This window comes from Humulus lupulus, chromosome 5 (assembly GCF_963169125.1).
Source record: "Humulus lupulus chromosome 5, drHumLupu1.1, whole genome shotgun sequence".
Lineage (NCBI taxonomy): Eukaryota > Viridiplantae > Streptophyta > Magnoliopsida > Rosales > Cannabaceae > Humulus > Humulus lupulus.
The window spans coordinates 24,008,231-24,080,319 of NC_084797.1; the positions used below are offsets into that span (position 1 = coordinate 24,008,231).

Consider the following 72,089-nt stretch of genomic DNA (forward strand, 5'->3'; position numbering starts at 1 on the left):
GAGTGCATGCATAGGTTGTTATATCCTGAGTATGCATCCATGAATGAAATGATGTCGTGACCTGTAGTGGCTTCTACAAGTTGATCGATTCGAGGCAAGGGAAAGCAATCCTTTGGACATGCCTTATTGAGGTCTGAATAATCAATGCAAGTTTTCCACTTGCCATTGGGCTTTGGAACCAACACAGGATTGGCTATCCAATCAGGGTAGAAATTGTCCCAGATAAACTTATTTGCCTTCAGTATTTCGACCTCTTCTTTCAGGGCTTTCTTCCTATCATCGTCCAGGAGCCTTCTTTTTTGTTGTTTCAGAGGGAAGCTTTTGTCTATATTGAGTGCATGGCTTATAATGGTTGGGCTGATCCCAACCATGTTTGAGTGTGACCATGCTAACACATCTCGATTTTCCCACAAGAAGCGAATTAATTGATATCTCGCGTCCTTGGAGAGATTCTTCCCTATGTTTACCACGTTGATGGTATCCTTTTCATCGAGCTCTATGTCTTCAAGCTCCTCTATTGGTCTGAGATTGACCTTATCCTCTTATACTCTAAGGTCAGTTTCTTATTCAATTTCAAAGACAGATCCATTCATTTCCCGGATAACAACAAGTGCATGTGCACTTGTTTGGTTCTTCCCTCTCATGGAAATGTTATAGCATTCCCGTCCAACGAGCTAGTATCCCTTCGGCGTCCTTATGCAACTAGATGTCAACAACTTGATGGCAAAATGCCTAACAGATGACACTTCCCCTAGCGTAATCAGGGTTGGTCTCCCAAGCAGTACATTGTAGGCAGATGGGGTGTCCACCACTATGAACTCCATCATCTTGGTCACCAAGACTGGATAGTCTCCCAAGGTTACCGAGAACTCGATGGATCCCGTGCTGGTTATCCATTCTCCTGAAAATATGTACAACGCCATTGCACAGGCTTTTAAATCTCGAAGCGTGAGTCCCATCTTTTCTAAAGTGGCCCTATAAAGGATGCTAACCGAGCTCCCGTTATCTATCTGGACCCGGCGTACCCTTTTGTTGGTGACCTGTAATATTATATTATATTATAATATAATGTTTTAGATTAAATAAATGTGACAAAGAGTGTCACATATTGTAACATATAATAGAGGGTTACAATATTTAGATATATGAGAAATATCCAAATATGTAACATATTTGGTGTTACAAATTCAGCTACAAATTTGTAACTTCCAAATATTACCCTTTATTATGTAAATTTGTTGTTACAAAATATTGAGATTAATTTCATAAAGTCATATGTGAAATGGTTGTTAGAGATATAATTTTAACCCCAATAATGTGTTTTGGAGGTTACAAAATCAATTGGGAGGGTTTGGAAACGTTTGGAAAAACAACACAAAATATGTGTTGAAATTGGTCAGTGGCTGTGGCCTGTGGGACAGAGAGCCGTGGTCGCGGCCACTGATGTCCCTGGCCGCAGCCACAGGTGAAAATCTGACCACTTTTTTTTCTTCAGTTTTTCCAATTCTTTTTTAAGGGCTCCAAAAACCCAAATAACTCCCAAATCTCATTTTTAATTTCATAAACATCCAATTAATCATTGGTGACAACCATGGGGGTTGGTGGAATTTGAAATTCAAAAGGTGTCTCTAAACTCTATAAATAGGAGCCTAATGCTCACTTGAAAGACACAATTTTTCTATCCATTAGAGCACTTGGCTAGAAACACTTTGAGGCTTGATTATTCCAGAAAGCATTTCCAAAATGTGTGAGAGATCCCTTAGTGCTTGAGTTAGGGGGAAATAAGCTTTTGGACAAAGGTTTCAAACCTTGTTCAAGTTGGTGATCCCCAACAGTCTTCACTTTGGTAGTGTGAGTGAGAGTTGTTCGTCTTTTGTTACTTGTTCTTTTCTTTCATTCTATTGCTTTTCATCTTTATATCCTTCTTCTCCATTTATTTGTATTTCTTGTTAGAGTTGTAATCTTTTCTTTTCTTTTGTTACAAATACTTTTACTTTATTTGCATCTTTTGCTTAGAGTTGTATTTCTCTATCTTCTTCTTGTAATTCTTCTATTATTTATTTGTATTTTCAGTTATAGAGTTGTAACAATTTATTTAATCAATCATATTTATTTGTAATATTTTGTCTAGAGTTGTATTTTCTTACCATTTCCATTGAGGCAAATATATATTTTCCTAACACATTGTTGTAGTTATAATAGGTTGAGGGGTCAGTTTTAATGCTGACCTCGCCACCTCTGCATTGACGAATCTCTGAGCTCTTTTGTTGAACTCAGTTATAGTTCTTATCGGTTTCATTTGCATATCATCCCAAAGGGGACTTCCTGGCAATATCTCAGCTTGTATTGCCATAAGATGACCGCTGTCATCAACATTACGGGCTCGTGCCACCTCAATGTTAAACCTTACCATGTATCTTTTTAGTGACTCTCCCAGCTACTGTTTAACATTAGTCAAGGCCGAGGCTTCAAGTCTGACGCCTACCATGGCCTTGAATTGTTTCTTGAACTCTTTTGCTAATTGTTCCCAAGATGAGATTGAATGCTTTTAGAATTTATCGAATTAGTTTTTTGCTGGTCCCATCAATATGGTTGGAAATCCCATGCACCTGAGCTCATAGTAGACGTTGCTAGTGCACATGATTGTGTTAAATGTTCTTAGATGGCTATACGGGTCTGAGTTCCCATCAAAAGGAGCTACATGGGGTATCTTGAACCCGTAAGGGAATGGTGTATTTGTATATGTGGAGCAAAAGGCTCGAGCTCCTCATCAGAGTCATCGGCCTTGTCCTTATTCCTTTCATCTTGAAGGAGTCCGAATGCTCTTTCGAGCTAGTTAATTCTCTCTCGGACCAAGTCTACCGGAGGCTGAGCTTACACTTAGGGCAGCTGGTTATTTTTTGTAAAAACTCTAGTTCCCTGTCCCACTACATGGTTATAGTTATTCCCATATACTTGTTGCATGGGCTATTTTCAGCTATTCAGATGTAAATCGGGGTTCAAGGGGTTAGCCTGCCCCCGATTTTGATTCAGATGATCTCGAAGATCAGGATTATTCTCATAATTCATAGTATTCTTGGGTTCGGTATTATATACTATCACTGATCTACTGAGGTCCAAACTTCCACTCATGAAACTAACATTTCTCTGTGGTTGAGTGGCTCGATGGTTGCGAGGGGGACCTTCCACTGGCCCCCTCATTACTGTTGTTTGTAACCTCTACATGTGACTTCCTGCTAGCTAGGATGCCCTATGTCCTCGGGGAGCCTCTCACTTGCACCGTGGCCAGGCTAAGCTCTGCGGTTCCTGTCTTGGATGCCACTCCAAGAAGGTCTTTGAGGTGCCCGCTCCCATGCCTAGTTCCTATTAGGAGGCGGTTGGGGTGTCTCTCGAACCGAAGATGGGTGCCTTATTTGAGATGGAGGATGCCTTATAGGCGACGATGGGGGCCTCCCATTGTTAGGCCTGGAAGGTCCAAAATTGGCTCGGACTGGTTCCAGGTTATTCCTGACAGGCTTGAGGTTAGTGTTCCGAGGTTTTTAGGGTGCTCGATTATTCCTTGTTCCCGCAGTTACACTCACCGTGGGATTACCAATAGTAGTAGTTTGAGTATTCCTCCCAGGGCAGTTGTTGCTGATGTTTTCCATGGGCCTTGGCTGGGTCTGCTGGGCCCTTTGTTCGGCCATTCTATCATATGTACTCCCGCGGCGATGCCCCCTAATCCTCCAAGGAGATGCTCGGGCCTCGGCGGCCTACCTGGCCAATTCTTCATTATGTCGTGTGGCTTCGACCAACTGTTGGCATAGTTGGTGATTCTCCACTTCCACAATGGGAACGTAATTCTCGGGATTATAATAAAGATCCTCATCATGCCTGGGGGTTGGAGCAGGTGGCCCCCTAGAGTTAGATGATGCGATCCCCTCATCCGAGCCCTGATCTTCCATAGGTTGGTTCCCAGACCTTCATGGATAGTTCTCAATCTGAGGAGTTTGTTCCTCAGGGATTTTTGGCAATGGTCGTCCACCAGTTCTTGGATTGTTTGTGGTGGCCATTGATGCTATGTAGGAGGTTTCTGATAAAACAATATGGATATTTGCTTAATGCTATCAATGAAAGCACCAAACTGTTGACGTCGTTTTTCTTCAACTTAATTACGAAGAGTACTAAACAATATTTCAGAAAAATAAAAGAACACAAGAGCTTTTTACGTGTTTCAGCAATTTAAATCTACCTAGTCCAAGAGTTGATATTATTGATCTCTCAAAACTTTTTCAGAAAGAAGTTTGGCAGAGTATTCTCAGTATAATTTTTTGCGTGAATATAAATGAAATACTTCAGGCTATTTATATACCTGGTCATGAGAATATCTTCCTCTTATTCAGGGAAGTTACAATCAATCAAATAAATTTGAAATCAAGACTATAGATGCGTTAATTACATAATATCCCATGATAATAAGGATTTAATATATGATAATAACGATTCCTTATGAAATAGAATTTCCTAACAGTATTTCTGCGTGCCAAATGCATCACTAAGCTCGATCATTACGTTGACGCACTTTGGAGACTATCCAATCTTCGTGTTCACTGTTCCAGTTATATCCTTGTCATCCAGTAATGTTAGTCGGGTACATTCCTTAGAGAAGGTTAGTGTCTTCGAGCCTGCAACTCAGGCTCGAACAATGCGACCCATGCTCACGTGCTAATAACAAATATGGAACCACTTGACAATTCGTATAAGTGCACTGCTAACATTTGTAGATACGAGTCTAACTTCTTCGAGCCTACATTTTGACACTATTTATTTTGTTCTCGAAATTTGGGTGTAACATTTTGCCCCTACTTTTTACTCTTTTTCTTACGTTATGGTGGTGTATACCCTGTATTCCCCAATTGATCGAGGAGGTTAACCTTGGTCACTTGCCAAATAACCAAAGCTTTTTTTTAACTTAACCCAATTGTTCGAAACATATCACAATAACAAGTATACTGAGAAAGTAAAACCATATGTGTTAATCAATACTTGTAAAGATCACAATAATTGGGAAATTGAATGTACTAGCACATTACCTTTTGAATAACTCATGATAAAAATGAAAAAAATTCACGCCTGTATGAGCAACCATTGTTTGGTTTTGGCATTATAAATAACTGACCATTTTAAAATGGATAAATCATGCCTTACGATAAGTAAATAGTTATAGAAAAAAAATGGTTGTTATAATATGGACAATCATTTCTTTCTACCAATACACTAATAATAAAAAAAATGATAAATAACTAGTCGTTTTACAGTGGGAAAAATTGTGCCATACGACCAGAAAACAAAGAAATAGAAATATAGATAACTAGTTATTTACAAAGTGGGCAAAAAGTGCCTTACGACCAGTAATCTTAGTCTTGTCAAATAAAAAGGACTAGCTGCAGAAAATTGGCAAGACGAGCCTGGCAGCCAACTAGAACATAGAAAAAATAATTGGTTGTTTAAAAATGGCCAAATCATGCCTTACAATCAGTAAAATTAAAATATAGCCAATAAATTACTGGTAATTTACAAAGTGGGCAAATAGTGCCTTACGACTAGCAAACACCGTATTTTAGTTAAAATATAAGATTACTGGTTGTTTAAAAATGGGCAAATTGTGCCTTACAACCTATTAAACAAGAAAAAATAGAAATGGTTGGTTGTGTTAGGAATGGGCAAAATCATGCCTTACGACTAGCACAAACATTAATTCACACTAATGGTGCAATTCAGCACTTGAGTTGTTTATGTACATCTGACCGATTTTAATTAGCTTGTGCAAGTAGCTTGTGAAGTCATGTACATTTGACCGATTCCCATAACTTAAACGCATTGAATGCATATGGAAGATCCACCACTACAAATGTTGCCATAACTGTGCTATTAGTTGGTGCACTCCCGACAGTGACTACAAGCTTGATTACTCCTACTGGGGACATTCGTTCTCTTGTAAATCCATGAAGAATTTGAGTGCAAAACTCGAGATCTCAAATAGGGAGTTTCATTCTTTCTATGATTGGATTGAACAATATATATACAGAAGAGTCGTTGTCAATCATTGTTCGTGTGACTATCTTGTTTGCAATTTGTGCTTCGATGACTGGTGGATCATTGTGTGGGAACTTGACATGATCGGTGTCTTCCTCAATGAAGGTAATGGGTTCGCATTCATAGCGAGACATTTTGAGAGTCCACTCCTCACATCCAATACGTTATTACTTGGCTCATTGCGGAGTGTTCAGGCATATCTCTCTAGGGCCTTCATACATTCACCCGCCAAATGTGGTCCTGCACAGATTGTGTCCAGCTGTCCTACTATTAGGGCAGGTAATAGCAGTTGAGCTGGTACATCTGGATTGCCTGTAGCAGGTGGCTGCTTGTAGTTCAATTGACGAAAATATATTCTCCTTGCTTGATAATTCTGCCAAATAAAAAACTCAATCTCATCTTTGAGCTGGTTACACTCATTAGTATCATGACCATAATCATTATGGAATATTCAGAATTTGGTTACGTCTTTTCTGCTAATGTCCTTTCAGATAGGTGTCAATTTCTTGTATGGGACTTCAGCTTGTGTGGCTTGAAACACTTCTATTTATGATCCCAACAGAGTGGAGTAAGTGATAAACTGGCATTTGCTCGTCCTCGAGTAAATAAAAAAAAACTAAAAACATAAGTAATGGTTTTGTTGACAGCGTTAGTTGTCTCAAAAATTGATCAAACAAATACATCATAAGAAAATTTTGAATTCCACAATCCTTATAATTTCAACTCAATAACCAATCACCACTTAAACTTGATCTATTATGATTTTGCACAATCCAATTGACCAAATCACATGCACCCGAATCATTTTATACTTGTCAAAGTATGTTTCAAATTCTCTTGTAAATGAAAAGCATCCACTTCATAGACATTAACCAATTATTCTTCACTAATACAAACACACATAATCAAGAATGAAAATGTCTTTAAAAGCTTGTAATGTAAGGCTAAGGTCAAAGGTAGATGAAAAGGGAATATTTATGCTTAAATCACACCATAGCCTATATTCATTCTATTCTATAGATCTTCACACCAATTTCCCATACAATTCAAAAATACAAAACATATTCCTTTTCTTCTTTTCTTATCAATCTTACTATTTCCCCCTCACTTATACTTTTTCCAAACTTTTATCTTTTTTTCAAACGAACCAAAGAACATGCCTTAATTGTCTTCCTAATCATGTGTACTTATTATTTCACCTCAAATAATTAATCAATGATTTCTACAGTAGTTGGGACTATATATAGATAAGAGCATGCATAAATCTCTCCAAATACTAGTGAAAATTAAATCTAATTGTACACATTATGTCTAAAAATCGAAGATCAAGCATAAGTAACAACCACACAATAGTTAAGCACACAATTCATTAAGAATTCATCAAGTTCTTAGACATATTCTTATCTCAATCAGAAGTTTTATCATTGAAAGACAACTTTCAACACAACCATGCTTATGACAACCTAAAAACAAACTAAAAAAACGACACTGAAACCAACTAAACAATACAAGCACAAATAACAACTAAAGAAATGACAAATAAAAATAAAATAGGTAGCTTTCCCTTCCCCCACACTTAGTTTAAGCATTGTCCTCAAGGCATATATTAAATAAAAAAAATCAATGCAAAATAAAAAGATAAGGGTAAGAAAACTCACGCAAGTGCTTTGTTTAACATTGTTAGCTCAATTGAATGATGTGGTCATAATTGTTATGGTGGATCATTTAATAGAACCTTCTTCCTCTTGTACTTAGCAAATGAAGGATGGAGGGATCATTCTAATTTAAGATATGGGAACCAACAACAAGCAACACCTACGAGACAATCAGGGTTTAATTACCAACAAAGGCCTCAAATAATCCCATGCACCCTATCCTTAACAACCTGCTACTAGAGTCCCACAAGATCATGAAAAATCAATATCAGACATGCTTAAAACTTTCTTGGCTTCCAATATACATAGTCAAGTCATTCTTCAGATTCAAGTGTCTCTCAAGAATTTGGAGAACACAATAAGACATATTGCTACATCGCTAAGCAAGCTTGAAGCTTAAAATTCTGAACGATTACCTCCTTAGCCAGAGAGGAACCCAACAGAAAATGTAAGTTTGATAACACTGTAAAGTGGTATACAATATGAGCCACCCACACAACCTTCATCGCCAGCTCCAGTGCAAAAGCAAGTAGTAGACAACTCCATCCATGATGAACCATCAACATAGAAAAATTCACATAAACCAACTATGCCAACCTATGTCCCTCACTCCCTTTTCTAATCAAATTGAAAATATTTAAGAAAGAGGAAGCTGACAAGGAAATTCTCGAGACTTTTCACAAAGTTGATGTAAACATTCCATTACTTGATGCTATTAGACAAGTTCGTCACCGTGCTAAATTTTTCAATGAGTTTTGCACGAATAAGAAGAAATTGAAGGGTGATGAGAAGATAAGTGTGGGGTAGAACATCATTGTTGTTCTCCAAAAGAAGCTACCACCAAAATGCAAGGATCCTGGAACCTTTACAATTCCTTGTATGATTTAGAATAAAAGGATTGAGCAGTGTATGATAGATTTGGGAGAATCAATTAATGTCATGTCATATTCAACATATGCTTTCTTAAATCTTAGGCCACTAAAGGAGACGGAAGTAATTGTTCAACTGGTCAATCGCACTAATGCTTATCCTTTAGGGGTAGTTGAAGATGTGTTAATGAAGGTTGATGGACTTGTCTTTCCAACAAATTTCTATATACTTGAAATGGGGGATGCATCAATACCCAATTCGACACCGATTTTATTTGGGAGGTCATTCTTGATGGCAACAAATACAAAGTTGGATGTTAGAGCAGGAATGTTGATAATGGAATTTTATGGTGAAGTTATCAAATTCAATGTGTTCGATTCTCCTTGTAAGATCAAAGGGAAGGAGACGTCATTGAAATACCCAACATAAGGATCTTGAGAGCAGCGTTCCATTGAGCTAATGACGTTAACGAAAGAAAACTTGTGGGAGTTTTTCTCACCCCTATCTTTTGTTTTAGCATTGACTGTTTATTTAGTATATGCCTTGAGGACAATGCTTAAATTAAGTGTGGGGAGGAAAAACTACCTGTTTTATTTTCATTTGTCATTTCTTTAGTTGTTATTTATGTTGTTTAGTTGTTTTTAGTGTCAGCTTTTTAGTTTTTTTTTAGGTTGTCATAAGCATGGTTGTGTTGAAAGTTGTCTGTCAATGATAAAACTTCTGATTGAGATAAGAATATGTCTAGGAACTTGATGAATTCTGCATGAATTGTGTGCTTAACTCTTGTGTGGCTGTTACTTAAGCTTGATCTTCAATTTTTAAACCTTGAGTGGAGAGCATAGGTGACAATGTGTACATATGCGGTCGCTTGACCACCACGGCCAAGGTGTTTCTTAGAGGAACTAGGGGTTAACCCTATTTTTGCCTCTTAGGTCGGCGGGTTGTAATTTTTACACTGTACTGACCATTTTGGATTGTAAATAACTTTGTAAACACTTTTATGGGCCTATATACAGTTTAATGTTTTAAATAAAATATATCCATTCCTTTTAATCAATACTTTCACCATGGCCTATTAATGACACCTAGATGCACGTTTATAACCAAATGACTCGTTTAGCGAGTAAAGCACTGTTTAAAGTCCACAGTAACAGTCTTGGAGTAACCAGGGCGTTACAACTTGGTATCAGAGCGTGCCAGGGTTTAGGGTTCCTATAGACTGGCTGGGCATGTACACTCGCCACTGAAGACAAGCTCGACTCATGGTTTGGTAACTATTTATGTGGTTATGTGTTTAACTGCTTAAATTGAATATAAATGCTTTACATGTCTACATGAGATACATTAATAAGGCTGGGCCTTGACTACTGTATGATAAGCAAGAACGTGCTTATTAGTACTGATAGTACTAGAACATGTTTATTTTCATTGTTAATTGTCAATTGTTAATTGCTAAATGCTAAATGATAAATGTTATAATCATGAATCAATATGTTTATCTGTATAATTGTGGAACATGGATGAATATCTGCTTGATCTTGGACTGTGAGGCGACAAGAGGTTTAGTTATCACTACCTAACTGGCCGCATTGACTATTGCAGCAAGGTTTAAGTTGATAATATGCTTCTAAGGCAGATAGAATCATCAGCTGGTTAGGAAGATCATGGCCAGAATGACAGACAAGGTCAAGAGAATGACCAGAGTCAGATCTCTCTGCCAGCTCTTGATAACTGGTAGCAGTTATTTGTTGATTTACAGGCCAGAGTTATGAGGGAGGAAGAAGAAATCCGCCTCCTGAGACAACAACAGTTTCTTGCAGGGAACATTCTACCAGAGGCACCACCTGCAACGGTGCCATCAGTTGAACAGCAACTAGAGGCTGGAAGTAAATGGGAACCTCTTTATGAAAGGTTCAAAAAACAGCAACCCCCAGGTGTTTAGGGTAGTGCAATGGATGAGCATGGATTTGGTGCCCACTGATGGAACCAGGAGGGAGAGGTTTCTCCAGGGGCTACAGCCTAGAATAGCCCGGGATGTTCGTATCACCACTATGGCTGGAGTTACTACTTATGCACATGTGATTGAAAAGGCGCTCACAGCTGAGAGCGCAGAGAACAAGATCTGGCGTTACAATGCATCTAGAAGAGAGTTAAGGAGGACAGGACCTCCAATTATGGGTTCACGTAGGGGAGGAGGCCCCAGTGATCAGAAGAGGAAGGCTCATGTTGCCTTCCCAAATCCAGGTCCTGACAGGCGACCATGTGGTATTCCAATGGACCGCCAGGGTTACACTGAGGCCTGGAGGACTTATCAAGAGTGCCCTAGGTACAAGAGACGCCATTTGGGGGAGTGTAGGGAATAGTCTTGCTTCTTATGTGGGGCAGTGGAACATTTCAAGAAATATTTCCAAAAAGTAAGAAAGGAAGAACCCAAGAAGGCGGATAGCTCGACCCCAGCTCGATTGTTCGCACTGACTCAGGCAAAAGTTAAGGCTTTACCCTCAGTAGTTACAGGTTAGCTTTTTAGTGCTGGAAACCATTATACTATTTTGATTGATTCTAGTGCTACACATTATTTTGTTGTTAGTAGAATTATTTATAGACTGTGTAGACCATGTGATGATTATGTTGTGGGTTTCAGGACCTTATTACCCAATGGGGAGTTAGTAGTATCAAGGAGATGGGTCAGATCATTGCCAGTGACAGCAGAGGGCAGAGAGTTATCATTTGATTTGATAGAGTTAGTTATGACTAACTTTGACATGATTCTGGGTATGGATTAGTTAGTGAAGTATGGGGCCACCATAGATTGCAAAAGGAAGATGGTAACCATTGATCCTGAAGGTGAGGATCCTTTTGTATTTGTTGGCATTATGCATGGACCTCATATACCTATGATATTTGTTCTAAGGGCTAGAGATCTATTGCAAGAAGGTTGCATAGGATTCTTAGCCAGTGTGGTTGGTACCACTCAGGCCATGCCGGTGGGACCATAGGAGACCAGATTAGTCTGTGAGTTTCTAGATGTGTTTCCAGAAGGTTACCAAGGTTGCCACCACACAAAGAGATTTAATTTGTGATAGAACTGGCACCAGGGATGGAGCCAATGTCTAGAGCACCTTACAAAATGGCCCCAACAGAGTTAAAAGAAATGAAAGTGCAGCTACAGGAGCTGTTAGATTTGGGTTTTATTAGACCTAGTTTCTCACCATAGGGTTCATCAGTTCCATCTGTGAAGAAGAAAGATGGTTCTTTGAGGATGTGTATTCATTACAGAGAACTGAATAAGTTAACAATTAAGAATAAGTATCCCCTGCCAAGGATAGTGGATTTTTTTGATCAGTTGCAAGGTAAAAGGGTATTCTCAAAGATAGACCTTCGATCTGGTTATCATCAGTTGAGGGTCAAGGAGGGAGATATACAGAAGACTATTTTTTGCACTAGATATGGGCATTATGAGTTCTTAGTCATGTCTTTTGGATTGACAAAAGCCCCAGCTACTTTATGGATTTGATGAACAGAGTGTTCAAGGATTATTTGGATCAGTTTGTGATCGTTTTCGTCGATGATATTATGGTTTATTCTCAGTCAGAGTCAGAGCATGAGCAGAATCTGAGGTTGGTTCTTCAGTGACTGAGGGAATACATATTGTTTGCAAAATTCAAGAAGTGTGAATTTTGGTTATCTCAAGTAACTTTCCTTGGGCGCATTGTTAGTAAAGAGGGGGTTAAAGTGGATCCAGTCAAGATTGATGCGGTCAGAGATTGGCCAAGGCCAAAGAATGCTTCAGAAGTTAGAAGTTTCCTTGGATTGGCATGTTATTACAGACGTTTCCTAGAAGGGTTCTCAAAGATTCCTACTTTATTGACTGAGCTGACAGGCAAGAATCAGAAGTTTGTATGGTCAGACAGGTGTGAGAACAGCTTCCAGGAACTGAAGCGGAGGTTGATTACAACTCCGATTCTGAATCTTCCAACAGATCAGGAGAAGTTGTTGGTATATTGTGATGCCTCACATCAAGGTTTGGGTTGTGTTTTGATGCATTAAGGAAAGGTGATTGCTTATGCCTCATGTCAGTTGAAGGAGTATGAATAGAGATATCCCACTCATGATTTAGAGTTGGCGGCTGTGGTCTTTGCATTAAAGGTATGGAGACATTAGCTTTGTGGGGAGAAGTGTGAGATTTACACTGACCACAAGAGCCTGAAGTACTTCTTTACACTGAAAGACCTGAACATGAGACAAAGGTGTTGGCTGGAGTTAGTAAAAGATTATGATTGTGAGATCTTGTATAATCCAGGAAAGGCCAACGTGGTAGTAGATGCTTTAAGCCGGAAGGGTCCTAGAAAGATTTTTAATGCGAGGCTGATACCCAAGAAATTAACAGAGGATATGACCAAAGCTGGTATAGAGTTACTGGTGGGTCAGTTGGCCAATATTATGCTACAGTCTACGTTGTTGGAGAAAATCAAGGAAAGTCAGTTGGGTGATCCACAGCTGACCAAGATGAAAGAGGATGTTTTAGCTGAAGTGTCCAGAGATTATTCAGTGTCAGACATGGGTTTATTAAGATACAAAGGTCGGATATGTGTTCCGTTAGAAATTTCTTTGAGGCAAGAGATTCTGGATGAATCTCATACTACTCCTTACTTCTTGCATCCATGCACCACAAAGATGTATCAGGATGTGAGATCACTGTATTGGTGGCCTGGGATGAAGAAGGATGTAGTAGAATATGTGGCTACGTGCTTGAGATGTCAACAGGTCAAGGTTGAGCATTAGAGGCCAGCAGGGCTATTGCAGCCTCTGGATACCGCAGAGTGGAAATGGGAGGACATCAGAATGGATTTCGTGGTGGGGTTACCCAGGACTGTAGGTCAACATGATTCAATATGGGTTATTGTGGATCGATATACCAAGTCAGCTCATTTTCTACCATTGAGGACTACTTTTACTATTGACATGTACGCAGATCTCTATGTGAGAGAGATCGTGTGCCTTCATGGAGCACCGAGGTCGATCGTGTAAAATTGGGACCCCACATTCACTTCCAAGTTCTAGGGAAGTTTGCAGAAGGCCATGGGAACACAGTTAAAGTTCAGTACTGCTTATCATCCTCGGGCAGATGGACAATCTAAGAGGACGATCCAGATATTAGAAGACATGCTGCGAGCATGTGTCTTGGGCTTTGGTGGGTCCTAGAGTAAGTATATACCTTTGATAGAGTTTTCCTACAACAACAGTTATCAGTCGACCATTGGGGTGGCTCCTTATGAGATATGGTATGGTAGGAAATGTAGATCTCCCATTCATTGGGATGAGACAGGATAAAGAAGATACTTGGGTCCTGAGGCAGTTTAAAGGACCGATGAGGCCATTGAAAAGATTAGAGCTCGGATGCTTGCTTCTCAAAGTAGATAGAAAAGTTATGTAGATCCCAAACGCATGAACGTGGTGTTCCAGGTAGGAGACTATGTCCTCCTTAGAGTCTCGCCATAGAAATGGGTGAAAAGATTTGGGAAGAAGGGCAAGTTGAGCCCTAGATTTGTAGGTCCATTTGAAATCCTGGAAAAGATTAGTCAGGTGGCCTATACATTGGCCTTACCACTGGCATTGTCAGTCGTGCATAACGTATTTCATGTCTCAGCTCTTCGGAGGTATGTATCAGATGTGACTCATGTGTTGAGTTACAAAGATCTGGAGCTTGAAGCAGATCTCTCCTGCGAGGAATTTCCAATCCAGATACTAGACAGAAAAATCAAGGTCCCGAGGAATAAAAATATACCTTTGGTTAAGGTATTATGTAGGAACAGCAAGGTCGAGGAAGCGACCTGGGAGCTGGAGTCAGATATGCAGAGTCATATTCCCGAGTTATTCAGGTAAATTTTGAGGATGAAATTTCTGTAATGAGGGGATAGTTGTAATGTCCCAAATTCCCTGATGTGGTTTATGTCTGTATTAGGGGGCCAGGAGGGCCATAATTGATTTATTATGCAATTATGTGATTAAATGCATGATTATATGATGATAATTGCATACTTGTATATTTATGTGCATGTTGGTGATTTATGGATGACACCACATTATAATGTGGATATTTTTGAGCTATTCGACATGAGACAATCCTAGAACGCAAGTTAGCGGTTTGGTCATAACATGGCTTTTTCTTCTTCTCTCACAATTATCTTTCTCTCTTTCTCGGGTTGTGAATTTTGAAGCTTAGCTTGAGGATTCAACTTGGGGAATCAAGGCTTGTGAGCTTAGGGTTGTGTTCAGCCATTGGAAAAGGGTTCAATTTTGTGTTTGAGGTAAGGTTTTTCGTTGAAGTTCCCTAGTTTTGCTCTGTTTTTTAGTTAGTTTAAGGTTTGAGAATCTTGGTTTTAGAAGTGGTTATTTGGTGTGATTTTGAATGGTTCAAAGCTTGGGTTTTGTTGTTTGAGTGGTGGATATATTGTGTTGATGCTTGGGTGTGATTTTGGGATTTAATTGATGAAGGTTTGGACTTGTTTGAATTGAGAAATGGGCAGGGGAGCTGGGATCGCTGGATCAAGTCACGATCGAGTACATGCAATTCACGATCTGAACCCAAGCCAGAGCCTCCCCTGGGCTCTGTTAAGCAGGCGCGCTGCGACCCACTAGGCCAAGTCACGGCCCGCCCCTGGTACCCCAGACAGATGCTCTCTATCTTGGGGGCGTGCCGCGACTCACTAGGCCAGGTCACAGCCCACCCCTTCCTTTTGTGCCAATAGGGGTTTTTCAAGGGTTTAGGCTCGAGGTTTCATTTCCTAAGGCTCGAGATCAAATCTACTAACGGTTTTAGTACGATTCGAGGCCCCGGGAGCGGGGTTTAGACCATGAACCTTTTATTATTTGTATTTATTGATGGGATTTCATAATTGGTTATGACTAGGTGACCGCTAAGTGAATTAAGGACCGATCGTTCTCAAAGGTCTTTCTTTTATTATTTCATGCTCGAACCAGAGGTAAGAAAATTGCACCCAGTATATGACATGCATGGTTATTGATGAAGCATATTGAGTGCTCTATATATATTGACGTTGATTGCATAGTAAATGAATAACAGCTTTGCTTATCTGTGTATGGTACTGACTTATTAGTCAAAGAACGACAATAGTGTTTAGTATTGATCATGAAGTTGTGACTTATTAGTCAAGTTTAGCGGTGATACTGAGCACTGGTCGTATGGTATTGGCTTAAGAGTCAAGAACGACATTAATGTGTTTAACATTGACTTAAATGATTAGATCTAATCAACATAAGCATTAAATGCTTGACCGACCCCAAGTTTGATGAAAATAAAAGTGCTTGTCTAGTCTAAAGGCTAGTTACTAAAAGGCAGAGCCAACAGGCTCAGGTGGCTGAACGTCACATGGCTTAGGGAGCGGCTCCCCAGAGATAGACTTATTAGTTATCTATTCAGAGTGTGACTTATTAGTCACTTATCTGATTAGGGTGCAAAGCCCAAAGTGTGACTCATTCATCACCTATCTGAATAAGGCCGCAAGCCCCAGAATGATTACAAAAAATTATTTATTGATATTACATACATGCAGTAATAAGTTTTCTTGTTGAGCCTTAGCTCACGGGTCCTATGTGGTGCAGATAAAGGGAAAGAAAAGCTCACCCAACCTTGAGTGAAGAGCATAGGTGGCGATGTGTACATATGCGACCGCTTGACCACCATGGCCAAGGTGTTTCTCAGAGGAACTAGGGGTTAACCCTATTTTTGCTGCTTAGGTCGGAGGGTTGTAATTTTTTCACTGTACTGACCATTTTGGGTTGTAAATAACTTTGTAAACACTTTTATGGGCCCATGTATAGTTTAATGTTTTAAATAAAATATATCCATTCCTGTTAATCAAAATTTGCACCATGTCCTATTAATGACACCTAGATGCACATTTATAACCAAATGACTCGTTTAGCGAGTTAAGTACTGTTTAAAGTCTATGATAACGGTTTTGGAGTAACCAGGGCATTACAGTTGGGTTGTGTATTGTAAGAAGGGGAAGCTTGATCTACTATTTCTCACAATGAAGTTGAATTGAAAGAGAAAAAAAATTATGTATTGAAAAAAAAAAGTTTGGCAAAAGTATAAGAGTGGGGTAAATAGTAAGATCGATATGGAAAGAAGAAAAGGGAAATGTTATGTATTTTTTAATTGTATGGGAAATTTGTGGGAAGATCTAGATAATTGAAAATATATATATAGGTTGTGGTGTGATTTAAGCTTAAATATTCATTTTTCATCTACCTTTAACATTAGCCTTACATTGCAAGTTTTTAAAGAACTTTTGATGCTTGATTATGTGTGTTTACATTAGTGGAGAATAATTGGTTAATGTCTATGGAGTGGATTTTTTTATGAAAATATTTACTATACAAAAGACTTTGTAACAACCTTTGGCATGTATAAATTGATTCGAATGTTTGTGTTTTGGTAAGTTTAATATAATCATAAGAGATCAAGTTTAAGTGGTAACTGGCATTGAGTTAAAATCCTTAGCAATATTGAATTCATATTTTTCTTATGACATATTTGTTTGATCAATTTTTGAGACATCTAACGCTTTTGACAAAACTATTGCTTATGTGTTTAGTTTTCATTTTGTTTGCTCGAGAACAAGCAAATGTCAAGTATGGGGGAATTTGATAAGTATCGAATTTGTCTATTTTTAATTCATTATTCATCTATGATTATGCACTTGATTATTTATTTATATATGATTAATTAGTTTATTTCATGTTTTTGGGATTTTCAAGACATTTCAATGAAAAAGAATGAATTTGAGATGTGTTTACAAGCAATGGTTAAGCTCAGAATTACAAGTTTGAAACTTCAAACTTGATTTTGCCACATTTTCAATACACTTTTGGAAATATTTCTAGAAATACAAGTTTTAGATGTTTTTCTTATCTCTCCATATCTTTTCAAATTGTTCAATTCTAAGTTATATCAAGGAAGTTATTGTTAACATACCGTCGGTGGCTACAGTTGAAGATGTAATGACCCAACTACCCTAGACTTTGGACCATTAATGACTACTATACATAAACCCTAATCTTTAATAAAACTCACAAGTGAAATAATTATAACTTCATTTAAAACTTGTAAGACAAATGTTAAACTACATAAAATTTAAAGTAGGATATGGGATCCCATGGTTTTTAAAATAAAAACATAACATAACTTTAAATAAATGGATTACAAACTAAAGTGCGGAAAATACATATAAAGCATAATTTTTAAAAGACTAAGAAGCGACTTCATCCTCAAACCGAACGCTCAATCCATCCATTTCCATTCTGCCTCAATACACAATCCCCAAGCTGCCAAGAACCCTTCTGCCACCATAGCTACTTTCCTACACATATAAACATAAAGGAATGAGCCTAATGCCCAGCAAGGAAAAATCTAACACATAAATCATATACATAAAATTAATATCAACATATATTAAAACATATCATAAACATATGTCACACATACTATAATGGCCATTATTACTTGGGGCTCGTAAACTAAAAAAGTCATATGCCCATTAGATTTGTAGGGCTTGCTAGCTAAGCAAGTCATATGCCCATAAATTTATTGGGGCTTGTTAGTTATACAAGTCATATGCCCAAGTCTACAACATACATAACATAACACATAAATCATAAGTTAACATAACACATAAATCATAAGATAACATATAGCATAACATATAATATCCTATCCTATTTTCCTTACCAAATATACCGGGATATGAGAACAGGATTGGGACTTTGGAACACTCCTAAAAACCATCAAAGGAAGGTGAGTATACTAAAGAAAAAGGAATGAAAATAATGAAAGAACTATACCATCGAAAGATACTTACCAAGAACCTTATGTTCAAGATCTTAGATTTCCTAACCAAGAATAAAAAATAAAGTTAGGATTTTGAGTAGAAAACTATAAGAACTTAAGGAAACAATACAGAAATGAACTAGAATTTGGAATACCTTTATGCTTTTATGACCGAACTACACCTCGAACCGAAAATACTATGAACCTTACTTCCCGAGTGTTTACTAAGCTTATAAAGTTAAAGCTTATATTCCCAACCTAAGTGTTTAAGAACTCAAAAATAACCTAGCAGCTTGCAGACTCTGAACTTAGCTTGATGAATGAATAAATGGCTGGGTACTAGGTCCTATTTATAGAGTTCAAGAATGAAAAGATCTTCATTTAACTTGAATAAAATAATGACTTTTTTTTAATTGAAAAATATTTGAATTATCGTTCAGCAGAGGCTGAAGACTCGGTCAGAAAGATGCTGGACTTATCAATAGGTTAAAGATTAAATTAAGCTCGGTTTCAAAAACATTCAAAAATCATTCAAAGGAGTCGATATATCGCCCCTAGTAGGCGATATATTGCCTAGGCTAATATGCCCGAGGCTCGTCGAGGTCGTGCGAAGTTACGTGTTATTCTTATCCCCGTATTGCGATATATCGCCCCTATAGCTGCGATATATCGGCATACGCTGAATATTTAAACACGAAATTGCACATTTTTAGCCTAATTTGAATTGAGTAAACAGCCTTGACTAAGTCCTCTTAATGATTTCAAAGCTGCTGACAGACCCTAGGATATTCAAATATTTATCTTAATAAACTTATTCCTCAAAAATACTTAATTATCATTAAACATACACAAGACAAGTGTTACTATCTTATTGGGTCTATCTAAACCTTATAATATAATAAATATCACCATCAATATCAGTCATATTAATCAAACCTTAGGTTAAAATTACTATTCTTAAATTATAGGTTAAACTTAGAAAATCTAAAAGTATTACTACGAGTGTCTAATTAAATCCCAGTCTGAACCAAAATCCACAGTCATAAAAATACTACCATTATTACTATTGCTACTACTATCTAACTAGCTAAGTAAAGTTCTTGGACTCTACATAAGAAAACAAAAAAAAAACAGAAAAATTTCTACGGTCGCGGCCCAGGCTGCGACCTGGGGGACAGAACATAGTGGTCACGGCCTCAAATGTCCAAGGCCGCGATCGAAGCCCGATTTTCTGGAAAATACATGTTCCAGTGCCCGCGACCATCTGCAACCACCTCTATAGGATAACCATTAGTGCAATTGGCCAATTGAATAATAACATTAGTTTCTTTTAATGGCCCAAGATTTAAAGAAGCAAAAATAGAATAAGATATAACATTAATAGATGCTCCTAAATCTATCATACAATGGTCAAGCCCGGTTTTATCAATGGTGCATGGATTTTTAAACATCCCAGGATCCTGACACTTGGGTGGCAACTTCCTTTTAATAACAACAGAGACATTCTCTCCAACACCTATCTTTTTATCACCTGTAAGTTTCCTGTTATTTGTGCACAACTCCTTAAGAAGTGGAATTTGGTTTTAAGGATCTCCTTATTTTCCTCCACATTCTTAGATTTTTTTAATCTACTCAGAAAAGGAGGAATAGGAATATAAGCTCTGATGATTGGTTTTTATGGCCCTATCTTTGATGATCGACCAATTGAAGTTGAAGGTTCTACCTCCAATGGAGATGATGCTTTTGGTGTTGAATTGTTGACTTCTTGAGTTGGGATTAGATCAAATTTTGTGTCTGGGTGAGGTGGTGTGTCAAGTTGTGTATCACTTTGGAGAGTTAGGGTGCCATCATTCTCTATTGGATTACTCTCGAGTTCTGTGGGTAACTCTCCAAAATTCTGAACCTCAAGATTACTCAATGATGTAGCAAGTTTTCCCATAGTACTTGCCAAATTCTTGAGGGACGCTTAAGTACTTTAGAGAATAACTTGGGTTTGTATATTTGAAGCCACCAAGGTTTTAGCATATTTGAAATTGATGGTTCCTGATCTTGTGGCATTCCTGTAAGAGGTTGTTTAGGACGAGGAATGTAAGCCTGCTGTGACATCTATTGAAGTTAGAGATTGCTGGCAATCAATGCATTGATGATATCTCCAATTGATGGATCTCAATATTGTGGCATGGACTCATTATATTCTGATTGAGAGTAGTGATTCGGCTCAACATATTGGTTTCCACCGTAGAAAGTATTAGAATATCTCTCCCATTATGAATTGTAATTGTTAGAATATGAGTCGTATCTATTCATTTGTGGATCATAACAGTGTTGATAGTGCATTGTTATGTCTCAAACCACGTTCTATGCAAGCCTTGAAAATACCAACCACAACTAATAGACCAAGTTGGTAAAAAGAATAAAAAATTGAATAATAAATTAAATGAAGTAGGCCCCGGCAACGGCACCAAAAATGTGATGTGTGTCGTATGCCTGTCAAATTTAATTATTTATTTTAATCACTTATACCAGCTACTTTAGTATAGCGGTAAACAACAGTCGAACCCACGAGGACTTTGATTCTAATTATTATTCAAAATAAGAAATAAACATAAATTAACTAGGGGATTTGGTTTTAAAGATTAATAACATAAAATAAAATAACAATTGAAAGAGTATAAATTAAAGATTAACGAATCAAGAACTAAGGAAACTGTGATTTTAAAGAAATATTCAAGAGTTACTCTCCACCTTCGATAATAAATCTATCAACAAAGATAAATAATATTCTCTTATTCCCAATTAAACTATTAACCCCGCAGATAACACTTAAGCAGTCAATTATCTCAATTTCCCTATTATAATTAATTAAAGCTAAGAGTTCTTAACTAATCATTTTTACCAAGAAATAAACTCATTAAGCATGCGATCTATTTAAAGTAGGAAAAACCTTATACTTTATGGAAACAGGTTAATCTAGGCAACAAATTCATTAAGCATGCAATTCATTTAACCTAGGTTCTATTTTTCATCACAATCAAGATACCCGTCACAATACCCTAATTGCAATTAATCACTCTACATAAAATCCTAAACTATTAGGTGAATAGAAATCCTAAGATGATAGTAGAATAGTGTAAAACCCTAATTAGCGGTCGTCTAAACAAGATTTTACAAGATCTATGTCATTCAAGTAGAAAAATAGAAACAATTTAATATAAGGGAATAGAAAGAATAAGATTTATCAATGCATTCAAGATCTCATGTCTAGGGTTTTGAAATAACTCTCAACTACAAAGAAAAATACTCCATAACCACATTTATATTCACAAACATAAATTGTAATGACCCAAATTACTAATAAGGCTTAAGGGCCTTGATTAGTGTGCCAGGAGGGCATAATTGGATTATATGTGTGATTTAAATAATTAAATGCATGATGATGTGATAAGCATGTGTATATGATTATTAGGATATATGTGACGCATGACTATGTGTATTAGTATGCATGTAGGCCCTGATTACGTTATAAGGGCATATTCATAATTTTGGCCCGTTGAGGGCATAAACGTAAATATCTGTGATAAATTGTTGAGATCACATTATTATGTGGATATATTTGTAGCTTGTGACTCGAGGCGATCCTAGTGAGCAGTTTAGTGAAAAAGTCACGACGGGGATTTATACCCGGCTCGGGGCGAGCCTGGGGGTATTTCTGGGAATTTAGGAGATATATTGGAGTCTAATTCATATTCAGGAATATAAGTGGTGATTAGTTAGGTGTCAGGAAGTAAGTGGTAAATATTAGAGACACTCGAGGAATTAGCGGGAATTGGGAACAAATGACCGAAATGCCCTTGGAAGGATTAAGGGCTTAGATTTAATGGGAGGGTATTATGGTCATTTGGTTTATAAGGGATGAGAGTTATTTCTGCCTTTATCACTTAGTGGAATGTCTAGAATTTAAAGGAAGCTGAAAGAAAGGAAGGAAAGAGACAAAAAGGAAAAGAAAAGGAAAGAAGGAAAAACAAAAGTCTTGTTTCTGTTTCTCTCTCACAGCTTAAGTTTCTTCCCCATTTCTTGAAGGAATTTGGAGTTGTAACTCAGGGAGAGTTTGAGATGGAGCTTGGGGCTAGAGTCCTTGTTTTGGCTTGAGGAGTTAGCAAGAGTAGTTCATCCATTTGAGGTAAGTTTTAAAGTGTTTTTCAGTTCTGGTTTTTGGTGTTGAAATGGTTGTTCTAAGTTGAGTTTTGATGGGAATGCTAGGGAATTAAGCATGTGGATTTTAGGAGGTGAAAGCTAAGGGATTGTGGAAGATAACTTAGGTCGAAATCCTCCATCAAAGGTAAGAAGTTCCAACTTTGAAGTTCTGAAATTTATGATGTTTTGTTGAGTTTTGAGCTTTAAGCTCAACCATGGTGATTTCTTTATTTTGGGGTGCATGTGATTGAATTTCATATGGTTAGGTCATTTGGGGTGAGTTGGAGATGTTGGTAGGCTTTCTTTGGGGTATGGTTGAGGTTTGTTTGAGTTTTGGAGAGGTTTGGCTCGGGGAAATTCGAAGGAAGAAAATCTGAAGTTGGGATGTGCTGTGACTAGCGCTGTAGCGCTAGTCATTGAGCGCTACAACGCTAGGCCCTGATGTTTCAGAGCTTTTTGGCTCTGCTTGTAGTGCTATAGCGCCCTCTTTATAGCACTGTAGTGCTACCCTGTTTCCAGAAGGGGTTTTTTGGGTTATTTCTTAGGGTTTTCGCCCAGGGGCTCGGGGTTTGATTCCACCACCTCGTTTGGTGGAATTAGGGCTTCCCGAGGGCTCAGGATTGGTCTCAAGGTTAGGTTTGGGGATTAAATTTTGGTGATGATTCTGATCTATGGGTGTGACTAGGTGTACGCTAGGGCTCGGAAGGGATCGGGCTTGAGGGGTGTTATCATTGATCAAAGCTACCGGAATCCAAAGGTAAGAAAACTACACCCGGTCATGAGATTGTATTGGGACTAAGAGCTCCCTATATCTGTATGATGTCATAGATGGTATTATGCCATGGGACATGTGATAAACGACCGAAGAGTGCCAAAATTAATATTTGCGCACAGGGCGCGACTCAGCCACTAGTAGCTGAGGACAGCTTAATATTCACTAAGCTCGGTTTAAGCAGGCCGGAGTCAGTGGGATAGATAAGGGGTACGACCTAAGGGCGTTGACCCTGATTGTTATATGTGAATTGGTTGTTAGTGATAATTGATAAACTTGGTATGTTGAATGCCTGATTATATGCATGCCTTGGACTGTTGAGTGTATATCTACACTGTATGAATTATCTGATTGTTTGATTGATGATTATGCTCTATTATATTATATGTGTATATCTGATTCTTGCTGGGCCTTTGCTCACAGGTGCTACGTGGTGCAGGTAAAGGCAAGGGTAAAGTGGACCAATCCTGAGTGGGAGAGTGTTGACCACGATTTTGACCAACGACGAGTAGACGTCATAACTACAATAAACTTTCAAGAGAAAAATACGACACTGATAATTTTATAGTGGTTCAGCCCCAATTTATTGGTAATAGCCTAATTCACTTGGAGTTGTGATATATATATCCTACACTTAAGATCAGATGAGCTTGAGTCAACTGAGTTTCTTAAGTGTAAGTATAAGAATACATAGTTTCTCTCTCTAAACTCTCTTAGAAAATGCCCCGAGAATGCCCCAAGTAACAGTCCCAAAGTCTCCAAACTAGAGAGTTTTTCTCAGTCTAAAAAGATCAGATCCTCAAAATGATGCCATGAGCCATTTATATATAGGCTCATGGATCGTACATCAGATATTCCCTTTGACCGGGTCATTGGTTCTTCCAACAGACTTTAATAAATAAAAATATAAATAAATTTAAATAACAATAATGTAGCTATTATTCTGGGATATCTGAGAGATTCCCACGGCAGTTGAGAATTATTCGGGTTGAAGCTGTTACTAAGGACATAGGCAAGCACCTCTCATCGGCAAAGCACACCTCTAGCACACCACTGGTCTAGCATGACACATCTCTGGTCTAGCAAAACACTTTACTGGTCGGCCAAGCACTCCACTGGTCGGCCAAACACTCCACCGGTCGGCCAAGCACTTAACTGGTCGGGCAAAACAAATGACTGGTCAGCCAAACACTCCACTGGTTGGCCAAACACTCCACTGGTCGGCCAAGCACTTTACTGGTCGGCCAAACACTCCACTGGTCGGCCAAGACAGGTGACTGGTCAGTCAAAAATCTTTACTGGTCAGACAGAAATTCTATCAGGTCGGTCAGATCACTTTATCACAACTCCGAAGAGCCAATACATTTATTGACTATTAATGTGCCATTTACTGACCATGCATTGCCACTTGCCACTTTGGATTGCCACGTCATCGAACTGAAATTTTGGGGATAACATTTGCCCCCCAAGTTTATTATATGATTTACTCATATGATAAACTTTTTCTCTAGCAAAATGTTTTTGAGGTCATCCAAAAGCTTTCATCCGGTCTGTAACTTTCACTTTTGTATTCTTCAAATTCCATTTTTTGATCTTGTTGTAGTACCTCATGAATAAGAAAAATTCCATGTTTGTGTCCCATGCCCTCGAGATTTGTTGTCCCCTCGAAAATAATCTATTAGGAAAGCATGTATATGGTCGATCAGTCATCTTCTTTGAGAATCACCAAGGGTACCATAAATATGTTTTCCCAAGCCGCTCGAATATGCCACCGTTTACTCGGATGTAATGGCACCATCATTCGGACACCAGGGCTCTATCACTTGGACATCACACATCCGCCCGGACCACGCTATCTGCTCGGATACTCTTCCAGCTTCTCGGACACATGCCACCTACTCAAATCAGCACCCAACCAATGGGACACCTCTCGCTGGCCTCTCGGATGGAAGCTGTCGGACGTGGACCCTCGAAAGCACCAGGCTCCTCGAACGCACTAGGCTTCTCAGATGGCAGCCCTCAGACGTGGACCCTTGGAAGCACCAGGCTCCTCGGCGTGGCCTCCTCAGATGCAATAGGCCTCTTGGATGCACGGCCCAGCCGCTCACATGCACACACCCACCGATCGGACATGCACGTCCGTCCGCTCGGATGCTCACACCACACTCGGACGCCACCCAACCGCTCAGACGCATGAAGCTGCTCGGTCTTGCATGCTGCTGCTCGGACACATGCAGCCTCGGACGCAGCTCCTCGGATGCCCAGCCAGCAGCTCCTCTGACGCATAGATTCTTGGACACACAGCACAGCCACTCGGACACGCCCCTAGCCACTCGGGCATGCATAGCCGCTTGGATGCATGCCCTTATGTCCTGGGGTTTGCACAAAATCTTTATGGTTCATGCATTTATACCTTACTTTTCTTTATTAACTTGAAACATTCTAATTCTTTTTAGACTTAAAACATTATAAGTTTTTTGTGAATAGTAAAGTCACTCTGATGTATGCCTTATATTTTCGCATGAGTACTTAGTTTTCTAACTTAGAAATTCTAAACATTTCACAAGTCTATACTAAGTATATTTTCTCACACTCTTATTGCTCTAACATCTCATGAGCATAATGTTTATTGTCACACGAATATCTGCTTCTAACTTGAAATTTTAAAAATTCCAAGTTACTTAAGCTTTGTCAAACAAGTTAGCTTAATGGCCTTTTTGGACTTCGAAAATTTACATGTCAGCCTAAAAACAGATATCTTAACTCGCGCTCTTATTGCCTGTGTTAAATTATATACCAGCATATCCCATGTGCCCCCCAATCGATCAAGGGTTGAATGATCCTGGGTCACTTGCTACTTGACAGAATCTGTTCGAGCAGTTAATTTCTCGTGAAACACATAGAATACATTGAAAATATTCGAGCAGTTGAACATTGCTTGAACATATCGACCAGTTGAACATTGTCTGATTTTACCGACCAGTTGAACACTATTCGGATAATTAACACACATGCACATTTGTAGCAAGAATCGACCACGCTGCGCGTAATCTCTTTTATTACTCGTAAATTAAAAAAAGGACAATACATGTCTAATAACGAGTCTTGAACAACAAAAATTGTTCAAAAATAGCTGACTGGTCAGCAAATAACCAGCTCATAAACCAAATTTAAATAACAAGTTAAACAACTTGAAATTAAACTACCACTCTGAAAGCGATATTTAAGTGATAATATATCCTCCAATGCTCGCCACTCCAGTGGTTCTTGATCAAGCTCCATTCACCAAATCTGATCCTAGCATTCCTGCTCTTATCGAAGTGTCTGGGCATACCTCTCCCTTGCTTTGTTACTATCCTCATCCAAGTGTGGACCTCCATATATAGTGTCTAAGGTAAAGTCCACAGGCCCGGGTTGCAAGGGTGGAGATCTCTGTCGTTTGAACCCAGGATTGTTGCTGCCTCCTTCTCCTTGGGGTGTCTCTGCCCGGTACTTCCTAAACTTGCCCGACCGGAGAAGAAATTCTATCTCGTCCTTGAGGTGATTGCATTCATTCATGTCGTGACTATAATCTCCATGGAAATGACAAAACTTATTCATGTCTCTCTTCCTCATCTTTTTCCTGATGGTTGGAGGTTTCTTATAGGGAACCTCTTCATGACTAGCAAGATATATTTCTGCTTGGCTAGTCGAGAGAATGGTGTAATTAGTGAACTGAGGTTCATACTTGGTTGGCTTTTCATTTGTACTCAACTTAGCCTTCTTTTATTCATGGTGGTCAGACCCATTATTCCCACGTTTCTTTCCACCATTCTGATTATTTCCATCATTCTTAGGAGGGTCAGCTAATCTGCCCGAATTGTTTATGCCATTCTCCTCTTTCTCGATTGCATCATCCAATTTCATATACTTGTCTGCTCGGACAAGAAATTGTTGAAGTGTTGAAATTGGATTTCTATGTATACTATCCCACAAAGGGCTCCGATAAGTTATCCCAGCGGATATGGCAACCATCTTCCCCTCGTCTCCTATAGCAGTTTCTCTATTGGCTTCTCTCATGAATCTTTGTATATAATTTTTTAAGGACTCATCTTTTCCTTGTTTGATATCTGCCAAGTGGTTGGCATAAACTAGTGGAGTCTGGGCAGTGTTGAATTGTCTACAAAAATCCTTCCTGAATGCTTCCCAAGAGGTAATGGAGTTCAGCTTAAACTTCCAATACCATTCCTGGACGGTATCTGACAAAGTATTCAGGAAAACTCTACACCGATAATCGTCACTCACCCCGAGCAGTTCCATCTGGTCCTCAAATTTCCCAACATGTCTAATGGGATCTGCCTTTTCTATATATACGGGTAGCACCGGTGCTTTATATTTTGCCGACGGTTGGGCTGCTCTAATCCGGGCACAAAATGGGCTGCCACTCCGGTGGTCTATCGCATCCATCCCGGAAGTTCGTTTTGACAAACCTTGCACTGCAGTCATTAGTACGTCAAGCTGGACTTGGATGGCTGGTGCAACTAATAAAGTTCCAAGTTCGTGACCGCCTGGTCAGGCATTACCATCTGGTGCACTATCGTCAAGTATTTCTACTTGACTGGCAGGGCGGTTCAGATTTTGCCCTTCGACCGGGACGGTCCTCCTCTTGTTGGTGATAACGTCCCTTAGATCCTTCTGGGAAGCATGCTCTCCTGCCCGATCGAACACTGTACTTTTCAATTTTTCAGATGGCTTACTACGCAGGACTTGCTCTCTCACACTATGTTGCTGGCAAGGGTGCGGTGGAGGCTTTTCGATACGTCCCGGGCAGTCTTTTCCTCCTTGTTGGTCATTGCCCCTCTTTTCCTTTGACTGGTCGATCTGATGACTATCAGCCTCATCACGACCATGCCCATCTCTGAATTGTGAAGTCCTCTTATCTCGAGGAGTCCTGTTCTGATCCTGCCTAGGTGGAGTCCTTTTACTACCCGATCAGTGACTCCCTTATCTAGAAGTTTCTGATTGGTGGCTCCTGGAGGGGGTTCTAGAGTTCTCCCTTTGCGTTGAGGTAGTTCCAGATCAGACCCCATCATCTTCCCAACCAGGGGGGTTACTCCTGCTTTTGTCCGGTCCCCGAGAATTGGCTTTATCAGTGGTCCTTCGACCAGCATTATTATTTCTTACTCCCTGGTTGGCTGCTTGTGCCGCGGCTTGAGCATTGGCTTGGGCCAACTAGGTAGCCGCCTCTAGAGCGAGTGCTACTTCATGATGTCTCCGGTCGACCTCCTCCTGTTGCTATCTAAGCTCTTTGCTTCTGGCCTCCATATCGCGCCTTTGCTGCTCTAACGCAGCTCTCTGCCTAGCCATCTCTTCAGCGAAAGACTCTTACCGAGCATTGAATTGCATCATCTCCTCTTGGAAAGTGCCTATTGCTTCCTAGAGTTGTTCAACTTCTGGGGTGGTCTCCTCAAGAAAGACTCTGGGCTCAGTCTCTGGGTTCTGCAGTCCAGGACCTTCTAATGTAGCAGGCTCTTTTGGCATGCCTGACTTTTTGGATGCCACATTGGTATTCTTGGGAACCATCTTGATTTGATAGTCGTGTGTTTCTTCTCTTCAGGCGCTCAATGAAAGCACCAAAATGTTGACCACGATTTTGGCCAACGACGAGTAGACGTCATAACTACAATAAACTTTCAAGAGAAAAATACGACACTGATAATTTTATAGTGGTTCAGCCCCAATTTATTGGTAATAGCCTAATCCACTTGGAGTTGTGATATATATATCCTACACTTAAGATCATATGAGCTTGAGTCAACTGAGTTTCTTAAGTGTAAGTATAAGAATACATAGTTTCTCTCTCTAAACTCTCTTAGAAAATGCCCCGAGAATGCCCCAAGTAACAGTCCCAAAGTCTCCAAACTAGAGAGTTTTTCTCAGTCTAAAAAGATCAGATCCTCAAAATGATGCCATGAGCCATTTATTTATAGGCTCATGGATCGTACATCAGATATTCCCTTTGACCGGGTCATTGGTTCTTCCAACAGGCTTTAATTAATAAAAATATAAATAAATTTAAATAACAATAATATAGCTATTATTCTGGGATATCTGAGAGATTCCCATGGCAATTGAGAATTATTTGGGTTGAAGCTGTTACTAAGGACATAGGCAAGCACCTCTCTTCGGCAAAGCACACCACTGGTCTCGCATGACACATCTCTGGTCTAGCAAAAAACTTTACTCGTCGGCTAAGCACTTCACCGGTCGGCCAAGCACACCACTGGTCGGCCAAACACTCCACCGGTCGGCCAAGCACCTAACTGGTCGGGCAAAACAGATGACTGGTCGGCCAAACACTCCACTGGTCGGCCACACACTTCACTGGTCGGCCAAGACAGGTGACTGGTCAGTCAAAAATCTTTACCGGTCGGACAGAAATTCTATCAGGTCGGTCAGATCACTTTATCACAACTCTGAAGAGCCAATACATTTATTGACTATTAATGTGCCATTTACTGACCATGCATTGCCACTTGCCACTTTGGATTGCCACGTCATCGAACTGAAATTTTGGGGATAACAGAGAGCTTTGAGGCTGAATGTACATAGTCAGCTGATTGGTCGCCACGGCCAAGGAATGGTACAGGACGGGAAAGGCCTAAATGTCTATTTCTCCCTTAGAGTGGCTAATAGCTTTACTTTTATCCTAAAATTTTGTAAACCGTCTTTTAAACGTTATTGCTTTTGGGATCCCATGTACAAGAATGTTAGATTATAAAAAATATAACTTTTGCGACCGAAATCTTTTAACCCTAGTTCAATTATAGTATCAGTGGCACGTTTCTAATTAAATGACTTGATTAGCAAGTCTTGCACCTTTATAAACACATAGTGTAACGGTCTTGGCTATCCAGGGTGTTACAAAAATATTCAATGACAATAACGAAGTTTTGAGAAGAAAGAAAAACTAGATTGAAGAATGTAGATGATGATGTCTTTTCTTCTCCTCTGGTGCTCCAACCTCTAAAATTTGCAATCTAATATTATTCTAAAAGTTAACCCTAACCCCTTTTATATCCCCTTGAAAATACATTTGAAATTTAAAATTTAATGCTGAATTTTCCAGAAAATTGGGTGCCGGCCACGATCGTTGGGCTCTGTTGGTGTGGTTGCAGTCACTAACAGTATTTTAACCATAACTTCCTCGATATAGCTCTGAGTTGGACTATTAAAAAATCTATGGAAAGCTAAGAAAAAGTTCTAAAACTTCTATTTCTAAAAGATGTCCAAAAGAGTATTGGAAAATTATCAAAATCAAGTGTGAAGTTTCAGACATGTAATTCCAAGTTTAACCATTGCTTGTAAAAGATCCTGAATTCATTCTTTTTCATCCAAATGTCTTGAAAATCCTAAAAACACAAAATAAACTAATGAAACATATACAAATAAATAATCAAGTGCATAATCATAGAAGAATGATGAATTGAAAATAGACAAATTTGATACTTATCATAAACTCAGGCACATATTCGCCCGGTTTATCATTGGTTTTAGCCATTTTGCCATTATCGTTATTTATGCTGCCACTATTCGAGTTGTTGTTCCACTTACCACTCTGATTGTTCTTATTTCCATCACCATTACCAGCCGGGTTGTGGTTAGAATTGGTACCTTGATTATTGTTTGGGGTACTACTCATCCTTGCTACAGCTTGGTCAGCCTTTCTGATGGCCTCTTCTAACTTGATGAGTTCATCTGTGCGGTCCAGAAACTATTTGGTCGAGTACACAATTTTTCTTCTCAGATTTTTCCAGAGTGGTCCCTTAATATTTATTCCAGTCATTATAGCCATCATTTTTCCATCGTCACTAACAGTTTTTGAACATGCAACCTCTTCCATGAATCGTTGTACATAATCTTTAAGGGGCTCGTCAAAGCCTTGTTTAATATCCACCAAGTCATTAAGTTCAGGAGGCAGGGTTCGAGCAGCAAAAAATTGTGAGTAGAAAAGTCTCACAAATGAATCTCACGAATTAATGGTTCTTGGTTCTATCTTAAAGAACCATTGTTGAGCAACGTCTGCTAGAGTAGCAGAAAAAATTATACATCGAACATCATCTCTGATGCCTTGTAGGTTGGTCTGGATTTTGAAGTTGTTGACGTGTTAGACTGGATCTTCTTTTCATGTATATATCTTCTAAGTAGGCATTTTGAACATGGGAGGAATCATTAGGAGCACTTATTCGATCAGAGAAGGGAGATCATTTCCTTCTTTCCAGATCAATGTCAGTAGGTTTTGGGGCTATTAGTTCTTAAACCATTTGAGTCGAAGCTTCTAACCGCGCTTGAATGGCTGGTGCAACCATGGGAGGAGCAGTTGGTATAATAGCATGTATTGTTGCTGCTCCATTTTGTGGTGTTGGAGGAACCAAAGGTGCAGCAGGTCCAACAGTGTTTGATCTATTGTCTTCTCTAAGTTGATCGAGGACATTCCTCAAATTCTATTGTCTTCTATTTCCAAGTCGATCAAAGACACTATTTCCTCTTGGTTGCCCCCCAGCATTTTGTCTATCTGGTTGGGGAGCTACTAGGGTAGTCCATTAGGTTGGTTATGTTGCTAAAGTTGCCTTGATGGGACAAACGATCCTGGAGGAACGTGCTGCCTTGGTGGGACAAACGTTATTCATCATGCACATTATTCCGAGGAGGGATGTTTTAGGGCCCAGCTGACCTTAGTGGAACATCATGTTGCTGTTTGTTTATAGAATTGTAATTTCCATTATCTCCCTCAACATCGTTGTAACCATCTCTAAAAGACGACTGATAGTTACTGCTCACTTCTTGGTCATTTCTTCGGCGATAATGCATTGGTTGACCTTGATAATGCCCAGCTGATTGGTTGCATCGATGATGTAGGCCTTGATTCTGACTCATTGGTCAATCATTCCTTGATTGTTGAAATTATCAACCAATAAATTGATTTTGTTGAGGAAGAGGAATTCCTCCTCCTAAGACTGATCGCCTCAGTTTTGTTCATCAAGAGATCTTCCTTCTCCGGAAACTTGTCTACCATGACATTGCTCCTTGTTACAATTAGGTAAGATTTGTTCACCTTAATGCAACTAGCGATGATGCACTGGTTGATACTCTCTGTTTGTGCGATTACTTAGAGTTTTTCCAGAAGGAACAACTTGATCTCAGGATCTTGTTGGTTGATTATGTTCAATGACTCGACCAGTGTATCCGTGAGCCTCATTAACTCGACCACCATTGTTAGGTTGTGGATTTGCTGGTCAATTAAGTTGTGTTTTCTGTAAGACAGCTTCTAACAATCGAACTGCTTCAGCATTTTTTTATTAGCTCCATCCTCTCGAGCTTCTAAGGCCCTTTATCGTTGATCCATCCAAGTTTGGAAGCCCTGTCATTGCTTGTTTAAGGATTCAGCTACTACCTCTTGTGTTGCTGCCTAATTTTCATGCAGAGCAACAAACTGTTCTTGGAATTGGCCCACAAGTTCCTTTAATTGCTCGATGTAGGGGTTAAGGTCTTACCCCAAATATGTGTGAGGCTCGTCACTACCAGGTATTTCGTAATGAGATTCCCAGTTAAAGGAACTTGCTGACCAAGATGCAGGAGAGGAAACTGATTTCTCAAAGGGCTTTCATGTTGTCCAGTAGTTTGGTTTCCTCCTTGAGGTTCTTGGCTTTTGTAACGTCCTAAGCTCCAGGGACCGTTACGGTGTGCCTTGTAAACAGTGCTAAACTCGCTAATCGAGTCATTTGGCCAAAATCGTGAACTAAGTATGATTAGCGGTTTAGGGATTAAAAACTTTGGTTAGGATGTAACGTTTCACTAGTACGTTTAATATATACATTGGGATCCCGAAAATAAAGTTTCAGGGTCTATTACAGAAAAATATTTACAACATGCCATTCTAAGCGGCAAAACAGGGTTCAACCCTAGTTCCACTATAAACCTCGGCCATGGCGGACGAGCAGCTGCATATGTACACGTCATCACCTAAGCCCTCTAACTCAAGGATGGTCCAGCTTCCTCTTGCCTTTACCTGCACCACGTAGCACCCGTGAGCCAAAGCCCAGCAAGAAAACACAATAGGGCATGATATAATATCAACAACGATCATAATAACCATTCGGGACTATCAGTCCAAGCAAATAGGTGACAATAGCCAAAAGTCACAATAATGAGCATCGCTCCCTCTAGCCATGTGACGATAAGGTCACCAGGGCTTAACCGATAAGTGATTCTTTCTTAAGTCTGATTAGGACAGGTGCAAGGTGATTAGTCACCAACATAACCTTCCTCACGACTCTAGAGTCGAAACTATGGACAACGTCCCTTAGCCATGTGACAAACGGTCACATACCTTGGCTATAGTCATCTGGTCGTAGACCAGGCAAGCGCTTATAAGTTCTTCGACCTTAGAGTCAGTCTAGCATTAATGCTGTAGAGCCATTCAATGCATGATTCTCGACTTTAGAGTCGGTCCCTGACTAGTCAGTGTCTTAAACAAGCAAGTCATGCCACCAATCGTATACCACATGGTCAATATCCATAAACAAGGTATTTAGAATGCTTACTAAACAGATATCGGTACAATTAGGACCATGCACAACCATAGAGGCTAAAGCTCTGAACAATATCATACCCAGAATACAAAGCATGTCCTAATCACATGTCTCTCATGCATCAAATGCAACATATCCAGCAATCCAACATGCACCAATAACAGTCATGCATGTCACGTTTAATAGTCAACCAACATGCATCAAGAATAGCCATGCATGTCATACATAATAATCAACCGACATGCATCAATAATAACCACGCATGTCATACTCATTAATCAACCAACATGCATCATAATAAACATGCATGTCATATATAATAATCAACCGGCATACACCAATAATAGCCATGCATGTCTCATATACACAGGGTGTTGTTCTCTTATCTCCGGTTCGAGTAAAAGTTGAAACAAGAGCGACCCTTGAGAACGATCGATCCTTAATCCTTTGGCGGTCACCTAGTCATAACCAAAACGATCTCCAATTAATGAAAATTACCAAAGATAGGGTCTTAACCTAAACCCCACTCTCGGGACCTCGAAACATGCCCTCACAGTGAGTAGATTCGATCCCGGGCCTTAAGGATTGAAACCCCAAGCCAAAAGCCCTTAAAAACACCAAAAACAGGGTTCTGAAGGAACAGGGTAGCGCTACAGCGCTGCCCTTCTAGCGCCCTAGCGCTCAAGACAGAACCTCAAGCTGCCCAACCTCCCTGCAGGTAGCGCTGTAGCGCCCTACACCGGGCGCTGTAGCGCTACCTTCAGCCAGCCAATTCCCAGATTTTCCTTCTTTCGATTCTACCATTTCTAACCCAATCCAAAAGCTTCCAAACATCAAATTAACTCCAAAATGAACCCAAACACCATCTCCACATGTCCTAGGGACCACAACCCCAAGAACCCTAGCCAAAACTCCAACCAATTCCCAAGTTTCCAACCCAAAAACCAGCTGAAACTTAACTTAGAAAACAGAGTAAAACCAAGAGTTCTAGTGGCTAAAAACTCACCTTAATCTTGGCAACACACCCTCTTCAATGGTGGAGCACAACCCTAGCTTGGCCAAGCTTGGTTCCTTGGCTTAATTCCTTAAGCTGAGCTTGAGAATCCAAAGAGAAATGAGGAAGAAAATCTATCGGGAGAGAAGGAAAAGAAACTCTGTTTTTGTTACTCTTCCATAGCCTTAATGGCTGATATATATCTCTTAGGGTAAAAAGACCTAAATACCCTTAGGTCTAAAGTAAAACCTTAACAACCACCAAGGACAAAACCGTCCTTTCGCACTTATTTCATTAATCACAGTTAACATCCTCCAATTCCCGCTATTCTCAATAACCTCAAACACCAATAATCCATATCCCATTACCCTTTAATTCCCGGTAATGCTCTAGTCATTAAATTCACCCCGAGACTCACCCCGAGCCCCGAACTTAATCTCGTTATGACTAGACCGAACACTTACATCTCATGATCGTCTCATGTCAAATAGCTCGAACCAATCCACCTTATAATGTGGCTATATTAATTAATCACAATCACGCACCCAAAATATACAATTACGCCTACAGTGGCCAAATTACCAAATTACCCTCATAATTAATATATGAACCCATATGCATGCGTTCACCATCATATAATAATATAATTCACGTAAACATGCATATAATCATTAAATACTATAATAAATCCATTATGGCCCTCCCGGCCTCCTAATCAAGGTCCTAAACCTTATTAGGAAATTTGGGGCATTACAGCTTTGGCTTCTTGTAGTTATAGCCATTTGTTCGGATTGGTGAACTGAATTATTTCTTGAGTTCAACTCTGAATCAAGGAACCAAAATGTTGACCACCATTTTAGTCAACCGACACTGAGTCAAGTTAAGCGACGATTAAAGATAAAAAAAAATACATGAATTAAGTAAACAACACAAAGAATTTTATAGTGGTTCAGCATCAAGGGTTGGTAATGACCTACTTCCACTTGTACTTTTATTAATCACGAAGGTCCCAAACTCAAGATAAGATGAACCAATATCAATTGAGTTTCTTAAGCCTGAGAGAAAATATAGTACAACAAGGTTTCTGTTTGTAAGTGCGTAATCTAGAGTGAAATTTTCTAATTCGATCCCCTCAAATGACAATGAGTGGTCTTATTTATAGAGTTTCCAGTGGGTCTTGGGTCTTACAAGTATGAAATAGGCCCTACACGCATTAATCTGAAATATGAAATAAAATACATTCAAAATACAGTTACATAAATATCTTGTGAAATATGGATTGATCTGGTCGTTAAAGTGCTTATAAGATCTTCATTCGACCAACGTTCCTTTTTTGAGCAAGTTGCATACAGTTAGCCTGTACTTCTTTGATCAACAACCTTAGTCATATTGAAGCAAACTTGTGGAGGCAACCCTTCATCTTCTGATCAAGGCCATTAGACCAGGGCTCATGAAATTAATGCTTCATGTTGTCACGTGTCATTTCATCATGCCACGTCATCATCTCTGTTTTTGGGATAAACAATAACACATTATTAATATCATCACATTGGATTCCTTGGTTTGTATTTCTTTTCGAATACTTATTTTGTTATTCCAAAAATTAATAATCATTTAAAATATATATTTATAAATATATATATTTATCTATAAACAAAAAGTCTATATGAAATTATTATTATTTGAAGTGTGATTATAAAACTATATCTACTCATATGTAATGAGATGAAGAAAACTGAGTTATTTAGTTGTCATAGACATAATAAGATAGCCAACATCATAGCCATAACATATTTAAAAAAAATTATTTTTTTAATTTAAAAAGAGAATTATTTATTTTTTACAAAAACATGTTTGGAAAAACTATATTTAACTTTTATTATTTCTAAATAATAATAAAAAAAAGTAAAAAATTTTGAAAAGAAAAATACTTTAATCAAGTAAAAAAAAATTACTTAATTTTTTCTTTAGTAAATTTTCGTTACCTCACTTTCTTTCTCTGATTCTCACACTTTACTTTCTCTCTCGTTACCCTCTCATTTCACTTTCTCCCTCATTACCCTTTTTTTCTCACCTCACTTTCTCTCCTTTTTTTCTCACCCCTCACATTCTAACTTCATACTCTCTTCTTTCTTTCTCGTCATTTACTTTCTTTTTCTCATCTTAATTTTTCTCTTCTTGCTCTCTCGCTACTATTTCTCTCTCATCTTTTTTCTCAACTCACTTACTCTGCCTTATATTTCTCTGTCACTCACTTTATTCACCTTTTTCTTATACCTTTCTTTCTCATCATTCTCATACTTCCCTGCAAATCTCATCATTCTTCTACTTCCCTTCAAATCTCATCATTTTTTTTCTCTCTCTCTCCCTTTTTTCATTTTTTTTCTTTCTCAATTTTTTTCTTTACTTTGCATCTCTTCCTTACTCTTTATTATTGTATCATCTCTCATCACTTACTCATTCTTCACTCTCACCATTCACTTTATTTCCCTCAAATCTCTCTCTCTTATTTCATTTCTCATATTTTTTTGTGTCAATTTCATTAATAATATTATTTGATACCTTACACAAAATTTCAAAATAATTTTTATAAATGTTTTGACGATACCAATTAATCAATCATTAGTTAACATATAATGGCAAATCATTTCTTTCATATATGGATATTATTTTTTATAAAAAAAAATGGTTTTTTGGTACAGTAGCCCTATCAATTATGAGGTGGGGAGGGGGAGGAGGAGGATGAGGGCCAATAGGTACTGAATCTTTAAAGCATAGTATATGAGCAAATATTATTGCTTCCAATGGTCGTAATACTACTCATGACCACTATGACAGTCAGAGCTTGAACAGTTGTGTAGAATACATGGTCACTAGCCCTTCAATGTTGTGTTATATACAAGTACATTTTCAAAATTTTATGAGAAATAGCGACGGCCAAGAGTTTCGCCCTCTATGATTGAGTGTACTAATATATTCCACTCATTTTTACACACCACACATTAACATTCCATGGAAAAAGAAAACAAAGAGACATGATATGATATGATATTCATTGAGAAATTATAGGAAATGGTCCAAAATAAAGCCATCAAGAAGCTAATGTTCTTATTTTTTAAATTGTAGATAAATGACCATTTTACATTGTTGATTACCTAAATTGTTTTTTTTTATAATTTATTTATTTATTTAGGACTGTATGACTTTAATATAGTGGTATATGTATATTAGTTTTGTTTAATTAGTTTTTATTTTAAAGTTATATTGATTTTTTAAATTTTTTATAGATTGTTGGTATATTATTTTTCAATTAGTGTATATGTTTTTTGTGATATGGTATATCATTTTTTTTTTGTGATATTTAATTTCTATTTTATTATACATAGTGGTAGTATATAATTTTGTATCATGGTATATAAATTTTAATGGTAGTATATAACTTTGTTAGCATAGTATATACATTTTTTAATAATAATTTTGTAAGTTTTGATGGTATATTATTTTTCAACCAAGTATATATATTTTGTGGAATGGTATATCATTCAACAATCCATAAAAAACGAAAAAAAAAATCAAAATAACTTTAAAATAAAAATTAATTAAACAAAACTAATATACATATACCATAATATTAAAATATTTAGAATAAAATAGTAATTTATTAAAGAGTGTATTTGGTAATATGTGATATTAAATAGATGATTAGACTATTTTACTACAAAATTAAAAACATGGACATTTACTTACTTTCACACAACATTATTGGTCATTTTGCACCATGCCCCGATATTCATTCATGCAATATATGGCTGAAAATAAATGCAAGTGAGAAAATTTAGAATGGTTTTGATTCTTAACTTAAAAACTTTGTATGGCAAATGTGATTATCTATTTTGAAACCATGCAGGATTTTGTTTTGGCAACAGAGCCCAATCCATTAAGAATTGAGGAATTTACATGAAATATGAGAAAATTTTCTAAACTTTGATAAATATGACATTTTTTGTGTGCATGTTATATGGTATTTTATGTTTTCTTACTTTTTATGGGATTTTTTTTCCATATTTGTGTAATAATTTACTAGTTTTACCATATTTAATTGTATAAGATTATTTTGGCTAATTTTGATTTTTGTGAGGGTATTTCAGTAATTGTAGGTATTATTTTTAAGTTATTTTTTTGTTCAGGCATTGAAAAATATTTTGTTTTTTGTTTTTTTTATCTTCTTCAATCAACATTTTTTCTGTTGTAATTGGTTACCACTATCAGAACAATTTTGATTTTTTTTTTGTGGTAGTAATCATTTTCTACTGCCAATTTTTTTAGTGATGTTTGGTAATTGGTTGTATCTATAAAAATCAGTTTTATTTTATAAGTGGTGTTGTAGTAATTGGTTACAATTATAAAAATAATTTTGATTTTTTTAGTAATGTACTATTATCAAAATACTAGCTGAATTGTAACTGGTTACTTAGTGAGATTTGGAGAAAAAAATTGATATGAAAAAAATAAACTAAATTGATCGTGAAGGTAACTGGTTACAATTAGGTTTGAAAAAAAATATGAACAAAAAACTTGTTGCGATGGTAATAGATTATCTAGGCAGACTTGAAAACAAATAGGATCCAAACAAAAAATCTAAAATGATTATAATCGTAACTGGTTACAGCTAAGTTTGAAAAAAATCAGATCTGAAAAAAAAAACAGTAATTGTGAGGGTATCTAGACCTAGAAAGAAAATTAGATCTAAACAAAAAAAAAATCTAAATTGATTGTTATTGTAACTAATTACAACTAAGTCTGATGAAAAAAATCAAATATGACTAAAAAGAATTAGTCGCCATAATACCTGGTTACTTAAACAGATCTGGAAAAAAAATTAAATTTTAACAAAAAAATATAAACAAATCATGACTGTAACCAATTACAATTAGGGTTGGAAGAAAAAAAATCATTTCTAAAGTGCAAAATTAGATTTAAAATGCAAAATCAGATGTAAAAAGGAAGAAGAGCAACCAGAACAACCAAAATAATAACATTAAAACCAACAGAAGAAGAAGAACCAAAGGGTGGTGGAGCTGCATCATCGTCAGGGGGTGGGGGGCTGCGTCTCCGACGGAGGGCGAAGGTGGTGTCTCCGGTGGAGGGCTGAGAAGAAAGAACCAAGTGGGGAATGAGAGATTGAGAAATGAGAAAATAAAGAGAGATATATGTGAGAGAGAAATGAGATGATGAAAAAGTGTAAGAGAATTTTGTAGAAAATATGGCAATTTATTTTTTATATTTTATGAAATTCCCATGTTTAAAAAAAAATTGAAAAATTCACTATATTTTGTAGCATCTCATTTTTTTGTCCATAAATATAAAAATTCATATACTTTTTTCTTATATTTATGTAAATTTCTATTAAGAATTAGTGGCATTGGGGTCCTAAAAAGCTGAGCCCAATTAATTAAGAAAAGAAAAGGGTTATGTGGACCAGAACCAACTCTACTTTACGAGGCTGAAGAAGATTATGGAAAATTTGCACGCCTTGTTATATAGTATTTGTTTTGGTGTATCATTGTGTTGTCCACTAACTTTTAGGCTCCGGAAATGTAGGGAACATATACACTGTGGATCGATGAAACTAGTTTTTTCTTGGTGCTAATTTGCTCGGATCACTATCAACATTTGTTTTTTTTGGATAAAATATTAGGACGGTCACTATCTACTATTTACTTTCACCTAGCCTTTGCTACAAAAGATTCTTCTTTTTGCTCTGAACCTACTATGCCAACTCTTTAATGAACTTTAGATCCTCACATTGATTCACCTTTTTTATTCTTTTTGGAGGGGTTTATGGGTGCAGAACTGTTTAATGGGCTTGATAGGTACCCAATCAATTGTGGGCCTTTAAACATTTCACGAGAGTTGCCCCACATTGTCTCCCTAATTTACAAAATATCACTGATCTCAAATTGACACAAAATAACTCAAAACCTTTAGGGCTTGTTCGGTTTACTTCTACGTCTAGAGAGTAGAAGAAGAGAAATAAAAACTTAGGACATGACAAATTGACATTATTTTTTTATTTTTTGTTTTTAAAGTTTCGTTTTCATAAATAAGAATAGAAAACCGTTTTTTTTAAGAAACGGCAGTATATTAAACAATGGCAAATGCCAAGATTACACAAAAGCAAATAAATCAATCAGAACAAAAATAAGAGGGTAGGCCAGGCCACCAAACTTTTGCTTGCTCCATACCTAACGCAAGGTTTTTAAAGAGTGAGCAGTAGTAGTAGTGGCTCTATTACAATGGCTAAATGAAATGACAATAAAACTTTTACATTGATGAAAAATCTGATTCAAAACTATCCCAAATTTAGAGAAAGAAATAGAGCCTTGAAGAATCACTTGACATAGTCTTATACAATCAGATTTGACCTGCACAGCTTTGTAGCCAAGCCTCAACTAAAAAATAAGACTTTGAGCATTGTAGTTGCTTCAACATTAATGTGATACTTCATTGTAGAACATATAGGAATGGCCGAGGATCAGAGGCAAATTCCTCATGTTGTGAAATTAAGTAATTAACAAATAAGGAGAAAAAGTAATGTGATGAAAAAAAGAGGAGAGAGAGAAATGACTTGTTTGGGATAACTTTTACTTTTATTTTTGGACACTAGAAAAAGATAAATAAAAGTTTGAGCTTTTAAATTAGTGTTTGGATTTATATTTTAAAAGAGTTTTTTTTCCATTAAAGAACTTTTGAAAGTTCTTGGTAAGTATAATATAAAAGCTCTTACAAAATAATATATGTCAATTTTGTCCATAAAAATAACAATAATAATAAAAAAAATTGCAATCATAAAAAATAAAAATAATAATATAAGCAAAATTAACCATGTGCACAAAAATAAATCTTTAATTATTACATAATCATAAAAAAAAAATTAATACTCATGTTTATCTAAGTATGAGTTCAGCTGCGATTTTATCACGAATAACTCCAATTTCAATCGCATCTCTTACTAAGTTAATATTTGGGTCATCGTCATTTACAAAATCATCATTTGCTTCATCACAAGATGGGAAAATCTATGTCATTAATGGTCTCTCTCCTAATAAAATTATGTAAAGTCATTGAAGCTGTAACAATAGCTACTTGTTTATCAAACTTATAATTTGACATTCGTTGCAAAATTTCCCATCGTGCTTCCCATACACCAAAACAACGTTCAATAACACTGCACAATGATGAATGAGCATGGTTAAATACTTCTTTAGAGCCACTAGGTTGACTACCTTGTTGAAATTGAGGAAGATGGTATCTTGTCCCTTTATATGGAGCTAAATAATATTTCATATTTGGATACCCTGCATCAACTAAGTAATACTTACCTGCAATAAAAAAAATTATCATTTTTAAAAAATTTCAAATCATATTCACAAAAATAATATAAATGATTACAACATACCATTAGGTAGTTTAGGAAAATTAAGATGTGTATTTCTTAATGCTTCAAGAAATATATGAGTATCATGTGCTGTTCCTTCCTAACTCGCCCATACAAATGTGAATAACATATCAAATCCACATACTGCCATAATATTTTGTGTAGGATAACCCTTTCTTCCAATGCATGGTCTTTGTTTATCTACTGGAAGTGAAACTCGAACATGTGTTCCTTCTATTGCTCCAATACAATCCTATTAATAACAATTTGATAAAAATTATAAAATCAAAATCTACATAGGGAGTTAAAATATATATATGTATATATATATATGCATATATGGAGATGACGTATTCATACTTTAAAGTATGGCCAATATGTAGGATTGTTTCGTATATAATATGGGACTTCATCAAAATTTTCAGGTGGTCTAATTTCATCCAAAGCAAGCATACTCATTTTTTCCAATACATTTGAAAATTGTCTACTAACAGTTTCACATGAATGCTGAAAATGCTCTTGAATCATTCTATTTCCTACACCATGTCCTAAAATCATCATAAACATACCAACTGACTCTTCTAGTCTCACACCTTTACTAGATTATAGTCCATAACTTCTCAATCTATCACACAGTTTACAAAAAACATGTTTTTCCATTCGAAACATCTCATGACATCGTCGACCATTTCCATCCATAATTTTCATCATAAATTTCCAGCCAGTGTGAGGTGAATTTTTACATGGTTCCTTAACCAAAAAATTATTATGATAATATATTGATGTTCTTGCAACAACAAGGACAAGTTCATCAATTTCCATTTCTTCTGCTATGACTTGTTGTTTATATTCTTCATTCATGTCTTCTGAATTTGTGTCACTATCCATTATGTATTTGAAAAAATGTACATAATTTTTATTTATAAGATAAATGAGTGTGATAAAATACACTTTAAAAAAGATAAACATGTAAACATATAATATAAAATTGTATTATTTTGGATTATATAAAATTAAAAAGATAATTAAAAAATTAAAAAAAAAACATAGTGTGTCTTTCATAAATATTAAATTCAAGAAACAAAACAAACCACGTTGTTCAAGAAATAAACAAACTACATTGTTCAAGAAATAAATAAACCACAATCTTCGACAAGAAAAAAAAACAAATAAAATATAACTTAGAAATCGAACTCTTGTTCTTTCAGCCATTCAATTTGATATTTAGGCTCCTTCATGTTAATAATATAAGTTTTATTAATATGTAAGGGTAGTTTAGTCTTTTAGCCTCTCATTATTTTGGCTATATATTTTGTTGCTTTTGTACTCTTATTTTCATCTCTTTCGTTATAATGAAAACCTAACCTCCCTTTTGATTCTCTCTCAAATCTTCTTTTGTCTATTTTGCAAAATTATCATGGTATCAGAGCAATGTTCTTGAGTATCCTCAATTTGGCTCTGTCTTTGGCTTTGATTTTGAGGTTTTCGCACCAATTTTGGGGATTTCGCACTTTGGTCTGTCTATTTGGATTTCGATTGTTCGTCATGGCTGGCACAAAAGATGATTCGCTTCAGTCCATTAATGTGCAATTGAATGGGCTGAATTATTCGTATTGGCATTATATTATGAAAAAATTTCTGAAAAGGAAACGTATGTGGGGTTATGTTTCTGGAACTTCCACAAAACCGAAGGACGATAAGGATGAGAGCTTTGCAGAACAGTTGGATCTTTGGGATGCCAACAATTCGAAAATCATCACTTGGATCAACAACTCGGTTCAACAATCAATCGGTATCCAATTGGCGAAATATGAGACGACGAAGGAAGTTTGGGAGCACTTGGAAAGGCTGTATACACAGTCTAATTTCGCAAAGCAGTATCAGTTGGAGATTGACATTCGGGCCCTTCAACAGAATAGCATGACCGTTCAGGAATTTTATTCTGCTATGTCTAATCTATGGGATCAGCTTGCTTTGATTGAATCAGCGGAGTTACGGGCATTTGCCCCTTACATTTCTCGGAGAGATGCACAACGTCTGGTTCAGTTTTTGATGGCTCTTCGAGATGAGTTTGAAGGTCTTCATGGAACAATCCTGCATCGCAGTCCTCTTCCGTCGGTTGATTCGGTGGTTAATGAGTTGTTAGCAGAAGAGATTCGCTTAGAGTCTCGTGTTGATATAGGGGGGGGGGGGGCAGAAAAGGGGATTCTTCCTTCTCCGAATCCCTCTGTCTTTGCAGTTCCTCATCGCCCAGCCTCCAACAATCAACACAAGACTCAAGCCAAGGTCGGCTACGACGAATGCAGTTTTTGCAAGCAAAAGGGACAATGGAAGGCTCAATGTCCCAAACTGTTGAACAGGGTGCAATCACCGAATCAGTCTTCTCACTGGAAATCTGGCCACCAACCTCATCGACCTCTTCATTCTATGTCTTCGAACATGGCAGCTATTGTTCCACCTGCAGATTCTGGAAGCACTCCTAGTACCTCGATTGATACACTCACAGAGCAGTTTCAGAAGTTCATTGCCTCGCAGCCACACGCCATGTCAGCCTCCTCACACATAGGTTCCTTCTAGTAGTACACCAGGTATATCTTCCTCTATATGGGTCCTTGATTCTGGAGCTTCACATCATATGTCACCTAATTCCAATTCCTTCATGTCCATTAAATCAGCACCCTCTGTATCTGTCATGACCGCTGATGGCACTCCCATGCCATTAGCAGGGATTAGCTCGATTTGCACTCCAAAAATGTCATTCTCTGATGTATATCATATTCCAAATCTTACTTTGAATCTTGTCTCTGTTGGTCAATTATGTGACTTTGGTTTCTCAGTTATTTTCTCTAATTCTTGTTGTTATGTGCAGGATCCTCATTCCAAGAAGCTAATTGGGACAGGCCGTAGGCAGGGGGGCTTTACATTTTAGATGAGTTAAGAGTTTCTGATGTTGCAGCTTCTAGTGTCGATTTGTCTTCATTTCGTTTAAGTTCGTCTTCGTCTAGTTTTTATTTATGGCATTCTCGTCTTGGACATGTATCTGGTTCACGTTTAAAGTACTTAGCTTCCACGGGAGCATTAGGAAAGTTACAAACCCATGATATTTCAGATTGTTGTGGTTGCAAATTGGCAAAATTTTCTGCTTTACCTTTTTATAAAAGTGTTTCTGTTTCTATTGCACCTTTTGATTTGATTCACTCTGATGTGTGGGGGCCATCACCCATTCTAACAAAAGGCAGATCACGTTACTATGTCTCTTTTATTGATTATTATACTCATTTTTGTTGGGTCTATCTAATGAAACATCGTTCTGATTTCCTCGCGATTTATTATATGTTTCGTGCTTTTGTTAAAACTCAACATAATGCTGTTATCAAATGTTTTCGATGTGATCTGGGTGGTGAATATACCTCCAATCGTATCTCTGAATTTCTTGCTTTAGATGGTACCTTACATCAAACCTCTTGTACCGATACACCAAAGCAAAATGGGGTTGCCGAAAGAAAACACAGACACATTGTTGAAACTGCTCGTTCTCTCTTATTGTCTGCTTATGTTCCTAGTGAGTTCTGGGGGGAAGCCATTCTGACTGCAGTTCATTCAATCAATAGAATTCCGTCATCTGTCACTTCAGGTCTGTCTCCCTTTGAAAAACTTTATGGTCACGCTCCTGATTATTCTTCATTGAGAGCCTTTGGTTCCACATGTTTTGTTCTCCGTCCTCATGTTGAACGTAGTAAGCTTACTTCTCATTCCGCTCTTTGTATATTTCTTGGTTATGGTGAAGGTCAAAAAGGATATCGATGTTATGATCCTGTTAGTCAAAAACTCTATGTTTCTCGTCATGTTGTGTTTCTTGAGCATATACCTTTCTACTCTATTCCATCGGACACCCCCAATCTACACAAATCTGATCTCACTCGTATTGATCCATTTGATTCTTGTACTGTTGATACTCTTAACTCTGCAGATGTCGGTTCTCAGCCTGTCGAAGTCCCTTCTGTCCCTACTACTGCCCAAGATGCTTCTGAGATTGTGGATCCTGCTCCTCCTCCTCGCTACCCTCAAAGAATTTGTAAGTCCACACAGTTACCTGATTTTTTCTACTCCACTTATTCTGATTCTTTCTCTTCTTTTTTGACTTGTATTCACCAACTCTCTGAGCCCTCTTCCTATAAAGAGGCTATTCTTGACCCTCTTTGGCAGCAGGCAATGGCTGAAGAACTCTCTGCGTTGTACAAGACAAGTACTTGGGATATTGTTCCTCTTCCTGTGGGGAAGCGTGTTATTAGTTCCCGTTGGGTTTACAAGATCAAGACTAAGTCTGATGGGTCAGTAGAGCGATACAAAGCTCGTTTGGTTGCTAAAGGCTTTACTCAGGAGTATGGGATGGATTATGAGGAAACTTTCGCTCCAATTTCCAAACATACCACTATTCCTACTCTCATTGTTGTTGCGTCTGCTCGACAGTGGTCCATTTCTCAAATGGACGTTAAAAACGCCTTCTTGAACAGGACTCTTCAAGAAGAAGTTTACATGGTTCCTCCACCAGGTGTTCCTCATAATTCAGGAGAAGTTTGCAGATTGAAGAAGGCTCTTTATGGGCTTAAACAAGCTCCCCGAGTCTGGTTTGAAAAATTCTCCATCGTGATTACTTCTCTCGGCTTCCACCCCAGTGCACATGATTCAGCTCTCTTTATTAGCTGTACTTCTTCTGGCCGCACTTTACTCTCTTTATATGTTGATGATATGATCATCACCGGTGATGATGCGAATGGGATAACGGAGTTGAAAACGCACTTGACTCGTGAATTTGAGATGAAAGATTTGGGTTCCCTATGGTACTTTTTAGGGATAGAAGTAGCTTACTCTCCTCGTGGCTATCTTCTTTCTCAATCCAAGTACATTGCTGATATTCTCGTTCAGGCTAGTCTCTCTGATGCTCGCACTGTTGATACCCCTCTTGAGCTTAATGTCAGGTATTCTTCATCTGACGGTGTTGCCTTGTCAGATCCCTCTCTATATCGCACTCTGGTTGGTAGCTTAGTGTACCTTACTATCACCAGGCCAGACATCGCTTATGCAGTTCACATTGTTAGTCAGTTTGTTGCATCTCCCACTACCATTCATTAGGCAGCTGTGCTTCGTATTCTTCGATATCTTTGGGGAACTCAATATCAGAGTCTACTTTTTCCATCTACGTCTACTTTAGATTTACGTGCCTACTCAGATGCAGATTGGGGTGGTGATTGTACTGATCTCAAATCTACCACTGGTTTTTGCATATTTTTGAGAGATTCTCTTATTTCTTGGAAGAGTAAAAAACAGACTGTTGTCTCTCGATCGTCTACAGAAGCAGAATATCGTGCCATGGCCTCCACTACTGCTGAAATTGTTTGGTTGCGTTGGTTACTTGCTGATATGGGTGTTATTCTCTCAGATTCCACTCCGATGCATTGTGACAATGTTAGTGCTATTCAGATTACTCGCAACTCCGTTTTTCATGAGCGCACGAAACATATTGAGATAGATTGCCATCTTACTCGTCACCACTATCAGAATGGGACCATCACTTTACCATTTGTCACTTCCGCTATGCAGATTGCCGACTTGTTTACGAAGGCTCATACTATTTCTCGTTCGTTTCTTAGTTAGCAAACTCCCGATGCTTCCCGCAAATGCATCGTGAGTTTGAGGGGGGGGGGGGGTGTGTGTTAATAATATAAGTTTTATTAATATGTAAGGGTAGTTTAGTCTTTTAGCCTCTCATTATTTTGGCTATATATTTTGTTGCTTTTGTACTCTTATTTTCATCTCTTTCGTTATAATGAAAACCTAGCCTCCCTTTTGATTCTCTCTCAAATCTTCTTTTGTCTATTTTGCAAAATTATCACTTCAAAGCTACTAAAATTTCCCTATTTGCTTTCTTTGTGAACAAGGAAGTACCAACTTTGAAAAGAGGGCTCATTGGTTCATAACCTGGAAGTGTAACTAACTTATCGATAACTTCTTGAACACTACATAGTGAACCAGAGGTTGGTGCCCAAGCTCTAGCTCCTGTAGCAGTAACATCTCTATACAACTCATCCAGTTTGAAAGAATGTTCTAAACCTCTCACTCGAAATTTAGCAGCATCTAGATATTTCTGTTGATGATTTATTAATTAGGAAACAAAATATATAGTAAGATTATTAATTATAAAAAAAATCATAATTATAAGAGCTTTGTACAAAAACCTACTCGTAACTTTGCATCCCACCATTCATCTGGAGCATCAACTGTTTGCCTCTGTATGTCCCAACCAAGTCCAGTCTCTCCTCTAAGTAATGAATCCCATAGTTGCCACTCTTTTTTAACATTATCCCAATGATTTTTCATTTGCTTTCGATCATAATTTCTTTTTGTTGCAAGATTAAATTTTTCAATAATAATTTTCCAACCTAATTTGCTCAAATGTGATCCATTTCTATTACCTGCTCTCACTTGTTCTACAGCTAAATCAATCCATTTCTCATGTGTTGGTGGATCCCAAATTGTTTTTGATTTTCCTTGTGTTACCTCACCCTCACTCGCCATTCTATTTTAAAAAAAAAAAAGTTTCATATAAGAAATGCAAACTAAAAAAACATAATAATATACACACATAATATTTTGTTTTCTCAAAATGGGAGCAATAATTATTAATAATGTGAAATTTAACTAAATAAAATTGAGTACAATAAATTGAAATCTAAAAATTAAAGAAGTATAATAATGGATAGACAATAAATCCCAAAGACATATGCAGATTTAAATGACATATATAGAAATTGATTCTCATACAATTGATTAATTTATATATATATGTGTGTGTGTGTGTGTGTGAAAAAGGTCTCTCCTCCATGATAGAGGAGGAAGACAAAAAGATTAATAGAAACACTACTTATCAAAAGTCATTAAGACAATATATTAATCACAATGGAAGAGAAATTGGATCACTCATGGATCATATTAAGAATCACATTGTAGAGAAGCAAGCAAAGGAAATACTTTCAATATGTGAATCAAATTTAATTATATCAGTATGTTGTATTATTTAAACAACTTCATCCCTAGGCATGCATGTTTTCTCTTTTTCAAATTCAGTAATAAATAAAAATCAACGGTCTAGGATAGTTTTTTTAATAATAGATATAAAATAATAATAATAATTAATAACAACATAAATGATATATTTGACCAAAAATTAAAGTTTTGTTACAGTTATGTATATGTCACAAAGAATAATAATACAATAGTGATTTAAAAGCACTAAAATCTAATATAAAAAAGTGTTGGAAACCTCTTGTTCATGTATTTAATAATGATCAATTGATGGAACTTGAGAAGTGCCATTCAAACAAATATTTTTTTACATAATTATAATTCTACAATTTACATATATCCATTTAGGCTAGAATGCATACACACTCATACATATTTTTGTAAATAAAAAATTACATATGACAATTAATAATTATACTGTTTAGGAATTTTTTTTATATACACTTTTATGTATTTTAGGGATTTTATTTTCTTAAGTAAATGCAATTAGTATATATATATATAATGTGCTATGTGAAAGAATGTGAAAAAAATAACGAAACTTCAATCTTAAATAAAATAACAAACAATAATAATGATTGTGAAAAAAATTAGTCTCATGTATATGAAAGTATAAAAAAGATAGTGAAAAAGCACATCATACTTCTATAACAAAAAATAAATATCTCATTATAATACAACAAGATCTAAACAAAAATAACAACCAAAATTTCATATAGAATATTATAATACAAAAAAATCTAAATATGGTTAGGAAATTAATTTCTATTTATAAAATAAAAAAATTAAACAAATAAAAAAAATACGATTTTTTTAAAATTTAAACTTAAAAACGATTTGTAGAAAAAACAATCGTAGTTTAATAAGAACTTTGAATATGATTAGCAGATAAAATAAATAAAAAAATTACTAACCTTGAATTTTTGTCGATCAAAAAATGAGTGAGATTATTTTGAAAATGGCTGTTACAAAAATGAAAAGTAGAGAAAACTATATTATATTCTTCATGAAGAAACTAGACAAAATAGATCAAAGAAATTACTAACCTTCAATTTTTTCTTGATGAAGAAATGACTACTGGTTTTTTTTTTATAAAAATGGTTGCTAGGTTTTTATTGTGAGATGAATGAAAGATGTGTGTAATATATCGTATTATATAATTAAGGATAAGGATGTAATTTAAATTTTTTCTTTCATAAAAAAATGGGTAAAATAGGAATTATGAAAGTTTCATTAAAACAATAAAATAGCTTCCCGTGTTTTTTTAGAGGTCCTTCCTAGAAAAGCTGACGAGTCATTACTTCTCTAGAAGCTCTCCTAAATTAAAGAAACTATTTTAATGTATCATCCAAACACACTTGAAGGTTACTTTGAGATCCCAAAAGCTCTTTTAAAACTATGCCAAACAGGGCCAAATTAATGTTTGAGAAAAAGATGAAAGAGACAGTGATGAGATAAAAATTATGTGAGAGAAAGTGAGGAATGAGAAAGAAAGTGATAAAATAGAAAATGAGGTAAGAATAAAGTATGAGAGAGAAAATATGTGAGAGAAAGAAAAAGAAAATTGACCAAAAAAAAACATTTTTAGAAAACATAGATTACAATTTTTTGTTCTCAAAATTTCCTTCTTTTGTAATTTTGTTTTTAAAAATTGTTCTTGAAAAACAATGTTAAACACCTTTATAGAACATCTTTTTATTTTTTACAAAACAAAATTAATTTTTTTAGCAACGATGCCAAAAAGGCTCTTAAGCTTTTTTAGTTTTTGTTTATATAGCCTACTTTAAAATAGCTTTCTAAATCACAAAAATATGTTCTAATGTAATTAATTTTTTCTTTGATTAGAATAAAGATAAAATAGGAATTATATTGTTAAAAATAGATAAAATAGAAAATTTTAAATTCTATTAAAATTTAAAATAGCTTCTTTTTTTCAAAAGAGTTTCCTGGAGAAGTTGGTAGAGATTGACTTCTTCAGGTCGAATATCCAATCACAAAAAAACTATTTCTAATGTTCACCCGAAATTTTTTCAAAATAAGTCCTACGTTTTGGAACTGCTTTCAAAGCCACGCCAAACAGAGCCTAATCAAATTACACAATTCTATCTCTTTCTAGATTATTCTATCATACTCTTTATTCATTACTATTTCACTCTCTTTCTATATGTTTTATATTTTCTTCTTTTAAAATTCTAGTTTTCTCATTGCTTCTCAAATTTTCTATTCTTCTTTCAATCTAGATTTTTATTTCCTTCTCTTTCTATGGTATTTTCTCTTTATCTCAGTATTTTTCTTATTTCATCGATGTTGTTCGAATAGTACCACAATTGTAAGTAGAATATTCTCTCATCCATAATTTAATTTTTAAAAACTATTCATTTATGTATGTTGACAGTAGAGATGCACATTTTTCCCGCAATGCCCCACCCCTAATAGAGTGAAGATTCTTTGGCTAGACATGGAACGAGACAGAGACAAGGATGATTTCATGTCCCCAAAGTGGGGTTGGGGCGAGGGCAACACTCCTAGAATTAATATTTTTTTTAAAAATATACATAGTTAATATATATAATAATAATACATATACATACATATTTAACGTATATATTATGTATATATATGAAGAAAAAAAATCTTTTTAAAAAATTAAACAAGTCCTCACTTTGCCTTCGTCGAGGATTAGGTGAGGACAAGGGGTCGAAAATATGCAGGGTCATGAAAGGCATTTCTCGACCTTCCTTGGCCTCCTGTGCACACCCATATGCCCTTCCACCCATATGCCCCTCTTTAACATGGTGTCGTCCTTTTATGCATGTATGCTACTTAGTCCCATGAATAACCACTAGCAAAATTTTATGTTGAGAATCATGACCATTGCTTCCATGACGTCTCCAAGGATGTGCTCTATTTCTTTTTGTTGTTTCTTTCTAGATTTTATCTCACTCTTTTTCTATAGTATTTTCTTTATCTCGTTATTTCTCTATAGTATTTTCTTTATATCATTATTTCTCTTATCATATTGACATGCAAATACCACTCATTATGCTTCATTGAGTGTTGTTCAAATGGTTCATATAGTGTAATTAGGATATTGTTGAAGCAGCAATTTGTCTTTCTATATCTAAAGGTGCAATCCAACGATGGACGATGCTTTGTCACTATTCTGGTGATGAAGTTTGCATTTGACTCGTCGGGGTCACCTGCAAGAAAGACACTCCGGGTCTTAAGTCAATCCAAAGTCCGATCCCTTTACTTTTCTATGAATCTTATATTTATAGGACAAAATATGCAAAGCAGTTAGTTAGTTCAAGCAAACCCTGGAATGGTGGGGAAAAATAACCGAATTTCCCTCCAAAACATACTAATTTTGAATTTCTCATCCAGAGGTCAGAGGCGCGGTAGCCTCTGACCCGTGGCTTCCGCCTTCGGAGCTTCTGCATATCAAAACGGGCCGTTTCGAATGTTTGGTAAATGAGGAAAGGATTTTCGGGCCGAATATTTTGGGCCCAACAGATGCCCCCTGGCCCAAGCTTCGAACAAGTGAGGCATGCTAATCTACTCGAATCTTGGGCCGACTCTTCAATGCCAAAATTTTTGCCTAAAGCCGTCATTCTTCGTAGATCGAGGCGATTCGTAGGTACATGATCATTTGATCTCCTGACAAGCTACACTTAATGCAAACACAGTTACCGAGTGAAACGTTTGGTTCATAATTTTACCTCTCATTTAAATAGTTTTATTTCAAAATAATTTTCATTCAAATTTCCAAACTTTATTCTAACTTCCAGAAAAAAGCTCTAAGGAAGAAACCCTAAAGATACCCCTTTGTTCAATCCTACGACCATCATTTCAACCTGCATAATCATGTCTTCTCGTTCATCTCCTGCCTTTGGATCGTGAAGGATACAAGAATGCGTATGAACGCATACGCAAATCGTTCGACATTCCTGACAATGTCACGGTGAGGATGCTTTCGAATGCTGAGCTTCAGGAATGGCGATTCAAGGATGTAGTTAAGCCTACCAAAATCTTCATGAGTCTGAGACATATTGAATAGCTCCGCTTCCCTCTTCCTGCTCTGCTAGTTCAGATAATTTCAAATTCTGGAGCTCACATTTTTCAATTTCTCCCAAATGCTATTCAATGAATAGTCGGAGCTCAGATGATAGGGAGCCTCAGGAATGTCAACATTCAGTTAGACGACATTTATGCATGCTTTACCAAGTCCAAGAACAAGGAAATAGAGGGAAAACCTTGGAAAACCTTCTACCTTTCTCCCAAAAAGGATCGGAAAATCTTTACCGATTTCGATAGCTCCCATCGAAATTAGGATAAATACTTCTTTGCTGTTGGAGGAGCGTGGTATCCTGAATTCCTACCTCAAGAAATTTTTCCTTTGGCCAGGGTGTTTATAAAAGGTGAGTTACATTTTTCATTCTGTTCCTTATTGGTTTTAATGTGAATTAATCATATCTGGATGATTATATGTTAGTTTAACTCTGCATATTACTGTTTTGCTTCTTTGTATCAGCTTTTTTCTTGGCCTCGGGTTAACATGAGTCCTGAACGGCAGAGCATTCTGACAGAGAAGGGCTTCTGCATGAGTCTAAGGAGAATACCATTAGTATCAGGGGTGTGTTAAACCCCTACTGTATGCAAATTATGACTCGGCTTTGCTTTGTGGACCGAGTCGATCCTGGCGCCGTGCGAGTTAGATCGCAGAAGGGTGACATGACCCTTAGCAAAATTACAGCAGCATGTGCGAAACAGCTAGGAACTTTTATGAAGAAATATCCTCCTACTTCTTCAACTCTGTCACTGTCGAAGACTGAGTGTGAAAGGGCATGTTCTGAGACCTACGCTGCATGTGCCAAGCGTCAAGGGGTCCCAGAAGGTAAAAAGACAAAGGGTTCTGGTCTAGTTTCTGCTGCAGAATCGTCCCCTGATAAGTCTGGCCTATCGCATAGATCTTCCTGTATTCAAGGGCGATCATCCACGCCTTCTGACGCTCTCCAAATTTAGCCTCTTCAACAAGTGCCTTTGCCTACAGACGCCTTAGGAAAAAGAAAGGAGCGTGAGGAATCCTCTGGTGAAGATGCGGACGATGGGAAGTGCATTTCGTCCAAGCTTCAAATCCCAAAGGGTTTTGTCTCCACTGCTCAAGGATCTCCCCTTGCAATCCCCAAACCTACCCCAGGAAAGTTACCAACAGGCCAGGCTCTAACGTTGTGCAAGAAGCCACATGTAATTGGGTCTTCCTTGGAGGCAGGCTCAGAAGAGGTGGCTCATGCAGCGGGCGTTTCTTCTTCTCCATCTAAATCATCAGAAGTGGTGACTGGTGATGGAGTGTAGGGTGGCTTACCAGTTGAGGCGAAGTCTCATGTCGTCTGTATGAAGTCGTCAGAGGCATTACCCTCTGCTTCTGCTTTGGCTGGAGGATCTGACACTGACCGTAAGCGTGGCTCAGAGGGGAGACGTCCTTCTTCTGCCTCTCGTAAGAACACGCTTCTGGAGGATGCTTTCGGAGGGGGTTTTGAGTCTACGAACACCCCTCTTCTGCCGGTTGAGCCAAGTATGACCGCCGTTTCTGAAACTACCCCTAGGTGTCAGGAATCAGGGGCTGCCGAAGTAACAGGTGTTGACACTCTCAATGTTAACGTTTCCTTATTACCACATGTTGCTTCTGAGTCTCATCCAGAAGATGTCATTGTTGTGTCTCCGAAGGGTTCTAGTACTTTTGAGTCTCCTAGTGCTTTCTTGGAGCAGCTAACGTTTTCTACCGTGCAAACGCCGGTGTATCTTCCATGTGATTTGGATGAAGATGATATCTTACTTGTACGCCCTTCCAGGACGTATTCTTCTGGAGTGGGAACAATTGCGCTGGCGTCTGATAGTGTTATGGTGTCGACGTTAGCAGAAGGTGGGAAGTCGGCTGCCCCCGTTGCTTCTGCTACTGCATTAGTAGGGGGAGAAGCAAATGATAGAGCAGGATTAGTGTCGGAATATGGTCCTTCTGCGTCTACGGAAGTGATGGAGGAAATGCTACACATAAGCAGACCCCATCTACCTACAGAAGCAATTGGATCGTTGAGTGGGCAAGGTGATTTGCTACAGCAAGTATCAGACCACATTTGGATGGTAAGTTGGTTAAAAAATTAGGCCCTTTTTATATCTCGTGGTATGTGTATAATGTTATTTTTAATGAGTGTAATTGATGTGTCACAGAGCTATGTATGCGCTTCTGCTGCAAGGCGAGAATATGCGGCGGCTGTACAGAATGGCTCTAAATTGGCGGAGCAGATGGTGAAGTTAGAAGAGGAGCGGGCGGGGAGAATGATGGCTGAAGCAAATCGGGATGTGCTTGTGGAAGCCATCAAGAAGTTAAAGGTAGAGCTGGCAGAGGCTAAAAAGAAGGTGACTGCCACAGAGGAGGAGCTGGTAGGCACTGTCGGACTCGAAGTAGAGCGAGACAAACTGAAAGTTGACTTGGTGGGTATGACCAATAAGTGGATGGAGAAAAATCAAGTCTACGTACAGCATGAAGCCCGCATGGAGAAGCTTAGCAGTATGATAAATGACCTTGAGGAGGATATAGTGTCGTTGCAGACTGATAAAGAGATCCTAAAAAAAGAGAAAAAAGAACTGCAGCGAAAGTCAGATGAGCTTGAGGCTAACACAGCGGATGCCAAGAAGCAGAAGCTAGAGACTGAACTTCATCTAGGGAAGAAGTTGAAGGAAGCAAAAGAGGCGGTGACCGAAGCCAAGAAGCAGTTGGAGGAGATGGCTGAGGTATGCGACTCTTCTTTAGTTATTAATGTATTGGAAAATTAATGGGTCCATAAGGCATGTGTGTTGATTTCATAATGTTTTTACTTTTGCAGAGGGCAGTAGAGGCGGTGATTGAAGCCACAAGGTAGCGCATCCGAGATCGTGAGATCACCGAACGCAACTTGTGAGGGTGGCTGAGGTAAATACTGCGAAGTACCTTGATCTGGCATTACGCAATAAGAAGCAGACCCCAGAGGAGAAATGGGCAAAACTCAAGATGTATTGTAAAAGCATCGATGTGAAAATAGGAGAGTATGATGTCGACAAGTATTTGAATGAACTCGGGGATCTGCAAATTTCCTATCCGGCGTGTCATCTTGAGAAGTTGAAGTTGAGGGGCGACGCGCTGGGGTCGATGTATAATGCCAATGGGGAAGCTATTGAAGATGGTGTTGTCAATGAGGCTTCTGAACAAAAGGCAGTAGAATCCGTGCCAGTTGCAGAGGCCAAGCCAGATGGTGAAAGAGGTGCCGTAGAATGAACGACACACTATCTTTTTGTTAAATTCTGTTATGTTTTGCTTTGTATTAATTTTTGTATATGCATTCTTTGGTATTTTTTAGCCGCTAGTATGTAGACAATTGTAATAGAGCAAATTATCAATACAAGTTTAGCTTTGTTTCATGTGGGCTGTCTTGGTGTGTTATTGGATGTGTTCGTTTTCGTTTAGAACTTAATTGAAGGCGTGATGACAGGTGAGAGTCATATGGTTTATTCGGATCAGAAGCTTCATAGACCCTTCAGGCCTTTGCGTGCGAGATACAGTGAAAGATCATACAGATGATGGGAGAGAATGCCTAGTTAAGTGTTGTGTGAATGATCCGTCTTAGTGTTTTGGTGATGGGTTGGAGCTGACAACATTGTTGTTGCAGGTGAGCACTGTGAGTGGATGAAGGTTCCCTTTTTTAGGAGAATATTTGATAACCCACAGTGGCTTTACTCAACGTGGGCGATGGAGGAACTTATCAGAAGTGGCATCCCGTACTACATATCATGTGAACACTATGGGTTAGGCCATCCGAAGCTAGAGAGTGTGATGGCAGAGTATATGCGTCGCATTGAATGAGACTAAACATGGGCAAGAGAATATTTGTATATAGAGAATAGATCAATTATGGAATCACAAATTAATATTGTCGTCAATGTAACATAATTTATAAATAACAACTTCTGATTTATTGCCATTTTTTATTACACGTGGCCTGCTGATTGTGCGAAGTACAAATACTCATTTTTTGTTTATTAAAAAAGGAATTGAGCAAATATGTGTGCCCATGCTTAGCATCTTCCAAGTTAAGTTATAGTGATAAGAGTATTGTACTTCTGCGACGTCGTCATTATTGTTGAGTGGTAGACTTTCTTACGCTTATGGAGTTGTGTAGAGGTCCGATTGGAGCGGGTTTGGCCTCTGGTGTGTATGAAAGAGTGTGGCTGATACTTTCCCATATGGCCAGAAGGGTTAATGTGATTCAGGCCGAACGCGGGGAACAAAGCGTAGAATTAGGCGTCGAGGCAGAGGCAAAGTGGTTAAGATTGCGAGGCAGATATCTTTCCAATGCACCCATACTGTGTAGTATAGTGATGGCTTGTTTGGGCTGTCTTTGTATTCTGTCAGAGGCACCCATTGTGAAGGATATGGGTGCGACTGCGGGAAAAGTTCCTCCCAGCCTTGGATTTCCAAACCAGTTAGTGTGTACTGGTGATGAATCTGAAGTGTTACAGCTAATGGTTCTACTGTGATAGTCAGAGCAGAGTAAACAGCAGGTGGTGCTCCTCTTATTCGGGTAAGAGGGTAGGGTATGCAATGCACCTTCGTTGGACGGCCAGATTGGCATAGTCAGGGCAGATTAGACTGTGAAATGGCTGGCCGTAGCTCGCTGTAAGCTTAGTCAAGTCAGATTAGAACGCGGCACAATGTCTATTGAAATGGCAGAGGCAGTAGGATCGTGTACGCAGATTGTGTGTAGTAGCCTTGCTGCCATGATCCGCTGAGATTCAGCCTGGTGCTAATGTGCGGGGTGAGATGCAGCACCTCACCGTGCATTATTATTGTTATTTGTTTGTTGGAAAGCTTATTTTTTGTTGTAGGTGTGGGTAACGTATGTATTGAGATCAAATACATATGGTGTATTGCTATGGGAGGCTGATAACTGCAAGCATTCAGATAGTTACTTATTTATAGCCATTGTGGTAGGTGGTTTTTGAGTGCACGTGAATAATGTTGTTTTTAATAAGGGTAGGTGGGGATATATTTGAGAGGACCTTTCGAGTGAAATGTTAATTGTCAAGTGTTTAGCTTAGTGTGATGTCATGGGAAATAATGCCAAGAAATTGAATGTACAAGAGAAATTTAGAATAATGTGAAAAAAGGGAAAGTTGTTGTATTACTTTTGAATTGCACAGTACAACTATTAACAATAATATTGTTTCAAAGACATTGAATTCCATGTACGGGGTACGATTTTCCCACTACACACATTCTTTAGGGTGTAAGACCCTCTGCCTAGTACATTTATGATTTCAAATGGCCCTTCCCAATTAGGTTCTAGCTTCTTCTTATTGCCTGTGACCTTGCGCAGAACCCAATCACCTTCTCGAAACGTGCGTGAGTGGACTCTTTTGTTGTAGTAGCGTTCTGCAGCCTTTTGATAATTTTCTAGTCGTAATTGTGCTACCGTACGTACTTCTTCCAGAAGGTCTAGAATGTGCAGTAGTTGAACGTTGTTTGTTGTTTGATCAGATGCGATCTCTGTTCAAAGTGTAGGCAGGCCCACTTCTGTTGGGATGATAGTCTTTGTTCCATATATCATAGCGTAGGGAGATTCACCCGTAGAGGTTCTTTTTGTTGTCCTATATGCCCATAATACTTTTGGTAGTTCTTCTGCCCATGCTCCTTTTTTTATCTTCTAGGTTCTTCTTAATGTTGGCAAAAATAACTTTGTTGGAAGCTTCTGCTTGACCGTTGCCTTGTGGGTAAGTGATAGAGGCAAAGCTCAGCTTGATCTTGTACGTGTCACACAGTTCTTGTACCCTCGCGTTCTGGAATGGGGTTCCATTGTCCATGACTATCTCCCACGGTATACCAAATTGACATGTGATATGCTTCCAAATGAAGGTCATAGTGTCTGTTTTGCTGACTGTGACGTATGCTTCTGCCACAACCCATTTTGTGAAGTAATCAGTGGCTACTAGAGCATACTGTCTTCCTCCAGCAGCCTTAGGTAGTTCGCCCACCACATCCATACCCCATTTTGTGAAAGGCCAAGGTGCAATGATGGAGTGTAAAGTTTGAGCAGGTTGATGGATGGTGGGGGCAAATCGTTGGCACTTGTCACATTTTTTGACATAGTCACGTGCTTCTGTCATCATGTATGGCCAGTAATACCCTGCTGTAAGTGCCTTATGTGCCAGACTCCGCCCCCCTGTGTGATTTCCGCATGTGCCCTCATGTATCTCTTCTAGCAATTTTTTTTAGCTTCTGATGGATGCAAACACCGTAGGTAGGGGGCGTTGAAGGACTTGCGGTATAGCGTTCCATGGATTATGGAATAACGTTGTGCCCGAAGGCGCAGAAGCTTTGCGTCGTTTGGATTAGGTGGGAGTTTGGAGGTGGAAAAGTATCGAATGATTGGATCCATCCAGCACTCAGGTTCTGATGAGGTTGAGTAGACTTCCATGTCTTTGCTTGATCGGCTTATAGATATGGAGGATTGGCGTGTGCAACCTCCTGCAGAGGCTAATTTGGAAAGGGCATCGGCCTTCTGATTTTGTTCCCTAGGTACTTGTATGAGTTCAAACTGGTGAAAATGTGATCGCAAGTCAGTTACCTTCTGTAGAAGGCTAGCCAGATAGGGTGCTTTAGTATCGAAATTTCCAGCCACTTGTTCTATCATAAGTTGTGAGTCTCCTCTAACATTCAGACGCTGGATGCCCATGTCTTGTGCTAGTTCTAAACCATAGATTAGAGCCTCATATTCTGCTTCATTATTCGTCGTGGATTGCTCTAAATGAATGGCTTCCTCGATTTTGAGGCCTGAGGTAGCCTCTAATACGATGCCAATACCAGCCCCTTGGGAATTGGATGCCCCATCAGTATGCATCGTCCACACCCATTGATCTTCTGATTCTAACAATTCTGGCAGGGTGCCAGGGGTGAATGATTGAATTTCAACCAGGAAGTCAGCAAGTACCTGTCCTTTTTTTGCTTTCTGTGGCGAGAACTGAATATCATACGTCCCTAGCTCAATTTCCCATTTAGATAACCTTCCAGAGAGGTTGGGTTTACTCAATACTTGCTTTAATGGATAGTCCGTATATACAATGATGGTGTGGCTTTCAAAATATTGTCGTAACTTCTTCTTTGCTGTGAGGAGTGTGAGTGCCAATTTTTCCATCATACTGTAACGAGTTTCAGCGTCCAGGAGCATCTTGCTGTAGTAGAACACTGGCCTCTGACGATTTGCTTCTTCTTGGAAGAGAACGGAACTCACAGCGAATTGTGAGACAGACAGATACAAGAATAAATCTTCATTAGCTATGGGGGAGCTCAATATAGGAGGGGAGCTCAAATAAGCTTTCAATTCTTCCAATGCTTTTCTTTGTTCTGGTCCCCTGGTGGTGTTGGTAGATTTCTTTATGCACTGCAAGAAGGGCTGGCAACAGTCAGACATGCGTGATATGAACCGACTTAATGCTACTACTTTGCCCGTCAGAGCCTGTATGTCTTGGATGGTTCGGGGTTCTTTGACTTCTGCGAGGGACGCAATCTGTGTTGGGTTCGCCTTGATGCCCCTCTGACTGACGACATATCCTAAGAACTGTCCAGAGGACACCCCAAAGACGCATTTAGAGGGGTTTAATTTCATTTTATAAGTGTCAAGAATGTCGAAGCACTCAGTCAAATCGTCTATATGCGAAGAGATTTGTTTAGATTTGATGGCCATGTCGTCGATATAAACCTCCATATTTCTCCCAATCAATGAGGAAAATAGCGTGTGCATAAGCCTTTGGTACGTCGCGCCTGAATTCTTTAGACTGAAGGGCATAACTTTGTAGCAGTATAAACCACCTTCTGCTATGAAAGCCGTGTGAATCCAATCTTTTGATTTCATGGGGATCAGATTGTATCCAGAGTAAGCGTCGATGAAACTCATTCTTTCATACCCTGTTATGGCATCTATCATCTGATCAATTTTCGGTAGAGGGTAGCTATCCTTGGGACATGCTTTGTTTAAGTTTGTGTAGTCTATGCATACTCTCTTTTTTCCATTCTTCTTTGGGACCACGACGGGGTTGGCAAGCCAACTGGGATATAAGCATTCTTCGATTTCCCCTGTGCTCAGGAGCCGTTGCACCTCCTCTTGTATGACTTTATTTACTTCAGGAGTGAACCTCCTCTGCTTCTGCTTGACGGGTGGGAAGCTATTTGAAATATTTAAGCTGTGATTCTTGACGGTGGGGTCTATTCCGGGTATGTCGTGTGGAGACCAGGCGAAAGTTCCCATTCTAGCTTTGAGAAATTGTATGAGTGTCTGTCTTTCTTCTTCAGAGAGCTTGGTACTTACCAGCACTATCTTAGATGGGTCATCATCATCTAGAGATATTTGTTCTAAGGTATCTAGTGTAACTAGGAGTTTTTCTTGATCTTCCTCTAGATCGATCCCTTTGAGGCATGTTGGTAGGTCCTGCTATAATTGCTATTTGTCAAGGGAGTTGTTATGGGAGGCAGTGCCAGAACTATTTATTTCCTTCAAGGTAAGGAAGCACTTTTTGGCCTGCTTCTGGCAGCCCTTGATGTCTACAGTGTAGCGCCCATTGGGTGATTGACACCGCATCACCTGATGCAAAGTTGAGACTACCCCCTGCATCCTGTGGATCCAATTTCTCCCCATGATGGTGTTGTAGCTTGTGGTGGAATCTATAATGAGAAAGTCAACTGGAAAGGTGCGTTCTGCGGCCACCACAATCAATTGAACGACGCCTTTCGGATATACTCTTTGGCTGTTGAATCCCAAAATGGGTGTGGTGGAGGGTCGGATCTGATTCTCCTCTAGCCCCATTTTCTGGAAGGCTTCCCAGAAGAGGATGTTGACCCCACTGCCCCCGTCGATTAGAACTCTGCCCAGCTGGCAATGGTCAACCTGAGGTGAAATGACGAGTGGATCATCATGGGCTAGGTGTACGCCCTTTAGGTCATCATCGGTGAAGGTGATTGCAGAGGCTGGATAACTTCTATCCTCTGAAGTGACAAGATTGACTGTGTGGCCTAATGATTTGTATCGCTTCACTCGTTCTTCCATCCTCTTGTGGATTTTGGTGATATGCTCTTGGTTCTCAGTGAGTTCCACGATCCCATGGATCATAGGGACTTGCTTAAGAGGCTCCTGAGTGCTATCAGAGGCTGTGTGCACGGGATCTGACGCTTGCGGTGCTGGGGCAGAAGCGGGATTATGCCGCGAGGTGCCGGGTCTGCCTGCCTCCTTGATGTTTTGGGTAAGCCTCCCACTCCTCATGAGGGCTTGGATCTGATTGTTCAGGTTATGGCATTCAGCGATCGTGTACTTGCTTTTATCCCTCCTGTCAGAAGGAGTGGTAATTTTATAGGGCTCTCGCCAGATAGGTCTTTCTTTATTTTCTTCATAAATGACTTCTTGCGGGACGATGTATTCGAAGGAAGGGTATCGTGGTGACTATCGGTCCTGTCTTGGCCTCTTTCCTTCCTTCGCGTGATCTGTTTGGTTTCGCTACCTCTTATCATCTCTAGCAGGTGGCGGAGGGTTATTTGTTGGTGGAGCAGAGATGAGCGCAGACTTCTTCTGCGCACGTTCTTGAAATTCCAAGACCCTGAAGACGCCCTCAGCTCGGGTCTGCACTTCTGCCATGTCGTAGGGTGGCGTCATGGTGAGATTTTCATGCAAAAGAGACCCCACCTACAAGCTTTTGACGAAGAGATTGGCTACGGTAATTGGATCGACATCGTGGATTTGATGCACGAGGTCAATGAAACGCTGCACATATGCTTTCAGATGTTCATTTTCCCCTTGCTCAATCCGATAGAGGTTAGCCATTGTTCTTGGTGCCTCTCGGTTCGCATTATATTGTTGTAAAAAGTTCCGTCGGAGGTCACTAAAATTGTTGAGGGATCCGGACTTTAACTGTCGGAACCACAATAAAGCTGGCCCGGAGAAAGTCATTGAAAAGACCTTGCATTGAATAGCTTCGTTGTTAGCTTCTAATACCATTTTCTGCTGAAATTGGAATAAATGGTTTAGCAGATCTCCCTTTCCATTAAATGCAGGCAGGGAAGGAATGATGAAGTCCTGGGGCTTAGGCTCATTCTGAATCCACTCTGAGAAAGGAGATTTCTCAGTGGTTCTTGACACTAGATCCAAATGCTCAGTGGCGTAAACGGATCGCCCGTCTGAGAACTTCTGCATCATTTCTCTCATCATATCTTCTTTCCAACTGTCTAAGAACCATATCAAGGGAACACGGTCTTCAGTTGGTGTATCGTGCGTGGATTGACGTGTGGTTTGTTGAGGCCGGATTTCGGCTGTTGGCCGAGCGGATCCAATGGGGTCTGCATCCGTCTGCATATGTGTGTCACAGAGTGAGGCTCGTCGTTCTTCGGCCCCGGAGGGTGGCGGGAGACCTTGGGATCTTTCACTACCAAGGTTCATGTTTTGCTGAGGGGAACTGACACGGTCGATTGGAACTTCGGGTCTACCAGAGTCGAGATTGTTGTTTTCTTGGGTATTGCGTGTGGTGTTAGCGAATCTGCGCAGCTCAGCAATTTCAGCTTCGAGCCTCGCCTGAGCTTCGGTCAATGTCTTGATTGCTTCGTCGGACCGCATCTGGCTCGCTTCAAGCAGGCGACACATCCTGTCGATCTGGTCGCCCACATTCGCCGGAGGGACGCTCTGTGCGACTGGACCCGACACTCCATTGCCTTTTGGTGGCATGATTCCTAGGTTTTTAGAGGATCGTGGACGCAAAAAGAGGGTTCTTGATTTCTTGATTCAATGACGTGGCTAAGGCCGAAATGTTTTTCGGTTCCCACAGACGACGCCAATTGTTGAAGCAGCAATTTGTCTTTCTATATCTGAAGGTGCAATCCAACGATGGACGATGCTTTGTCACTATTCCGGTGATGAAGTTTTCCTTTGACTCGTTAGGGTCACCTGTAAGAAAGACACTCCGATGCTTAAGTCAGTCCAAAGTCCGATCCCTTTACTTTTCTATGAATCTTATATTTATAGGAAAAAATATGCAAAGCAGTTAGTTAGTTCAAGCAAACCCTGGAATGGTGGGAAAAAATAACTGAATTTCCCTCCAAAAAATACAAATTTTGAATTTCTCGTCAAGAGGTCAGAGGCGAGGCAGCCTCTGACCCGTGGCTTCTGCCTTCGGAGCTTCTGCATATCAAAACGAGCCGTTTCAAATGTTCGGTAAATGAGGAAAGAATTTTTGGGCCGAATATTTTGGGCCCAACAGATATCCTTTCATCCATAGTCTAATTCTAAAGAAACCATTCTTTTATGTATGTTGTCAATAGAGATGCATATTTTTCTCGTGGTACGGGGAACGAGATAGAGACGTGGATGATTTCCTATCCCTAAATCAGAGGCAGGGGTGAAGGTGACACTCCTTGTCCTATCCCCGCCATTTATATATATTTATTGGCCTTCCCTAACCTCATGCGCACACCTATGACATATGCATTTCTCTAGCATGGTGTTGTCCTGTTATGCAGGTACACTACTGAGTCCCATGAATGACCACTAGCAACACCTCGTGTTGAGAATCATGACCATTGCGCTTGTGACGCCTTTAAGGTTTCGACAATGTTCTATGCTAGTGGTATAATGGCTAGCCAAGGGACATGTATCCTATGAACCTTAGATGAACTAACATAGACTACGAAGTTGACTCAATGATACATATAAGTCATTTCGTGCAACTTATATGTATGTTCAACATATCCAATTGTAGCTTATTTAGTATTTTGTGTCAGTTGGTAGAGAGTCAAAATCATGTATCCCTTAAAGATTATTCTAATTAAGCATTTAGTCTTCTACCTTAAGAAAAATTGATTCTCCCTCTTAGACCAATTAATTGTCCTATTAAAAAAATATATTGCTCTATATTAATTATAATAAATCTTTCTATTGTGTTTCTTTAAAGTCTAAAGTATGACAATATTTTGGCTGAGTATTAGTATACCAAAATTTATCCTACATTCTACAGTGTTGGCTACTTGCTTATAGCCACGCAAATTTGAAATATATCCCTCACAATTAGAAATATTTCTTGTTCCTATTCAAACTACATTTAGTTACTGAAATTTTGTTTTTTAAGATTACCAAATGAATTTAACAAACAATCTAATTAATGCGGAATAGTTAAACAATTGTTTGAATAGACAGATATTCTAATGTATCAAGATAGATTGTTGATGATCAGGATATATGAACAGAAAGTAAATAAACTAAAAATAACGTGACACGATATGTTTTTAACGTGGTTTGGAAATCCTAGTTTACGGGGCCACACCCAAAGATAAAATCAATTAGTAAAGTCTCAAGAATACAATAAGCAATAGACTTATACAAGTTTAGACTCCCTCTAAATCATTGCCGCAACCTGAAAGTACTCCACTTTAATAATCTGATTTTGATAAACACCAAGAACATGAAATCCATTATGAACTTGATGAGTGCTCTCTTCCTCCTGAAGTGAGTCTTATGGAAATCTTCTCCCGAAGATTGTGTGTCACGTTCATAAGCTTTATGCCATGTTTAAGAATAAAACAACACAAAACAAAACAAACAAACAAAGAGATAGTTGAATAAAGACTACACTTTACATATAAAAGATCTCTTCAAAGCATGAAACGTTAGAAGGGTGAAGAGATAACAATGATTGCTGCTTAGGTTTGGTATTTATAGAGTTTAGAAACTCTTAAGCCAACCAATCTCATTTATGGCCCAAAACAGACCAAATCGGGAAGTTACTCAAAATAACTTCTCATTTTATTAACTACGGGATTTTCTAGAAGTGACAGAAAAACATTTTGTAGCATCAGGAAATGGACGAACCTGGTCTTAAAACCCAGCCAGGTTCATTTCGAAGTTTCCTTTCTTGGGCATCAAGACTCACTCAGATTCCTCTTTTTTAGATTGACTAGAATCAATCAAAATATTCAGAGAATTATCCTATAAAAAGTCCTTAAAATAGACAAGTTACCATAAACAAGTTAAGATACTTGACTAAGAATAAAATGCACTTTAATAGATATATTTATTCTTACCAAAATGAGACACAATCGAATTACTTACCCAATATATAATTTCGAAAATACCAATTAAATAATAAAATATATTTATTAAAAAGGTTAGCCAAAATAGGATTTTACAATCTCCCCATTTGGCAACTTTTTAGACAAAATATATTTGATCAATAAGAGCTCAAAAACCTCAGTAAACACTTTGTTAGAAAGAAAGAATTAAGTTCCTAAGAACTCTCCCTGCAAGCAAGCATACTAACAAAGATAAAACATGTCAACTTTTGGAAAAAGTTTAACAAGACATGAACACACAACTCCCCCTGAAAATAGGGTCCAGAGTTGTACACAAAAAAACATAAAAATAAAAACCATCCAACTACTCCCTCTTTTTGTGTATCAAGGAGCCAAAGTAACGAAAATAAAAAAATAAAAAACAATGAACATGTTCTTTGGAAAAAACTGAAACAAGATAGAATTGGAAAAACAAGAGAAAAATAAAAACTAAACACCCTTGGCTAAGGCAGTCAGCTGAGTAAGGACTGCTTGTTGAGTGACATCCATTGTTCCAAGTCGATTTTGTACCATGGTAAGATCAGTCTTGAAAACGGACTTTGGAGTAGATCCTGAAGTTTTCGGAGGCAAAGCTGATGGGGCAGAGCCACTCGCAGCAACAGCAGCTGGTCTGGGAGTTCTGGTGGTCTTGGTTTGAGTCATGGGTTCCTGCACACTTAGACAGCCAAGAGAGCAAACAAGCAGAAAACAAGAGAAAAAAAACAATAAATAAAGTGTGAGAGTGGAAGAGTGATCGTGGGAGTTGAGGCCAAACGTGGGATATAGGCATAACAAAATGTGTAGTTACTCGTTTTTTACTATGAGGGAAAAAATGCAATTTTTTCTTAATTGTGACCAAACCAAAAAAGGCAACAAATATTTAAAAAAAAAAAATTAACTGTCCTTTTTTCACATATAACACAATTAATAATTGGACAACCTTAACTTTAGAAAGAAAGATGACAAAAATAACACAAAATCATATTGGACTAAAAAAATAATAAGCACCGAAATTCAATATACCCCTCAAGATTCAATTGGTTTACTCTTCAAAAAAACTTATTTTCAAAATTCCCTTTATATATATAAATGACCAAAATATTTCCTTATGTTGTTATCAAAAATGTGAAATATGAAAATCAATAACCAACCAATACAAAAATTAAGTGAGTACTGATAATGTTAGAAAAGTTATTTGATCTATATAACATGCTTGAAAGTGTTGGAACAAAAATAAATTTTTCTAGAGCACAAAGTATTTTTAGGAAAAAAACATTAACATAGAGGATGAGACTTACATTTTAGTCTTTTTCTTCATACAGAACAGGTATTTATGTGTGAAGTGTAAAAAATAGGGTCATTGCCCATGTTGGCTATTTTAGCCTTTTTCTGTAGTACCCAAAGGAGATGTTGTCACTCTACACCAGTGGTAGTCTTTTTCAATGGTAGTGTGTCCTCTACATAGGTCTAATTACATAGTCTCAACTTACTCAAAGTTGGCTTTCACACACTAGCATATGTAGCTCTATTCTCACAGAGGAACCAGAAACTGAAGAAGATTTGTTAATTTAGCTCAATGCCCTCTTAGGAGGAGTTTTTCTCAAAAATTAATTGTGAATAAATTTTTATTTTGAAACCAATAAACTTAGAATGTCATATATTCAAAAATAATTAATCTAATAGAAAACACTCACAAATTTTTGAAATTGTTTGAGAATCGTTTAACAGGAAAACACATAAAACATAAACAGATGGGATGGTCATGAGAAAATAAATAATTACATACTACAAACCCCCAAGGATTTCCTAAGGGAATCAAACCGAATTGAATCAAGGGACTTAGTGAAAATATCAAGAATTTTCTTGTCTGTTTCAATGTATTCCAAGATTAGTGTCTTATTTTCAACAAGCTCTCTAATGAAATGGTGTCTAATATCAATGTGCTTTGTGCGTGAATGTTGGACAGGATTTTTAGAAATATTTATTGCACTGGTGTTGTCACAAAAAACAATTAAAGTATCCAATTCAAACTCATAGTCAGTCATCATTTGTTTCATCCACAACAGTTGAGTACAACAACTGCCAGCATCAATGTACTCGGCCTTAGCAGTAGATAATAAAATGGAATTTTTATTTTTGCTGTGCCACGACACTAAGTTGTTTCCCAGATAGAAACATCCTCCATTTTTCCTGTCATCCTCTTCTTGCATAGTTTTAAATCCAAGACTCATCATTTAAAGCTTCTTTCACTTTTTTTGGCTCAAGTGAAGAGGTAAAACACACATCTTGGACGAGATTTACATACTTTTTCCTTGTAACCATGCTTTCTTCTAAATCTCCCAGAATGAGATCAGCTGGATGATTCTTTTTATCCCTGGCTAAAGGTTATCCGAAGCCATTTTTTTTTCCTAAAAACTCTACATTTCCATTATCTCTTTCTTTCTCTCGTCTTCCTCCCTTGTGTGTAAGTATTTTTCTGGAAATTCGGGGTCATGACTCTGAGGCAGGGCGGGGGTGTGTGTGTGTTTCTTGAAATCGGGAGTCACGAATATGAGGGGGGGGGGGGGGGGGGGGTCACAGGGCTTGGGGTCTGAGGTTGGGAAGGCATGGGGCATGGGTTCTAAGATCAGGGCTGTTAGGACTAAGGACTCGGGGTTAGGGATCTCGGGTCTGGGCTTTGAAGTTGAGATACATGTATATATATTTTCTGTATATTTCGTGCATCCCCACGGCTGAGTCCATCACGTCCTGAGGAGTTGAATCTTCTATTTGTTCCACCTCGAGTAGTGTTAGTTGGTTGACGTGGCCCACCATGTCATTGGGTAAGGCCTGGATTGAACCACAAAGGCAAGCTGTGAATTTGTTGTTGGTATTTGTTGACAGCATTTTTCGCTATCAACCTAATATGAGAGTTTAAAGAAAATAATTGAAAAGTACACAAGAGTTTTTCGTGGTTCAGGTTATAAAAAAAACCCCAGTCCGCGAGTCTCTGATATTTAGTGATCTTGAAGCTTGTTTGAGCCAACTTCAATGGTAGATCTCAGGCAGTGTATAAATTTCACTAAGTTACAGATTTTCTCTCTCTAAAAATTTGAACCCTTTACAAGGAGATACCCAGCCCTATTTATAGAGTCTAGGGTCATTAATGTTAATCATTTATCATTAAGAAAAATTCTCCCATTCTAGGGTATTAATGCTAAATTGATACAAAAGGAGTTGCACTAAATAGAGACTACGACCCAGGCAGATTGCACGAGGCCCATTGCAGAAACTCGCATATGAACTTTATGAGGAACATATCTCTGACTGTCAGGGTGCGTCGCACATTTTCCCATGTCAGGTGGTGTTGTAGGAAATGTCGATTGTCGAGGTTACAAACTCAACACAACTAAGCAAGGCTCACCAAAAGTTGTCAGGTGATCTTCTGGTGGCCCATACTCACAGTTACTGACACCTGGCATCTACTCTAGGTCTGAGGACCAGAATTCTAGACCTGAGAGATGGGCGAGTGAAGAGAGCCTCTCGGGACATGGCCTCACTTGGAGACATCCATGACTTGGAGATTGGCTTGAGACGTGGCCTCACCTGGAGACATCCTCATCTCGAGTACAGATATCGGGGTGTGACATCCCCTGCAGACATCCACGACTTGGCCAGACTGGGTTTCCTGGAAGAGTTCACACTCCGAGAACTTTATAACTTGTCGCTAATTACTGCTAATTTCCAGGTGTCGGGTGGTGAGAACACGGACAACATTTGCCCCCCAAGCCTTCACTCGTCCTCGGATAGTGGAGATTTAGACTGAGGAGTAATTTGAAAAGGTCTTTGGGGGGAGACATTTGGGCTTCCCTTGACATCACTCTGGAAATTCACCCCACGTTTTTACTCCCTATTTTTGGGCCCACCAATCCTTGCAATTAATGAAGGGTCAACTCCACGGCCCAAAATGTTCAATCCATACCCTGGGTATCCCCTCGCCTTGTGCCCAAGGTGTCCTTTTCCAAAGCTAATGATCACGATCCGTGCCTTTTAGATTTGGACCGTTGGATTGTTCTCGAGTACCTACGTCGTAGGTAATGCAATGGTTAAGGTGGGATTGATTTCACCCTATGTTCTGTAAGTATAAAAACTCGAGAACCGCCTCTCAGTATGCACTTTAACCATCCGAAATTCAAAACCTCCAAAATTATCTCTTCTCTCCCAAGCTTCCCAGTCCTTCAACCGTTCCTGGGCTTCCTCTGCAATTCTGGACGGTTGGCGAGAATCATCTTATTTCTGGGCGAACAACAAGCGATTCTTCAGCGCTTGAACTTGTTTCAACACTTATCAGCGCTATATCTCGAGTAAGTATTTCCAGGTTTTGTGTTTGCATCAAGCTTAATTTGAGAGTTTAGATGCATGCTTAGGAACATGATTTTTGTGGTACTTTAGGGGTAGTTTTGACCTTTTATAGGTCTTTTTAGGCACATTTTGGTGTTAGAAGTGGTCAAAATGGCTTACTACATACCTTAGGAAACTTTTTCCTTTATGGACATTCGACTGGAATTTGGAAAATTCCCAGATTCTGGCAGTGTTCATAATTTTTGGTGGTTTTCTCCTGAGCCGATTTTTTGGCCCCGAGACACCCCACGTCCTTAGAATTTCTTATCTCTTCTCCCTGAGCAGTAGTCTTGGGGATTCTACTTTTGACCCATATTTCTTCGGGGCAAGGTGCTAACTGCTTGGTTTATTGTTTCAGAAGTCTGATGAGCTCCACCAACTACACACACAAGGGTTCGACGCCTTTGATGCCGAAATTCTACAGATGGCTTGAGAGGCTAAGAAACACCCTAAGAAAGGGAAGCGAGTGGCTAACAACATTCAAGCCCTCGTGGTGAGAGAGGATCCCACCCTGGTGGCGAAAAGACCCCTTCGAGTTGGCATCTCAGAGTAAGCAGCCAATGAGGGTGTGATGTAAACATACAAACCCTACACCATCATGGGATTCGAGGTGGAGGCAATCCCCAACAAGCTCCAACACCGAGGTGCTTTAGAGAATATTATCACCCACTATGGAGTGGACATCCGTGAGGTGTTGGTGCGCTTGTCTTGGGAGGATGAGAGGGCACATGAGAGCATCCATGAGCTTGGGCCATGGAGTGCCTCTCATATCCAAGCTGGTGCAACCCTGCCATTGCACAGGTACTATGTTGACTTCCTCAAGTTCGTTGGCAAAGCCACTTTCCAGCTGTCCCCGAATGGATATCGGGTGCTGACCAGGCCTTATGTTCTATATAGGTGATAGAACTGGCCCGCATCTTCCACAGCTGAGATACTATATGTCTTCATCTTTTGACAATGTTCGAAGAAGGGGTACCAAGACGAGTACTACACCCTGATGAAGCACACGATCCTAGGGAGAAGTTACAGGGCTATGAGAG

General features: G+C 38.4%; 4 protein-coding genes across 4 annotated transcripts; all 4 read right to left on the minus strand.

Annotated features, from left to right (window-relative positions):
- Nucleotides 1–39,973: 39,973 nt before the first annotated feature.
- Nucleotides 39,974–43,310, minus strand: LOC133778963 (uncharacterized). Its single transcript, XM_062218972.1, has 5 exons — nucleotides 43,040–43,310; nucleotides 42,783–42,958; nucleotides 42,594–42,675; nucleotides 42,131–42,366; nucleotides 39,974–40,132 (listed from the first exon to the last, which is right to left on the minus strand). Exons 1-5 carry the CDS (start codon nucleotides 43,308–43,310, stop codon nucleotides 39,974–39,976), a joined length of 924 nt encoding a protein of 307 aa, XP_062074956.1.
- A 5,002-nt stretch (nucleotides 43,311–48,312) lies between these two features.
- LOC133778964 (L10-interacting MYB domain-containing protein-like) lies at nucleotides 48,313–48,998 on the minus strand. Its single transcript, XM_062218973.1, has 2 exons — nucleotides 48,663–48,998; nucleotides 48,313–48,567 (listed from the first exon to the last, which is right to left on the minus strand). Exons 1-2 carry the CDS (start codon nucleotides 48,996–48,998, stop codon nucleotides 48,313–48,315), a joined length of 591 nt encoding a protein of 196 aa, XP_062074957.1.
- Nucleotides 48,999–62,029: 13,031 nt separating this feature from the next.
- LOC133778965 (uncharacterized) lies at nucleotides 62,030–63,232 on the minus strand. The gene is made up of 2 exons (XM_062218974.1): nucleotides 63,081–63,232; nucleotides 62,030–62,909 (listed from the first exon to the last, which is right to left on the minus strand). The coding sequence occupies exons 1-2, from the start codon at nucleotides 63,230–63,232 to the stop codon at nucleotides 62,030–62,032; spliced, it is 1,032 nt and encodes a 343-aa protein (XP_062074958.1).
- A 30-nt stretch (nucleotides 63,233–63,262) lies between these two features.
- LOC133778966 (uncharacterized) lies at nucleotides 63,263–64,294 on the minus strand. Its single transcript, XM_062218975.1, has one exon. It carries the CDS (start codon nucleotides 64,292–64,294, stop codon nucleotides 63,263–63,265), a length of 1,032 nt encoding a protein of 343 aa, XP_062074959.1.
- Between the last annotated feature and the right edge of the window lie 7,795 nt (nucleotides 64,295–72,089).

What these genes read in the sequence shown, in the direction of transcription:
- LOC133778966 (XM_062218975.1), bottom strand. Translation starts at nt 64,294, where the DNA reads ATGCCACCAAAAGGCAATGGAGTGTCGGGTCCAGTCGCACAGAGCGTC.
- LOC133778965 (XM_062218974.1), bottom strand. Translation starts at nt 63,232, where the DNA reads ATGACGCCACCCTACGACATGGCAGAAGTGCAGACCCGAGCTGAGGGC. An exon ending in CCTGCTAGAGATGATAAGAG is followed by an intron (nt 62,910 to 63,080) that starts GTAGCGAAACCA and finishes TCCTTCTGACAG; the next exon opens with GAGGGATAAAAGCAAGTACA.
- LOC133778964 (XM_062218973.1), bottom strand. Translation starts at nt 48,998, where the DNA reads ATGGCGAGTGAGGGTGAGGTAACACAAGGAAAATCAAAAACAATTTGG. An exon ending in GGTGGGATGCAAAGTTACGA is followed by an intron (nt 48,568 to 48,662) that starts GTAGGTTTTTGT and finishes AATCATCAACAG; the next exon opens with AAATATCTAGATGCTGCTAA.
- LOC133778963 (XM_062218972.1), bottom strand. Translation starts at nt 43,310, where the DNA reads ATGGATAGTGACACAAATTCAGAAGACATGAATGAAGAATATAAACAA. An exon ending in ACTGTGTGATAGATTGAGAA is followed by an intron (nt 42,959 to 43,039) that starts GTTATGGACTAT and finishes GACATGGTGTAG; the next exon opens with GAAATAGAATGATTCAAGAG. An exon ending in ACCATGCATTGGAAGAAAGG is followed by an intron (nt 42,367 to 42,593) that starts GTTATCCTACAC and finishes TTTTTATTGCAG; the next exon opens with GTAAGTATTACTTAGTTGAT.